Source organism: Rhamphochromis longiceps, linkage group LG1 (genome assembly GCF_057381845.1).
Source record: "Rhamphochromis longiceps isolate RC_006_pf linkage group LG1, R_longiceps_female_GT1.1, whole genome shotgun sequence".
NCBI classification, from domain to species: Eukaryota; Metazoa; Chordata; class Actinopteri; order Cichliformes; family Cichlidae; genus Rhamphochromis; species Rhamphochromis longiceps.
This window is the reverse complement of record NC_140557.1, coordinates 7,909,024-7,980,384: the sequence shown is the minus strand read 5'-3', so window position 1 is coordinate 7,980,384 and position 71,361 is coordinate 7,909,024. Positions and strand designations below refer to the sequence as shown.

Sequence of the window (71,361 nt, the reverse complement as noted above, 5' to 3'; positions counted from 1 at the left end):
CGACACATCCTCCTCCAGCTCAGTTCACCTTCTGATTTCTTTCCCATCATGCCCACACGCTGTCAATCCAACAACTCACGAAGCAGGCCATGCGTAGATGTGCTTGTCAGAGATATCTGCATATGTAATTTACCTGTTTATGTGTCTATATCTCTGTATGTGCTGCGAATGCATTTGATGATCATTACCGTGTGTGCGCGCGCATGTATACAGGCGTGCTTATAGTCCAAGCGAGCCCAGCGACAGTTCTATGTCACAAGGCAGAAAACATCAACATGCTGAGTCTGCAGCAAGGCGCCAGTCACCAGGGAAACAATTCAGACAGACAGACACACACGCACACAGTCAGCCAAAACACATCGTCTGAAAAGCACCAGCAAAACAAGTCATCTAAAACGCTGCAGTCATAAACACAAAATTAAAGGCCGCCTTCGCACTCATCGTAACCGGAGCGGTTTAATTAAGCTCTGTAACATTTACTCCTTCACCTAGTGTTTTCATTTTTTAAGGCAGGTGAGAACTACTGGACCATACAAAACATCTGACTGCGATATGTGAGCTACTGTTTCTTTTTGGAAACATTTAAAACATTTTTCTAAACAAGCAAGTATACATTAGCATTAGACAGACTAGTAGTTCCTAAACCTTACACAACAAAACCATGGGCTGAGCCAAAAATGATGCCACTGTTGAGCTCTGCAGATAAACATCTGGGAAATTGTAATGCAAAGATCTGCAGACAAGTTAATCTTGCATAAAAACATCCTCCCAGCTTTCCTCCTTCCTTGCGTCAAAATACAATAAAGCAGTTAAACAGACAGGTTGGTAAATTCAAATCTACACTAATCAGACCAAAGGCTGCCCGGATGATATTTACATTTTAAATCCCTGATAAGTTTTTGTCTGTAACACTTTCCTTACCTTTTTGGCAATGATTGGAGTTCCAGCAACGGTAGTTATAATTGTTGTTGAACATGGTCTTGCTGCACTGGGGGTTGTTCTCCATGATACCTGGGCAAACATCACTGCACTCCTTCGACTGCTTGTTTCCAGCAATGTAATTGTTGAATTCTGCATCCATGATGAGGGACCAGTCGATGGAGTCCAGGTAACAGAGCTCGGGGTTTTTCTCAATACGGATGGCTCCACGGGTGATGTTCCTCAGGTTGTACAGGCCGATGTCCTTCAGGCTGGTCATCTCAAAAATCACCAGGGCGTAGTTGTAGAAGAGGTTACGACCATGAATGACAGTGAGGTTGGGAAAGAGCGTGCTCAGACTGTCCAGGCCGGATACCCGGAATAGCAGCAGGTAGTCTGTGATCATGGTCAGCTTGGGGAAGCTGAGGGAGCGGAAGACTTCCTGGTTGTTGATGTTGTTGTTTTTGTCACCAATGAGGAGGATCTGCAAGTAGCCCTCCACCACTGTGCAGTTCTCCAGACGCCTGAATTCAGTGATGTCATTGCCAATATCAATGTTGGGTCCACAGACTGCAGGGGAGGAGAAAAAACAAAAACAAAAAAAACCCAAAATAAAACATAGGTCAGTATCAGTTACATCGAAAAGTAAATATGTAACACCTCAGGTATTTCACTGCTATATAATACAGCTGCTCAACTGCAGCAAAAGGTATGATCCCAGTATTTTTCATTATTTATTATTTTACCATCATGCCAATGACAAAATTGTGAAAAATATGAATCTTATTGCAGGGAATTTCCTTGAATGTTAAATATAAATCAAATGAAAAACATGAGTGAGGTGGTTGTCCCAGTCTGAAGAAAATTTTTAACCATGAAAACATCTTAGTAATCAGAGCAGCTGAGCCATCTAGAGAAAAACGGAACTTCAACAACCTTTAAGTCTTTCCATAACTTAACCTACAGAAACATTGCGAGTTTTGCGTCTTTAAATAGATATAGTTGACCAGGTCAAAACTAAACTGGAAGTGACTCAAAAAGGCACTGCTGAGAGATGCAAAGAGGTCCATCTGATTATAACAAGATAGAAAATGAGGTTTGTGTCAGAATTAATGCAAAAGAAAAAAAAAAGCAACTTTTATCCCAGCTTCTTTTTTTTTTTTTTTAAGAATATTTAGCAGAAGCCACAATTGCAACTAAAGCTGTATTGTGTCCTTTAATTTAAAGTTCTGGTCAGGAATCAGAACAATTTCGTCTTTACAATCGCATTCTTGGCTAAATCCAAACGGTCCTGCCTGATCTTTAGAAGCTAGACAACAAAACCTTGTTTAAAAATGATGGAGAATTCATAACTCATGGACCCACCCTTAGCAATAAATAGCTGTTAAGAATATCAGTGGTTTCCAGCTCTGCAATAGCGATACCTAAAGGTTTATCCAGTACATTTTTAAAATATTGACAGTACATTTGAGCCGTGCTGTTGCTGACAGAGTGTGTTTGCCTTGCAGCTCTCATTTCAATGGCAACTTAACATGGTGTGACAAAGTAAACACTTGAGTCACGTTCGATCCAAGCTTAGGTTAACAGTGCAATAAAGTTTTGATTGCACAGCGTTGAGGCTGTTGTTACACTTGCAGCCATTTATTACAACCACAGTATTTCGTTTCGCTGTATGTTTTTATCAACCCTTCGTAACGCATCAACATCAAAGGGTTAGAAACTATTCGACTATCAAAGACATCGTACATAAAACATGTACACCGTGTCAGTTGATCAAATACATTATGTGATAAAATAACTTGTCAAACAAAGGACATAATTAATGATGACAAGGTTTTACAAGTACTGTAGTAACATAACTCTTCATGAAACAAGAGTCTGGAACTACGTGAGGTGAAGCTGTGCTTCAGACCAACAGAATCATGATGACAATGCCAAAAACCTGTATTTAGCAGTTATAATGTTTATGACTTTCAAGATTTTTTAATCAGCTGCAAAAACATGTCATTTCCATCTGCAACACTATGTGTTGCACAGTGGACTTTGTATTTTGTACTATGACTTTACCTTGTCTGTGAATGTGCATTCACGGTGTACGGATTTTATAATCCATAATTTTGTAATGGTGTTCCTTCTTGGCCAGCTGTACCTTGACCAACAGATTTTAATCTCAAGAGAATTCCTTGTTTAATAAAAGTGAAATGAAATAAAATAAAACCTAAAGTAGCAAGAAATTACTACAAAAAGGCACTTTTGAATACTTTTATAGGCATTTATTGCCACTTTTGATGCTTCCTGAGATGAGATGTGACAGTCTGTGGAAACCTTTGGTCAACATGTGTGTGTTGAGTATGTTGTGCAAGGTACATCTAGAAACTTGAAGATTGAGTTCAAGGATGATGTGGTCCTACCCATGAGTACATGAAGTAGGGCGCTAGAAGTAGGTGAGCCAAGGTGGTGAAGTTAGTGTGACTAATGACAAACTGGGCATCCTTTGTACTTCTGTTCTGTTCTTTTTCTTGGCAATCATCTGGGTATACAATGCCCCTTTCCCACTATACACACAGTCTTTTTTTATTTAAATGCATTGATATCTTTCCATATAAGGTTTATTTATCTAGATATTTTTATATTTTATGTGAAGGCAATAGAAGAAGGACTAATCGATGTCAGTGTGATGTACAACTGTCTCTCAAACTCCTTGTGAGACCTGCACATTTTCCACACAAGCTGAAGATGACAACTAACCAACAACTCATTCAAGAGCAGCTGAAAGCAACGACCTTAAGCAACTGTTAATTACCCTTCCTCAGGTGCACCTATAGAAACCTTTCACAACTTCTAGATACATCTTGGTGACCCAAACATTCTGTCATCTGAACAAAACGGGGAGTGAGCATGGAACTTGTAGGAAAAAGTTAGGAGATAAGAGTAACAGGTTATATCCTCTGAGGGCACACTGACAATAATGGCAATCCATCCAGTGATCAGTTTCCTTCACCACTGTCTTCTGGGTCACCCCATTTTTTACCTAATTTGTGTGTCCTTGTTTAATTTCAGTGCGGTGTCACAGCATTTAATGCATTTTGGACTCATGTGTGTCCTTACAAGTTTCTCAAGTAGTTTCACCTTGTGTACGTGAGAGGGGAGAGGGATAAAGTAGAGCACACAGAGCTGTAGTGCATAAGAGAATAGTGCAAGTTCCCCTTAGCTTGTTAGCCTTTAACAAAAGTTTCCCCAACAAGTGTCATTTAGCTCTAAAACAAAGATGGACCCCTAATGCCTCTAACCCCCTAAAGCCGTGATCCATGTCTCGCCCTTTAGTATTCACTACATACACTAAGATGTAGTGAACTACATTAAAAGTATTATAACTATTAGAAGTATTTGCCAAGGTCAGAAGTGAAATGTTAGGGCTTTTGATCAAAGCACTGACAACAAAGGACAGCTGCCAGCCCCTCTGATGAGAACTAATTGCAAAAACATGCATTTATGTACTTTTATGTTCAGTGTAAAAATAGATTTGTTCACATTTGTTTTCTTTTTAACCTCTTGAGAAGTATTTTATTTACTGAGGCAGTCAGTGGGCTGATTCTTTTTAGACAAAGACAACCTCTAAACCAAACAAACTACAAAGTGAAGGATTTAAAAGGAGGCACTGTGCTGGAATCTATGTGGAATAAAACCGAACCAGCATGAGGCATAGTTTCGCAAAACAGGTGATGATCGGTAGACTGATTTTGCCTTTCCAACTTTTCCTCTCACTTTAGGTGTGCACAATACTTTGCCTCAAGCCCCACAGCACCCACAGAAACGCAGAGGCCATTATCACACATCACTGTGAGGAGGATTTAGACTTCAAAAAGCTGGAGGGCACTGAGTCATGGAAAACTCACACCAACCAGCTAACAGGTTGTCACACTGCTACTTACTTTACTGCTGGTCTATAAAGTTTTACTGTACGAAAGCAACACTGAGAGGGGGAGATCGTACATTCCCAGAAAAAGAACTATTGTTTTCTGAGTTAATACATTTTGTGGTTAAACATTAGGTCTGGTGCTACTTAAGACTAGAAAGGAGAGTTTTGTGTTGTTCTGTTTTTTTAAATCTACCATAAAAGCAAAGGTATGGCTATAACAAATGCATTGTTTCATTTTAAACATCCCTTCAGTTTTCTAACAAATCATGTTTTATATATGATTATCATAAAGAGTAGACAGACGGTGCGCTACAAAGTGATACTGAATAAATAACCCCAGCAAATGGCTCTCTGCAAAATGTCACAGGATCAGTTACAGACAGTACCGCCGATACCAAAATATAGAACTCTACAAAAAACATATGTGGTGTTTCTTCGCTCCTATTGAGGTGGAACAAAGTTTAATTTCAAAAAGAACACTATGAACCTTTCTGCTGGCAGAATGTCTTCCCAAACCACTCAATGCAGTTTAGTGGCATAGAATAATGTAATATTGGCAACACTGCAATAGCACAGTGTTCCAGGTTTTACTCTGACAATAACTAATCATTTACCTTTGAATGAGGACATTTATTTAAAGTTGAAATCACCCAAAATTGAAAAACTTTGCAATGAAACCAGATCCAAGAAAATCTGGATTTTCTGGATTTTTAATTCCTCAACTGAACAAATGCTCAGGTCATTAAAATCATTGTATGACACCATCACAATGCAAACTGCAGGCAAGTGATAAAATCAGAGCAAGAGCGTTACTTCCCTCCAACTGTAAGCCAACTACTTGTTGATAAAGATGGGTAATATTCCTGCTAATCTTTAAAAAAAAAGTACTTTTCACTTTGGATTATTAAGCTTTCCAAAATATGTTGGAAAATATATTAGTGACAATGTCATCCTACGTGATGTTTACAAAAGACTAGTCAATACAAGGGTACAAGTGAAACCAACATCTCCTGGATACAAACCATGAGCTACACACGGAGCTGGAGGTTTCTGTGAACTAAAATAAATACCTGAACTGAATTTGATTTTTTAGTTCTGTTTCAGTTAGTTTGAGTAGCTGGCTTCCTTTTTATTGTTTGAAAATGTTTCAGTTGTAGTTCAGCTTTTCATCAGTTTCAATGTTAATTTTTACAATCCCTATTTTAAGCTCTTATCTATCACAGTCATGATGATTGGTCCACATATAAGGCAAAGAGTCTGCATTTCATATTTTCAGCCATTTGATGAATACAAATTTATTAAAGCTTATGTAAATTAAACCCCACTTCAAAAATTATAATGAGCTGAGGTCAAAACCTCCTTTTTAATGCAGGAAAAATCTGTGGTGGTTTACTGCACATGCACACATGACTGGTCAATGTACAGTACCGGTAAAGGCACCAACCCTGTTAACTTATTTGACGGACATATACCATCTATGACAATCTGATAGATATTCTTTTTAATTTAAGTTTAGAAACTATTTTCTTTATCTTCCAGTTTTAGTGGAAACACTGTGCTTCCCTTAGTGTGTAGAGTTTAAGACCTCTCTAGGCAGGGCTTGAGGGCCCTTGGTGTGATTTAGAGCAGGAAGCGTGCTGCATGATCGTTATGTCTTTCTCTGTAATCTACTTGTCAGCAGGCTTCAGTGAGCCGCATACCTGCTAATACACTTCCAACACCCAGGACTGTAAAAAGACACACTGCCTGGTGACGTTACATCACCACAGGCGGCCTCATCAGTTCACCCTCTGTGGCCTCACTGCAGCACCAGCAAAGCCATCTTTCATGGGAACTGCTCCCATCCCGCTTGTGAAAAACAAAAGCTCGTGATCAAAATGTATGTTGTGCGCATCGGCTAAGTGAAAATACCAATAGCAGGTGTAGCAGCTTAATAACTCCCCCTCCCTCTCCTTCCACACTGACAGATTTTAAACAGCTGAGTACACAAGCCTATCTCTGCAGCTCTGATGAGCTTCCAGATCACATATTTACTTTTGATAACCTTTTCCGAGCCGCCTGCAGCATCCAGACTGTCCACAGACAATCAGAGGAAATCCACTAGAAGCTCCATGAGACAAGAAATAGGAAGCAATACAGGCCTCTGAGCTGGTGCTTCAAACGCTGCCACTAGACTGCAGCAAGTCTGTTTACTCCTCGTTTCCGTCCCGTTAGTGACAGACTGCCTGAGGGGCAAGCGTAGTCATAAATACTTTTCCACATGAGAGGCAAGGTGAGAAGAAACGTGATGGAAAGCTTTAAGAAAGAGATCACCGGTGACAGATAAAACTTGTTTGGGGTAATGTGAAAGCTCCGTCTGCAGCAGGACTTAATCAGAGCGGTTTGCTACCAATTAAGATTAAGGTGTTGCAAAGGTATGTCAAGCTTAAAATCTGAGTTTTACGTATATTATTTTATTTCGTTTTTATGGCTCTCTTTTTACCTGGTTAGTAACTAATGCCTAGCACATAGCCTTGTTCAGAGTTCTGGTTTAACATCAGCTGAAAGCACCACCTTTTCACCCTTACTTTTAATCTTTAGCATGCTCTAAGTGTGATACAGACAATCTATTCTGTTCATTCAAAGAATACATTATATGCAACCTTTTGAGCTGTGTCTAATTATTATCACATAAAGAAGCACTGCAGAAAAGGTACAGCCGTGCAACCTGACATGCACCTGACAAATGCCAACAATGACTCTGACTGGTTACAGCGTAGGATTAACAGAAGATTCCAGTTACATCATAAGTTACGATGCAAGTTACAGCATAAGTTCCAACTTCTGGTTACATTGTCAGACTGTCGGTGCTTTGTATGTTTGTTTGTTTTTTATTTATTTGCATTTCTTTCTACTCTGCTTTCATCCTCTTTCCTGTTCAAACCCACTTTTCAATCATCACCTGTCTCATCTACCTGTCATCACCGTCAGGCTGCGTGCTTTTGTTTTATGCACAACTTCGTGCAAGCACACCATATCCAAAATCCTTCATATTGCAAAAGCCAAACACCTAAGCAAAGGCAGTAACCTGAAATCCACTTCAGACCTGACTGTCATTTAACTGGATCAATTTTAAAGTTTGAGTGCTAATCTGCAGCTTTGTCATTAGACATTAAAATCCAGAACCCAGAGCCCTCTGAATGTAAAAATACATATATTCATGCATGAATTCACAAGATTTATGATTGCGCTCTTCCTAATGTTGGATCTGCCTCTGATTTATTTAAATATCCCACTGCTGAGTTTTTTTATTACCTTTTTCTCTTAGAATTTCTGATTGGCTTAAATGACTGAACAAGACATCGAACGCACCTTCTTTATGTGAACATGCACAGAGTTTGAAGTAGGAGGTTTAGGGTAACCAAAAACGTTATACCTGTTATCTCCAACTGGGTTTTTAGATTCTGTCAAACTAGCTAACACAAAGAAAGCCCTGCTATGCAGAACTTGCTTCATAGTACACCCTTCATGCCAGATGAACTTCAGTGCCATCTGATACTGTAAATCAGTAAAAAGGCTCAAAGTTAAGCCACACAAGGAATCTTTACACAGCTCCACACCAGAGTAAGAATAAATGCAGGACTTCGATGGGAGAACCTCTCTGCAGCTCTCAGGTTTGTCCTGTAACCAAAACCCCATAACACACAGTTCACAAGCTCCTCAGTCTTTCCAATCAACAGAACTTGGTCTGTGTTGCTTGTGAATGTACTTTGGCTTGTTCTATTTTAAAACCCAGACCCTGGTTAAAAACCCACCTAACCCAGCCCTCCCCAGCACGTCACCATGAATGGGATGAATCGGGAAGCCCAGTTTACAGTTTAGCTGGAAACATGGAAACGTTTCAGATGGCAACACATAAAAAAGAAATGTAGGAATATAAATTTATAGACAATTTAACTGCATCAGATTAAAAGGTTTAGGAGCTGACAGAAGTCGTAAGGTTTATGTGCTCAACCGAGTTTTATTTATTGCGAAAAATCCATGCAGTCTGATTAGCGCTCCTTAAAGTGCTATCAACTTTTCATTAAAAAATATATTATAATAAAAAAAGACCCCACAATATTCTAATATTCTTATCTGTGGCCTCTTGTCGCTCAAATGATTTGTGTCTGGTATTCATGAAAGCATTTCCAAGGTCAAGGTATCCCCAGGTTTGTTTGACAAAGGAGAATAAATGACTGTACAGCGAGAGGGGAAAAAACAAAAAACCTGCATTAGTTTCACTCAGCCCCGAGGGAACATTACTAAAAATTACAACCTATATTGTGAATAACATGCACACAAAACATTGCCTAACTGAATGTAAGGGCCGTGTTTAACCAAGTCAGTTTCAGGTGGACGCCGTTTTCCTGGAAAACTTGAAACGTTAACGAAATATAATATGTTTACAGGAAATAAATGCTTGGGTGTGCTTCTTCTTTTTATCCTCTAAATGTGATATATGATAAGCTATATAAAAGGTGAGATCTTGTTTGTTTTTCTTACCTGAATGTGAAAATATTATTTCTCAATTTTAGAGTCAAACTAAACTAAAAATTACATTTTAAAATTCCTAACATTCCACTTGTTTGATGGGGTTTTATATTGGCATACCTCCACTTTGTTTGTTCTGATTCATCATGCTATGAGTCACAGCGATGTATTTAAAAACAAACTAAATGAATAGTCATAACGCTGACTCATGTTTGTGATGTAGTTAGAAACGCCAAGTAAAATATTAAAACGATCTATTATAGTCACACCAAAAAAAAAGTTTTCACCAAGAGTTAAAATTATATTTCCTTTTGTCTCATAAAAATATGTCAAGGTGTAAAGCGCAAATTCCATGCAATAAGATAAGTGTCAGACAGAACAAGATAAAGTTTAGTTATTCCAAAGTTGGAAAATTGCCTCTAAAATAAATTCGACATAACAAACTAGCCTACATATGTAGAAAGCCCCCAAAAATCTCTCAGTGACTTAAAAGCCCATTTAAAGCCCAAATAAATACAACAACTTAAGATAAATAAATATATACACCGCAAATTTAATGTAGAAAAGTAAATCATGATCTATTAGACCGAAATAATGCAAAACTATAGTGAAACCATAAGTGACATTCCATATTTTTTTCGTTTCTAGTAACAACACCTGTTTTTCACTTTAAATGCATAAAAATAATGTGCAAATAGCGGAAATAACACTCTGCTTACACAGTGCAGTATTACATGTGCGATATTTACAGTAAAACACTGTTTTTCGGGTTAACAAAAATGACCCTTTTCCTCGTGTTTGAACACTAACGAAGCATGGAAAAACACAGTTTGCCCGTGTGTGTAGTAGCGTAGAGAGGCATTACTTACTTTCTGCGGTGGCGGGCCGTAGGCAGGACGAAAGACCCAGCATCAGACCCCAAAACAAGGTCAAGCGGCTCCTTTCCTTTCGAGACCTCATCCCCGAATGAGTGAATCACACTTTAAATCCAGTAAATAAATATGCTGTGGGAAGGAAACGTGGGGAAAACCCAGTCAGAGTTATCAAAACGCCTTTTAAGCTCCAGCCAGCACCTTTTAGCTGTTAGCCGGCTAATGGAGCTAATAGCTACTACAAACAGGCTAGCAGGATTGCACTCTCACGTTTCCTAACGGGAGTCCAGTCGTGCTCCAAAAAAAATAAAATTAAAAAAGCATATATAGAGAGCGATATCACCGATTTAGTCCCGAGGTCAGAAAATATGTATTCATAGTTATTCTTCTCTTGGATAGCGCCGCACTGGAGAATATAAGACCACTGTATCTAAACTAGCGGCGGGGATTCCTCTGTAATCCGCATCTTCACACTCCATATCTGGAGGAAAAACCGTTCACCGTCCCGCTGCTGTTGCTGGAGGATCCTCAGGAGGCAGAAAACGGGTCAAACCTCCCCTAAAATTGGGATGGACCGAGATGGACTGGGGGATACAGTAACATATTCCACTTGTACAGTGCTCCGTTAAGTAAACGGCACGGCGTTTGTTTCGAAATATCCAGGATAAAATCTGGCTTCAGACCGCAGCCTCCTTCTTCTCCTCCTCCTCCTCCTCAGCCGCTCATCATGCACACACGCACCGCGTTGTTGTGGTAATTCACCTTCATACCAGCGGGCTAAAATGAATATTTGAGCTTTTTGCTGCGGTTGAGGTCAAATTCTTTGGTTTTCTAACGCCCTCGGTCGATAGATAAGTGAGCGGTTCGCGCAGTTACATGGAATAACTCACAGGTACGCACACACACACAGTCTCCTTCGGTCAGTCTGCAGTCTGCCGTGTTAGCCGTAAACACGGCGCCATGCGTACAGATCGTATATGCATCGTGTGATGAATCACTCCGCCTCGGTGAAAGAGGGCGTCGCTCTTACTGCAGCTTTGCCACCATGGAGAGCAGTTACCATAGTGACTGCTGTGGCGCTCATTGGGAGAAATCCTCAGTTTTTAACAGTTTCGAGCATCTTTGGTCGAATTAAGCGTAAAACTACATACACTGCACACCCTATCGGATTATTTTAAGTGCATAATATCCACACAAGGCGTGTTCGTTACGCTATCATTCTCATCAAACACGGCAGCATGGAGATAGCATGGGAATAGCGGGTCTCTGAAGAAAAATGGCTTTACAGGGGGATGCAATTATTCGTTGGAGCTTCTATTTAAAAATCGGATGGAAAAATGTAAACAGAGTGAGACCTCTTGTCACCTCTCGGGGCACCGCCGTAGCGACTACCTTTACGATGATGAGGTATGAAGGAAATCAGGGATACTGATCCAGGATCAGGATTGTTTTCCGCTCAAAAAACACAGTGGAGGGCCAGCTATACAATGACCGTGTCTGTCTGCACGATTGCAGGGGTGTAGTTGTAAAGGGGGTGCGCAAAAGTGCACCCCCCTTTTTTTTAACAGTGGCGTGCCAACAATTTGTGACCAAGCAGTGCAATATGACACAAATGTAATAATTTACAGAAACGGTATCTTACCAAAGGCTGGACTCGGACTGCAAATATGATACTTGTTAACTGGCTTATAAATTTTGCATCCGTTTTCCCATGTTCCCTAGGATGCAACAAAAGATAAGCTCATAAAGTGCTTAGCCTGCTAAAAGATTTCTAAATCTACCACTTTAAGTTTGCACCTTAAAGAGGATTTCCATTTACAGTGAACACAGCATGCTGTTTCTGTGGTCTTCACTTGACCCTCATTAAGAATCAAATTATCACAAGGGAAGAAAACATACACTTTTTTCTGCCATGTTCTTACTGCCATTGGTACCCAAAGGAAATAATATTTGTGTTCCAAAAAAACCCCACAGAGTTCAAGCTGTTTATTCTGAAAAGGTTGTGTCGTGTTCCAGAAATGTTAATTACTGGTTATACTGTTAGCAGTTACTTGTAAATACACAAGGGGAAGCAAGGGTTCAAATACACAGAAAAAAAATACTAACCTGGTCACGGTAGGGAAAACAAATCCACCTGTGTATCTTTAGCTGTATAGACCAATTTTTCCACATATCTATGAATGCTATCTGTCTTTTCCTATAGGATGATAACCTATGTAAACATAGGTGTTACTAGATAGCGATATGGTGCTCAGGTATTTAGTGTTTAGTGTTTTACAATAATAATAATACAATAATAATATTGTTTTGTTTTTTGTTTTGTTTTGTTTTGTTTTTTTACAACAATTAAAATCCCTAAATTGACTTGATCTTACTTAGCATACCTAATACCAATTATTCACTAAAATGCTAAAAACAAGAGATGGAAAAAGTTGAAATTTGTGGAAAATTAACCTCTAAAACCAATAGTGATAAATAACAAAGTACTTTGTTACTGTATATAAATAGAAATTCAGATATCTATTTTTCTGGCAGTTTTTTTTTTTACTCTTACTCAACACATTTTAACACAAATATCCAGACTCTCTACTTCTTATATTTTCTAAACTGGCTTTTTACTTTAGACTTATGACATTTCAGGGGAATCATTATTTCCTCTCACCTCACACCTTGAAATACCAAATTCACTTAAACCTAAATAGAGGGAAGGTGAGTGTATGCATCACTGATGTTTATTACGTCCAAAGAGATAGGCGAAAGAAAAAACAACCAAACAAAATAGCACACCAGAAAAGGACTGAGCATAAAGGCAGTGACATGTTTTTTTTAAGTGGTAGGTAATTTAAAATGCAACATTTCTACCAGCTCAACAAATATTGGCATTCACATAGCTGTTTCTGTGCAGTTTGTCACAAAATCTGTCTGCTAGCTAGTGCTGCAACTGCCACATTTCTCAGGGAGAGTGAGAATGAGAGGTAGCATCACTCAGAGGTAGAGAAAGATGTATGAAAGACAAGACAAGAGAGGAAGAAGAGAGGTTATTTTAAAAATTTAAGGACTGCTCAGTGACATTTGATGAACTGGAAATTTAAAGGTTATATCATGTGATGTTCTTGTTAATTTGAGCATTTGTTTAAAATACAACTTTATATCTCAAGTTATGTTTCCTTTTTTTTCATATTGTGAAACACCCTGCTAAACAAAATGAAGTGTACTAATGTTATTATTCAGAGGTTGCATGAAAATGCTGGCCAGTTTAGTGCAGGCTTCACTGGTTGGTTTACAATACCACAATGAAGTTTGTGCAGGGCAGTTGTGTTGTTCAAAGTCAGTGTGATATCACATCAAGGGTAGCACACAAATTCAAGCTGATGATGCTGATCAGATTCACTTGTGGTTTATACTAGCTCTATACTAGGTGTGTGCTGATTATAATCAATTTCACTCTGTAACATTATGTTCTATGTAACAGATGTTCAAGTGAATTCATTAAAATTAGAATTAAAGTTGAGGTTTCTCTTATATCACTATTGTTTAATTATGATATTAATATGACTTGGCTTGGGGGGAAAAACGAAAACAAATTTCAGACCTGTCCTTTTTCACACTTACTTGAATAAAGAATCAGTATTTCAGCTTTTATCAGAGTATTTTTTTTTAACACAATTATGTTTTGTTTAGTTTTTTTTAATAGTACAGATACTTATCTGTACTTTCACTTAAATGCCTAATGTGTGTGCCTAAAAGGTATCATGCTGTCATGGCTTGTGGAGACTGTTGTAGCATCTCCTGCAACAACAAAGGAATGAAAAGATACTGAAATGCTGCCACCTTGAGGGGAACAGACGTAACTGAGTGTGGGACAAAAAAGACTGAATGGAAAATTTTATACCGCTTTTTTAAAAAAAACAAACAAACAAACAAAAAGAACCCGACATATTCCTCTTGAAGTTATAGGTAACATGTGCCTTTTTTTACATGCCACATGGAAGCTGTGATCCTTATAATCCTTTCCTTGGACAACATATTGATCTCTATTTGAAAAAGCAGCATAACTAAGAGGAAAAATGTAGACAGGTGACAAGAAGAAGAAAAACTAGCAAACAGTGTATTAGTAAAGTAGCATATAATTGTTTTTCAGATCAATTTCATACAGTTTAGGGACCTCCGGTGGCCTCTGCATGGGGCCATTGGCACCCTGAAAGCGACCACTCCCATCAGGACTTTGTACTGATATGAACAGATTAATCCCTGCGAGGGACAAATGATAAAAGAGCCACCTGATTTGTTCTGCAACTTTGTTATACTGTAGCCCTATGAGCTGAGTACAGGAAAGCCGAACAGGTTTCTAAAACAACCCATTAATGAAACTGACTTTTACTTACATTTGATTCTCAGACAGATACAACTGCTGTGATCTTTTGAGGTCTAAGGCCCAGCCAGAGGAAGTGGAGGGCCAGCAGCTTGTGACGCTGTGAGAGAAGCAGACAGTAAACAAAACCATCCATAGAAGAGCCTCTGACAGTTTTGATTATCCCTGTAATTACAGGCCGCTTTCATCACTTCAAGAGCAGAGCACAGAAGCATTATTTGAAAGCCACGCATTACCTCAGCTCTGGCAGACAGCACTCAGCATCCGTCACAATCCAACAATTAGCACTGAGGAGAAAAAAAAATTCACATTAAAAATGAAGTGAATATCAGTGGCCACCCAAGAGTCCAAATACAGTGAGTCACCCTCTAACAAGTGCTCACTGTACCAACATGACCCCCTGTGCCAGAGAATGTTGTGCCTGTCCACTTGCATTTGTTAAGTCCCTATTAAAGTCCCCATGAAGGCAGCCGGCGGGCCCACCTACCTCAACTGTCCCGGTGGAATCCATTCTCGCACTTCACTCATGTGGAAATAAGCCTGTTTACCACCAACGGGTCACACATGCTAATGAGCGTCTGTTTGTTTTCCACTGTGCTCATGCAGGAGGAAGGGAATTTAGGGGGGAAATAATAGATGATATGCAGACAACAGCCTGGGTGGCTTTGCAGCACTAATGATGAAAAACGTACAACAGAGAATTAATGGAAATGAAATCAGAACAGGAAATGCGGTGTGACATTTTGATGAGTCTGGGCCTGAGGTACAGAATGGCGTCTGGCCCCATGTGAAAGTAGTAGCTGCAGGTTAGGCACCTTTGACTGCGTGTGTGACAAATAAGTTGTAATATACTGTGCAGAATTATATACTTGTATGCACAATGGAATACACTAATGAGCCAGTGCATTTTTATTGTGGGTAGATATTGTAAACCCTCACAGGCAAACACCCACACACTCTCTGGGAACCACAGCGCCAGCATACTGTACGTCATATAGCCTCAAAGGGATGGACAGTAAGAATCAAGAAGAAAGTTCTGTGAAAAAATATTTGCCCCATTGCTGATTTCTTTCTTTCGTTCTTTAGGTCAGTGTTCATGATTTTGCAGTAAGAAAGAGGCTGAAAAAAAATGGCTTCCATAAAAAAGGTCCAAGGCAAACCCCACAGCTGACCAAAACAACACAAAGATTCGTCTCTCACTGGACAAAAACATCTTGATGATCCCCATGACTTTTGGGAAAATATTCCGACAATATTCAGACTGACAAGATCTATTATATCTGGCTAAACTAACACAGGATGTCATAAGTGGTAGTGTGATGGTCTGGGGTTGCTTTGCTGTTTCATGACCTGGATGACTTACCATAATTGATGGAATCAGGAATTCTGCTCTCTGCCAGAAAATCCTAAATGAGAATGTCCGGCCATCAGTTCATGCCCTGAAGCTCAAGCGGGGTTGGGTTAAGAAGCAGGATAATGATCAGAAAGACACCAGCAAGTCCACCTCTGAAGGCTTTAAAAAACCCCAAAATGAAGGTTTTGGAGTGGCCCAGTAAAAGTCTGGAGTTGAGAGGCTTTCACATGAGCACATGATCCGGAAAACTCACCAATATGGCTGAATTAAAACAATTCTGCAAAGAAGAGTGGGACAGAAGTCCTCCACGGCGATGTGAAAGACTGATTTTTAGTTATCGTAAATGCTGACTGCAGTTCTTGCTTCCCAGGGTGGCACAACCAGTGATTGGGTTTAGGAGGCAGTGACTTTTTTACACAGGGCCAGGAAGGTATGGATTGCTTTCCCCCCCTAAATTATTGAAATAGTTATTTTAAAACAGCACTTTGTATTTACTTGAGTCATCTTTGTCTAATTTTAAAACAGGAAGGCAGAAACTACTTTTCACTGTATACTGTAGAGGTGGGGACATTGTCTTGCACAATGTGTGATATTTTCCTCATTCTACTACTCAAACTCAACACCTGCATGTAATCTTTCACTGAGCTTTGTTTATTACTTACAAATTACCACATTGTCATCCTTTCTTTAGTTAAGACATGTTTCAAAAGATCTTTTTTTTCATTTGACCTTAAAAAAAGTCACCCATGCTTTCATCTCGTCAAATTTGGGCTCTAATAATTCCCACTACTTTGGTCTGAGCCAAAGCAATCAATTATTTCTATGCAATCAATCAATAAGAATTACACACAGAGCAACCTGTTGTAATAAAACTACTATTTCAGCCGACTGTCTCTCTGGTATTCATCTTTGGTTTTCAGTAGCGATACTTCTAAAGATTAGCTACATGTTTATTGTGAGATTTATCTGTCAATGCTTGCAAACTACAGCTAATTAAAATGTAGGATATTATCTCAGTTTGTGTTATGGGAAGACAAATACTGTGCAGTCCCACCTGAACCAGGACACCTGCTCGCCCTAAACAACATGGAGGTTTATTGAGCTGTACTCAAAGAAATGGGATTACCTTGAGGTACATGCCTCACTTCCCATTCATACATTCTGCATTGAAACTTCAACAACAAAAAGTTAAAAAAAAAACCCTCTTTCGTTGTTTGTTTTTTGAAGGAGTTTAGATTTTTATGCAACTTGTTTAAAGAATGCTACTCGAGATGATCAGAGCATGAGAAGTGCACAGGCATTAGTCCCAGAAGCATATAGTATTATACAAACACAATGCAGCAAAAAATCAGAACTTACTTGAAACACTTATGCCTCTCCTAAAGTTCTGGTACCCACTGAAGCTGACTCAGAGAAAACTGTGAAGACAGGTGGGTTTTGAAGAGGTTTTGTCATTTGCCTTTTGGACTTTGGTCCACTCACTCCTGGTCTTCTTTCTGTCCTGAATAATTTCCTTCTGTGTGTCCTTTTTCACAGCTTGGCTTACTCGTGTCCTGCTTATGATGTTAAAGCTTGTGATATCCTTTTTTCCTCCGTCACCCTCACCTGTTAAATCTGTGCTGGAGCAGATGGATAGTTTGAAAGTGGCTTAGCATCCCGTGAATAGAAACATTATGCAGCAGCACTGTCACTTGGACACCTTTGTGTGACGGAGCAGTATCTAGGGAAGCAGCTGCAAGGATGTCTCAGGGGTATTTCATCATCAGCAGTGTCCTCGTGCATAAACAAAGTCACAAGCCTTGGAGTTTCAGGTTGTAGTTCAAGGGATTTTCCGATCAGTGTTTTTGACCTTGGTTTATGATTTCTCTCTCATTGGTAATATTAGAATTAAGAAAATCTGTTGTTATTCTCATTGAAACATTTATGGGGACTGTTTTTCTTATGTGTTGCAGCAATGTAAAACACAACTGATTGCATTTGGTCTCTTCCTGAAACTAAAATAAGAAATCATTATTTATACCTTTTGGTTGCTCCCAAACTGATCACTTCATCTCTTGTCTTGTTTGTATGTTTTAACAAAGTATAACAAAGGAATTATTTTATTTTATATTAAGCTCATTTCATTCTGGAGGAAAGGTGATGAAGCAAAGGATACCTGTAAGTATTCTGCCCAATCCCAAAGTCCATGATTGTGGATGTTAAGGTGATTTCCTGGTAAATAAGTAAGTAAGGACTTTTAGGTTTTCCCCACTGTCAAATTATAGAGTGAAAGCTAGTGTGCAATGAGTTGCCGTGTTAGAGGATTGTGCATAAGGATAGGGTGAGATGGAGGCAGATGATCTGCTGCGGCAACCCTTATTGGAAGAAGCTGAAAGAAGAAGAAAAAAGGTGGCTATTAATATTTTGAGCCCTTTTGGGGTATTTTCTATATGCATGCATTCCTGGAAACTATAGATTTATCCACTGTTAATATAGGGAAAGACCATAAAAAGGTATTAAATATATCTCTAGAAGGAGAATCTGCATATTACAAGAAAAAAGTCTTTATATAAAAGTGCAAACACATGCACCTGTTTGTTTTAAAATTAACCAGCTTCTAGTGGCTGTATGAGCACGTAAAATGCATGTTGGTTTAGTCATTCTTAGATATGTTGAAAGTGTCGCCCTTAGAAACCTAAAGTAAAGAGGGGTTTTTTTAACATTGAGCATGTGATGTATTTAAATTGTATATTGGACATAGACACCTTGATGCCACCCAAAACCTTCTGTGAATCCTTCTGTGAAAATATACCTCTTGGTGCTTTAAAATTGGATGTCATGAACACAGTCTGTGTTTCACTTTTATCAAGAACACCGCACACCTGAGGAACTTGTAGTATCAACATGTATATAGGCTTACCCTACCTCCCTAACATGAATATTATGTTGTATCCAGTAAGATTTTAAACTAGCTAGAGTCCATAAATTTATCAGGAAAGTTTTTTCTGAGATCATATATCAATGGACTTAAAGCAGAGGTCTCAAACTTGCAGCCTGTATATTGACGTGAAGAAATATATAGCAATTTGGCACTTCAAGTTACCTTTTTAAGGAGGATTTGTTCGATGCTGAGTGCAATGCTGAAGTAAGTTCTTTAAAAAGCAAAAATATGAGCACAGTACAAACATGTTGAGGGATTGGCCGTGTTAGTTCAGTGAGAGTTATTTGTAAAGAAAACAATTTTCACTAGTAGTCAAAAACCAATGTGTACACACATGTCTGCATTTTTTTGTTAAATAAGAACAAAATTATAGCATAAGTGCTGCCACGTGTCTGACCAGAAAGAGAGTGAATGGAAAAAATTGCATTCACGTTTACAGTTTTGTCTTGTTATACAAGATTTGAAATTTAAAAAATCACAAAACAAACCCCAAAACAAAACACTACACACAGAACAGATCCAACACGGAAGCGAAATGTACGTGGCAATAACTTATTACAAAGGGTGAAACCGTGAAAACACTAGTGCGAAGAGAGAGAAAACAGGATTAGTACAAATATTTAGCGAGAGCAACCCCCCCCAAAACAAAACACGCGGCATTATTTTTTGTACTCCGTGAACACTAAAGTGGACCCCCAATGAGATGAAAGTGCCAGCAGTGCCCCACGGCTCACTTAAGTTTGAGACCTCTCATTTAAAGGGCTCTGTACAGCTGGACTTCTTTTTGGAAATCAGAGTTTCCCCTCTGGTGGACAATATATAGATTGCAGGCTGACGGCTTTAAAATTCAGGCCTGGTCTACCCGCATCTGTTACATGGAGTCATGCAGTACAATTCGTTATCTAACCCAAACTAATTTAATTTGAATACGTAATCCTTGTCAAACTAAATGAAAAACTAAACAATGGATTCAAAATATGCAAAATGAAACACTTTTTTTGAAGATACAACTTGAGATATAAGCTTAATGTCATCTTACAATGACAGCTTTTCTTTATGGAAACATATTTTATAGTAGATGATTAAAACCTCCAAGTGTACTAGAAATGTTTAAATACCCTAAAGAAAAACTCAGCAACTTCTTATTTTTTCTCGGCAGAAAAAAATAAAAGACAAAAAAACATCTTCAAAGCATGCTAACATGCCATCTTTCACCATTTTTCCATTTGGGCAATTAAATTTTCCTGTTTGGCACACATGTGTTAATTGTTGAGAACTTTTGCTACAATATTACATAATTTGGGTCTTGATCCGGTTTTTTGACCACCCACTGTAGATCAAAGGAAAAAGAGTTTCCAAGGCAGTGTGAAGCAGCTGACCCAAGTACAAAGGTTCCAATAATTAACATGGTGCCTCAGCTGATGGTGCATTAGTCACGAAGACCCGAAAATTACATAATGTGTCAGGTGGACAGCCTCACAAAGTGAAAAGTATAGACCACCACTGTGAAGACTGAGGACTGGGTATACTTACTGGAATAAAATTTGAATCCCAAGAAACCTTTGGCTGTCTGATAGGAAGCCAAAAACTGCAGACATATTTAAGCAAGAAGAAATTAATATCTGATTTTATGTGGGTTTTAGAGGTTTTTGTTTATGTTTTTAAGCACTTTTGGCTAAGGCTTACTAAAGTTATGAAAGTGATTTTACAAAATACACTCACTGGCCACTTCATTAGGTGCACATACATTTGCCTTTACAACTGCCTTCATTCTTTATGGCATAGGTTCAACAATGTGCTGAAAACAATCCTCTGATATTTTGGTCCATAATGACATGATGCCAGATTTATCAGCTGCACGTACATAATGTGAATCTCTTGTTCCAACACATCCCAAATGTATTCTATTGAATTAAGATCTCATCATGTTCAAGAAACCAGTTTAACAGGATTTGTGATATGGCACATTATTCTGCAGAAAGTAACTATCAGATGATGAGCAAACTGTGGGCACAATGGTCAGCAACAATACTCAGGTAGGCTTTGCCATTTGTTCATTTGTTACCAAAGTGTGCCAGGAAAATCTCCCACACCATTACACCATCAGCAGCCTGAACTGTTAATACAAACCAGTATGGAGCCATGCTTTCATGTTGCTTACACCAAATTCTGACCCTATTATCTAAATGTCACAGCAGAAACTGAGATACAACAGGGAACTTGTTTCAAATCTTCTGTTTTCCAGTTTTGGTATGCCACTGACAGTTATAGCCTCAGTTTCCTGTTCTTACACAACTGGAATGGCACCCAGTGTGGTCTTCTGCTGTTTTAAGGTTTAATGTGATGTGCATTCAGACCTGGTTTTGTTGTATATTAGTTTAGCTTTCAGCCATAAATCAGCAACACTACAACAAACGTACTTGCTCAGGTTTTTGGTTTATTGACGTTAATTATTTCTTGGATAGCCTGTATGGCAGACAGACCCAGAACGAAAATCTATGCGGAACCTTTTGTCATGAGCGGGTCTGGCTGACCGCTGCGGTGCAACCGGATGTAGCTGAACGAGAGATCCGGTTGCAGGGAGCTCGGAAGCTAACGTCGAGCAGAGAGTCAAAATCGTAACATTTTGAGAATTTTCCACGCTGTACTTTGATAACGCCAAAGAACAGAGATGATTAAAGCCATATTAATTTTTAACAACCACGGGAAGCCGCGGCTGATCAGATTCTATCAGTATTTTGTGAGTATTGTAGCAAATACTGCTGAAACAATTTGTTTACCTTACAATCTGTATTTGATTAGCGTTTGTGACCTTTCGTGTAATGAGCAGCACCACATATATTTCAGAGATCCTGACATATTATGAGATATTTTCCTGTAGCCAAGTAAAACTATTAGCGGATCACGTGAGCAAGAAAGGGAACAAACTTGGAGCTCAGTCACTCTTCAGTTTTACTTCCTTTCTATTAAAATAGACCTCTCTCTATATAAAAGTATATAGGCGTTATATAATGAAGGAGCAGCTATCTGTGAAGATAAATCCACTTAAATCGTACATATGTATGTATTAGCCGGACTATCTGTCCTGAAATCACTGACTTTGCTTCATCCTTGTCTGTTTAATTACATAACATACAACATAAATAAATGGTTTTACCAGGAGAACTCTTTTATCATAGTTATCAAAACTCATTTAAAAATGGCGGCTGTGCTTCAGTGACTGCAGATTTGTCTGTAAGTAGGTTTATTTAATTTGTTTACTGTATAATAGAAATCAAGTAGACTTGCCTCTAAAACATATGATGTGGGTTTATATCATCTTATATATTTTTATTTATAAATATAAAAATTATGACAGTATGGAGTGTACTTTAGTCATGGGAAAGGAATTAGGATTTTATTATGCCCAGTGTATACAAGTCATTGCTTATTTATCTGGTGTCATTTACCCTAACATCATTTTGCTAATATGTGCTAATATCACAAAAAATAATATCTTAAACACACGATGTAGACTAAAGGCAACAGGTGTATATGTGTGTAAGCAGTGTGTAGGATGTAAGCTATACACTTAGAGGGATCTTTCCGTATCTACAGTTTGTATTCCATTCAAGTGTTTCTTGGATGCAAAGTGGTTTTAAAGAAAGTAACCAATTAACTCTAAGTAGGCTTGCATGCAAATTTTATATAAAGTCAGCAAGCACAAGGCTTAGGTGATTTGTCTTAGGTTCATATTCCTATTTTAAGGTTCATAATTCAATTAAAATGTATCTATATAATGACAATTTACAGCATCAGGCAGCTCAAGACACTTCATACTGCAAGGTAAAGACCCCAACGTTAAGACAATTCCTATTAGTAAGCGCTTGGCAACACTGGGAAGAGGGCGATCACTTTTAACATTTAAATGACATCAAAGTTGCTGACAGCTGCAGGGAACACGAGGAATAAAGTTACTCCTCATTAGAGCTGGGCGATATATCGAGTTTTTAAAAAATATCGATATATTTTTATACGAGATATAAGATGTGACCATATCCTTTATATCGATATAGTCTATGTTACGTTATAATTATACTTGTGGAGCCGCAAGTTTGCCTCTCTTTCGTCCACTTTCGTCTTTACGCAACGTTACTCGGCCTCGCCTCTCCTTCACTGAACACAACTCCCCCTCCTCCCCCATCGCTTCACCTGCAGGAAGCGACAAGATGAACACGACAAATCTCCGTTAACGAGTTACTGCGCATGGCCCCGTGCGTGGGGCTGGACGGCGTCAACGTGTTAGCTAGCTAACCACGCTAACGAGCTAACCACGCTAACGCCATGCAGCCCAGAGGTGCTGCACGGACTAAAATCCTTGCATTCTCTCAAAAGTTGACAGCGCGCCTTATGTATGAATTCTGGTTGTGCTTGATGGCCGCGAACCGATTTTATGTGGTACACGGCGCTCAGCAATCTGTCCAAAAATGTTTTAGTACGACTTTGATAAGCTACGGAGCTGCACCGCTTGATGGATTGTCGGAGCATTACGGCTGAGCCTCGCGGAGTGATATGTACTGTGCTTCAACGTAATATTACCCTACTGTGTATAAGGACCATAAATGGCACCAAGAGACGTGGTTGCGAAGCGGATTACAAACTCAATGCTGTCAGTCACGCAGTACAAGTTGGGAACAGAGCAGCTGTGAAATCTGTCTTTGTTATTGTGCTCGTCTTTTAGTTTACATTTTGACTGCACAATTGTGAGCTTTTTGTTATGCACAAAAACAACATTGTTTTCTTTTATTTATGGAGCATTATTATTTAATAAATGCTCATAATTTATTTTTGAGTAAATTTTATGTACATCTGCTCTATGTTAATAAAAGTGCCTGTGTGACATCTGGGACACAGCTTTGACTAAGAACTCTCTTTTTGTTCTTACTTTATGGCTTTAAAAAATATATATCGAGATATATATCTTATATCGCCATCCAGCTAAAAAATATCGAGATATGAATTTTGGGTCATATCGCCCAGCCCTACTCCTCATGATCTATTTACTTACTGATGTACATAAGAGAATGAACCTCAGTGAGCTATCAGGTTACTGAGGTTCACAGGCTTTTCCTGGAGTGATGACATTATTTTAGAGAAAATTGATTAGTCAGTGTGAGGTAGTTTTGTGTGTGTTCATGAGTTATTACAAAGTGAGCCACCTTCCTATCAGGTTTTAACCCCTGTGGGGTTAAAACCTGAAGTTACCTGGCTAAATCCCTAATCCTTCCATGAAGTGTAGGCCTCTGCTCCACTCTTTAAACCAACTGATGGCATCTCTAAATAGTCATGTGCATTTTTTTTCTCCATTATTTTATATTGATAAAACTTATTGTATAGGACAGCAAATATATCAAATCTGTGATGGAGCAATATTGGCTAACCGATATATTGTTCAGGTCCTACTGTAGAGGTTTTACTTCTTAACGTGGTTAAAAATAAGTAAAAGTCTAAGTAATGCGTTATTGGCAAATATATTTAGACTTTTTAAAATTAATTTCTATTTATTTATTTTGACAATTATGGAGTTAATGGAGTTTGTAACGTATTTGCTTGCAGGCGGAGGACATGCAGCAGCAGATCATTCGGGAGACTTTTCATTTGGTATCTAAAAGAGATGACAACGTCTGCAACTTCTTGGAGGGTGGAAGGTAAGTCAGGTGTTCTTTTATGCAATTCTGTTTGTATCACAGGTTACAATAAAACAAATCCTCTATATATGCATGTGTGTACTCTAAGTACAGCTATAAATGACTGCTTAGCTAGGCACAGCTGTCACAAAAGCTGGTTTAATAGATCTCTGTCAGAGTGTCTTGATACATGCTCACCTGGGATCTCTGTCAGAGGCAGAGAGGCACACTTGTTGTTTGACTAGTTGTGTGTTGTCACATTTTAATTCGACAAATACTAACTGTTGTAAATCCTGAGCCAGGTTTGGGCATTCTGACATTACTTTACAGCAGCTGTGGATGCAGTGGTCTAGCTTTAACCACTAGATGGAGACAAATATTCAAAAGTCTCCATCATATCTTTCAAGTGAATTAACAGAAAACAAGTTTAGTCTATTTCAGAATGAAGCTACTCCTGAATGCCTTTTGAAGTTGTTCTTTTTTTAATCTCCTTTCAGTCTCATTGGTGGCTCTGACTACAAGCTGATTTACCGACACTACGCCACTCTATACTTTGTTTTTTGTGTCGACTCATCGGAGAGCGAGCTCGGCATATTGGACCTGATCCAGGTCAGCTGCTCTTTTGTTGAATGGCTCTTTGGAAATATTTGACATGGAATCACACAACCACTACACCAGGCTTGTAAAGCAGACACTTGACCCTGGAGCAAAAAGTACAATTGCAGGGTGTCTACTGGTCCTTAAATACACAAATATCCATTAAAGGCCTTAGGAGTATTAACTCTCAAGCATTCAAACTATTCTAGTTACAAAAATGACCAGGTGGGATCATTCGTCAGTTTCTGTTTCTGTTTAGAATACATATGTTCTTTTCCTTATCTATAATATATATTCTAAAATATTCTAAAAAATTAATTCTGGTTTTCAGTCATAAGGGTAAGAGTTATCAGTGTTGAATACTGTGCCATGAGACTTGAGGTGGGTTCTGGCAGGTTTATAAGAGGTGCCAAATTTAACGAATTATCATTTTATCTTCACACGGACAATTTCCAGCTTAGGTGAAATGATGAATGATAGCTGTGAGTGTGTTATGTAAAACAATCTAGTAATGGATGGGAAGAAGTAAATATCGCTTTTCTTCACATTTAAACTATCAACACATGTGACTAATTGGTGTTTTATTGTGAAAATACTGACTGCAAGAAAGATGAAAACAAATTAGTTGCGACTGTGTTTCAACCAGTTTGCTTCTTTGGTGAGTCAATCAGTGAAAACTCAGTCAAAAGCCTGAAAGAATAATATTGAAGATTTTTAAACCGAAATGACAAAGTCAAAACCTAAAACAACTTAGGCCAATAAAATAACAGATCTCACTTTAATAGAAAATTAAACAAACAAACAAAAAAGAAAAAGCCAAGAGAACACTGATTTAAAATCTTAATGTGTTCTTATCGCGTCCATTGTCACTGGTCTGTTAAATTAGTCACCTAGGTATGCAGTCTGCTTCTACAAACATTTGTGAAAAAATTTGTGAAAAAAGTTGCCAACTCTCTGCAGAGTCTGTCGCTGCAGACCTCCAAACTAAATGTGGCCTTCAGATTAACTCAAGAACAGTGCACAGGGAGCTTCAACGAATGGGTTTCTGTGTCTGAGCAGGTGCATATATGCCTTACATCACCAAGTGCAATGCAAAGCATTGGATGGAGTGGTGTAAAGACTAGACTAGACTGGACTAGAGCAGTGGAGGTGTGTTGTCTTTTGTGACAAATCATGCTTCTCTGTCTGGCAATCTGATAGATGAGTCTGGGTTTGGCGGTTTCCAGGAGAACGGTCCTTGTCTGACTGCACTTTGCCAAGTGTAAAGGTAGACACACGGGTGGGTGGGGGTGTTTATCGTGCAGGGTTGTTTTTCAGGAGTTGGGCACGGCCTCTGAGTTCCAGTGAAACAAACTGTTAATCCTTTGGCATACCAAGATGTTTTGGACAATTCCATGCTCCTAACTTTGTGGGAACAGTTTGGGGATTGCCACTTCCTGTTCCAACATGACTGCACCTAATAGAACACCTCCGAGATTAGAGTGGAGACTGTGAGCCAGACCTTCTTGTCCAACATCAGCGTCTGACCTCACAAATGCACATGTGGAAAAATCGTCAAAAAGTCCCATAAACACACTCCTTAACCTTGTGGAAAGCCTCCCAGAAGAGTTGAAGCTGTTGTAGCTGCAAAGAATGGGCTGACATAAAATTAAACCCTTTGGATTAAGAATGGGATTTCACTCAAGTTCATATGAATGTGAAGGCAGACAAATGAATACTTTTGGCAACAAGGTGTATGATACAAGAAAGAGCCTACTGAGTGAAATCTTACAAATAAATCCCTCTGTTATTATGCTTCTGTCAGCAGAGTTGAAACAGATGTGAGAGGTGAGAGGCACAGTTATTTGGATGACCTCAGCTAATGGATGAATCCAAACACTGTGTTGATCCAAACTGAATTCAAGCAGAAATGATTCGAGGAAATTCTTTCAGCATCTATTGCAAGCATGGATGCATTCCAGCAGCTAACAGAGAAACATTTTTTTGCAGTGAGGTGTTTAGGATTATGCCACTTTTCAATCAGAACTGGTGTATCCACATTTTATCTTATCACTCAGATTACTGTTCCGTTCAGCCGAAAAGTGTTGAAGTTTGGGAATGCGTCTGTGAAAACACACTGTACAACACTCACTGTTCTCTGTGTTCTCAGTATTCTAAGATGCTGCTGCTTTAACAATAAATGGCTTAACATGATTGCGTTATTTTGTTTACATCCAAGATTAATGAACAAATTTGGACAATGTTTATAAACTGAACCATTTAAAAACAAATTCCTTTTACTGTATTTTAAACTGACATCAGTAAATTTTCACTTTTTTATGTCTTAAATTTCCTTTGGTGGTTGTGTTAAAGAAGTAACTTGTTAAAAAGAAAGCCTGTTATCTCAGATACAGGCTGTACAGACCTCTCAACAACATTACTACGCAAAGTGCTGATGCACTCACTTTGATTCGGGCTGACATCTGGCTTCACAGCTTTATTGTCCCTTTGGGAAATTTGGAAGTTGTTCTACATTTGGCCTGTGACCATCTTAACTGTATGTACTTAATCAGCACTCAGACAGTAATACAAATCTGTTATTGAAAATATTTCCCGTTTTGACCCCATTGTTCTCTTCACTGCAGGTGTTTGTGGAAACGTTGGATAAATGCTTCGAAAATGTCTGCGAACTAGACCTCATATTCCACATGGATAAGGTAAGTGGGGGATAGGGATGCATTTCTGTAGAGCTGCAAGTATTAGTTGAATAATTGCTCAATAAAACGAAATGTGTCAGTAAATGTTTTCAGCTTTCCAAATGTGCGAATGTGGTTTCTGGCAGTTTTTTGGCAAAAAGAGCCGTCTCAATTTTCAAGAATTTTAAAGACAGTGATATAAAATGTTTAAAAAAAGCACTGGTCAGGCACAGCTTAGTGGGTCTGTCTTGTATTAAAAGCACAGAGTAAGAGTAGGCTTCCATATCGGAGCAACATACACTGGTGTTTCGAACTTGTGGGAAACTGTCCATAAATATTTGAATGTGACATTAACATGCTGCCATTACAGAATAAACGCTGTCTTGATATTGACGGTAAAGCTGTAGCAGAATAATTGTGTAGGAGCTGTATTCATGGACAGCTTTTTTCTTTTTACCCATTCAATGAAAAGGTTGAGATAAAAGGGAACTTTGTGTTTATGACTGCACTGTAGGCCTGACCCTCAGGTAATGTGCAGTCTATTAGTCTTAGCTGTGCAGCCAGATGCTTTTTTGGAACAGCCTCTTTACTTAACCTTTTCACCTCAGAAATTAATGATTGCATTTCAAATAATATATATCACAGTACATAATAAAGATTTTTAAAACTGTGTGCAGGGCTTCTTTAGAATTGAAGATGTGTGTATGTGCTTCAGGCTACATTTAAATCTGTTTTTCTCTTCTTCTGAGCCTAGCTAGATGTGTTGCTGGAAACTAATCAGACACATCCCCGGCCATCTTGATTGAATTTTCCCAGCAGGAAATGGATGTCATGTGGTGTTGTTAGGTTTGGCCTAAGGAATTTTCCCAAAGTGAAACCTGGAAGTATTTCTTCTTGAAAGAAAAACATGTTCTTGTACATCTCTGGAGGATAGACGCAACTAACCTACATGGCATTGTAAAAATGTCATTGATACTTACAGTCAGGGGTTTAAAAGAGGCTGACAGATTTGCAGTAGAAGACAGTTTTATGCTGCTGTAAGCATTTTGTGCCCACAGGAATTCAAACATCTGAAGGTTGTGATGGAAAGCTGCTTTGCTTTCCAACTAAACTGCATGCATTTCAGCATTGCTTAGTTTTAATTGCCGTGCTTTGCTCTTTCTGCAGGTCCATTACATTTTGCAGGAGGTGGTGATGGGAGGGATGGTGCTGGAGACTAACATGAATGAGATTGTAGCTCAGGTGGAGGTGCAGAACCGCATGGAGAAGTCAGAGGTCAGATCCGTTCTGTTAAAGGAGCGCACTTGAGGGTTATTGCATGTTTTAGCTTGAAAACAGAAACTCTTGTGAACCCCTAAAATTAATCCTTCATAATAACTTTGGTAATTGAACTTTAAGTAATAATGATTTACTGTTAGCATAGAATGAATTACAAGTAATTGATTTGCAAACCTTCTATAAACATTAATTGATGGTTCTTGTAAAGTTACACTTGCTGATTATGAAACTTTGTAAATGTTTAATGTAAACATGATTTAAATGGTTGTTTTAGAACCAAAACTGATGTTTATAATACTGGAATTTGTAAGTAGGCAAGTAGCGGTGTTGCATTGTTGTGAGAGTTGGCGTACTGTTTTGGTCACCATTCAGAAATTGTGGTTTAGTTGCAATATCTCTTGTCACAATGTGTTGGAAAATGATGCACCAAGGGCGTCTAAATGTGTGTTTTTATTTAACTAATTTTTAGAATAAGAGCACTGTGAGCACTCACTTGACTAAAGAGACTATTTGCACTGAGCGTCCACTCATAATACTAAGAAGTTAGTCTTACTGTAATATACGAAACCTCTTTTTCTGCAAACTCACCCTACATGATCAGGAGTTGTGCAACCAAAATTAGCACACGTGCATATCTTAAGCCCCTGAAGTATCTATATTAGACATTATGATCTTATCATGTTGCATCCAATTTTAGGTTAAAATGACTCATTTGTAGTGTTTTTGCACCTATAACACCTTATAAATAATTTTAATTTCACGACAATAACAATAATCGAATTTATATTAAAAAACCTGAATGTTGCCTGATGTGTTATGACATCATCGCATTGCTAACAGCCCACTACCAGCTGGCTAAAATCCTACACCAGATGGCACGGGTATGTACAAGTAGACAGAAATATAACTCCTATACAAGGTAAGATTACGTCTGCTTTAAGATTAGCTTTTCAGATTAAGATGACCTTACTTTAAAAATGCTTCATGTAAAGGTGCACCACAAATAAAACTACTGTAAACAAAAGGAGATTTTACACAGCACACTTGCAGCGATTTGTATTTCCTTGGGTATTGAGCAAATCGTCTCACCGAGCCAAAACAGGACCGTAGCAGTTCAGTTAGACTTTGAAATGGTCAAGAATAGCCCTTTATTGTCATTGTACATGTACACGAAATTATGGGAATCAAAGCGTGAACACAGTGTCAGTCTGACTGAATGAGGTTAATGAGGTTCTCATTCAGTCACATGATCCTTTCATAGTAAAGTCTATATACACAACATGTGTAACTTAACACTGTTGCAGTTTTACTACAGGATTTCCCCCCGCAGATGCTTAGACTTGTGCCATTACAGCAGTATTAAAGATGAAACGTGATGATTCCACACACGAAGCCTTTAAAGGTGTTTTCTGTGCCATGTTTCTCTGGGCAGGGAGGTCTGTCAGCGGCTCCAGCTCGTGCTGTCTCTGCTGTGAAGAACATGAACCTGCCCGAGATTCCCCGCAACATCAACATTGGAGACATCAATATCAAAGTGCCGAGCCTCTCCCCATTCTGAACAGCTTTCCCGCTGAGCTCTGCGGGGCTGGTGCACTACTGATATAGTCCTTCTCCACCCAGCTCTCTGGTCAAAACTGAGAACACTGTTTTGTTTATTTTTAATAAATGTACCACAAAACCACATAAGTTTACTTTCACCTTTATTCCTGTATGTATGGGAGGTAAACTGTAAGTGATATTTGATGTCTGTTGTATCCATGTTACAGATTATTTGAAGGATTTGCACAATGATATAAGGTTTGATTCTAGAAAGCATTACGCGTGCTGTTATTATATATGTACTATTGTTTGTGGGGATTTTGGGGCCACCCGATTTACCTTCCTTTTCTAAAGGATAAATAAATGATGTCTTAGCCATGTGTATTTTTCTACACAGCTCTCCCAAATCTGTTTTCAAAGCATTCCCTCCTTTCTGGATTGAGTTTCTGGACTACATTCAGTTCACTGAAATATGATCTTAGGCTTCTGTTTCTGGCAAACTTATTGGTTCTTGCCACTTATCCAATTTCTCTTGTTTTTATTTTCCATCTCCTTTATATATTTTCCCCCTGATGTCTTTGCGATTTGTGACTAATGGTGTCATTCTCCAGGGTGCAGAACATGCAAATGATGTTTGGTTATGCCCAAATTTTTAATGTGCTACTGCAAGATCTTGCCAAAATCTGTTAGGAGAGACAGCAGAGTGCAATGACTATAACCATTTTTGGATCATTGAAATGTTTGTATAAAGTATATTTGTGTCTCTTTGGCTGTATTTAGTGGTCAGGTATGTTCAAATTAAGACTTTTATTATGAAATCCTTTTTAGGAAGGAAATGTGTCCTGGTGTCAAAGACCTTTCTTGCGAAGGTAAATTAAATGAATGAAAATTGAAATCCCTGTGGCTGTGCTTTATTCGGTTTGCATATAACAAACCTTGAGTTTTTCGTGGATATTAGCAGGTAAGCTGAGGCACTGGGGCTGGGGTTTATGTGCGTCATATGAAACCTTAATCAGAATGATCAGGACACTCTGTACCTCTGAGGATCGGAGCTCTTTCTGCTTGACCACAATGCAGTGTTGATACAGCCGCATTCTTTCAGTCCCCCCTTCCCACTAAACTTAGGGATTTTGGGGGATAGAGAAGATTGTTCCCTCCCTACATCTCTAGAGAAACCTGTCATAACTCTCGCCACCTCCTACCACCATTCTCCCAGATGCCGACTGCAAGTCTTTAAGCCTGGGATCATTCCAGCTCAACTTGAACGTCTTTTGTGGACTTAATTCCGGGCGAGCGCTGGACATGCAGCTACACAAGGTTTGGCAGGTACTGTTTTCTATATCTTTAGTAAAAATATGACCAAAGAGACCAGTCTTGTTGATCCAGTCTTTTTTTTTCTAAGAAAAGTAACATTAGTTGTCCTTTGTGCAAGTTTTACAGCCATCTGGTAAATTGTTGCACTGCTTTTTCCCTTAGAGTTTCTGTGCAGCAAGAAGTTGGTGTAATTGTTCACAAATGGTCTCTGAATGGATCAAAGGCAGACTTTCCGAAGTGAAGTACAGTCTTGTGATGCCGTTTAAGAAAATCCATGATACTTTGAGTTACGCTGCTCTTACTTGATATCAAAAACCAAAGTATGCAACGGCAACTCAGTTTGCAGTGAGTGCAAAGTAAATACTTTAGTACAGCAGCTGTGAGATAAATCAGTGTTTGGCTTTAGTGGCTGTGATGTGGATTTATTAGTCATCTGTTAACATCCAGCATGGGCTGTTCTGGATGTAAACTCTGCAGCCCCCATAAACTGACTGTAGCTTATCTGTTCAGCGTGGAAGTGAGTAAACAGAGTTGATTGTGTCGGTCACAGGTTCACGAACAGGTGGAATGATTGCATGAGTGCTAAAAGGTATTTTTACCTTTAAATGTCTGAGATAAGTCGAAAGTTATTGATGGATAATGATAAATCTTGTTAAAAAAAGTTGAAGGTTAAAGTGTGATAGGACACGGATGGAGCACACAAAAAAGAAGGTGCGCTGTCCTGCATTTCTCGGTCTTCCGGTTAATCACATGATAGAAAAAAGACGTTCTTCTGTGGCTCTTCAAAAAGAATACACAGCACTTACAGAGAATGTAAGCGGGAGGCCTTTTAAAAATCACACCGCGAAATGCGCCTCCATGAAAATATGTGACTTTGCCCTCCCCACGATAAACATTCCCACTCCGGCTCTCAGTTGGCAAAGAGGAACGTTCTCGTGATTTGTTTGGATCATATTTCTTATTGAATTGGTCTAAAGTGACTGTAAGGGGATTTATTTGAAAGACTGATGATTAAAATTCATTCCCTGATTGATTTCGCAGACAGTTGATTTACCTTCCACTGCGGAAATGGGAAAGAATAGACTTTATAACCTGTTGTTTGAAAATTAGATTTCTTTTCAACATTGTTTATAAGTTAGCACCAGCAAAGAAGCCGAGCCTTGTATGCTATAAAACTTTTCCGTCATTAAAATGTAACACATTGTGCGATTTTGAAGCTTTATGCTGTAATGACAGCAATACCAATAAAAAACAACAAACAAAAACAAACAAACAATGTATAAAAGCTTTATTTCATTAAATCTATATTCTTTCTAATACCCCGCAGGGGGCAACTCCACTGTTTGCTAAATTAAATCAGATAACCTAGAAGTCTATGAGAATATGTTGTTTTTATGACTCCAATCTATGGTTTCAAGTCTTATTAAACAGCACATGTTGGGACTGAGAAGTTGCTACCGTACGAGCATATCGTTTTTTCCGGGAAAATTCACCTTTGTCATATCCAGTTTTATAACAGCAAGGTGCTGATATCCTCACAGCTCTACAACAGTCCACATGTCACTCTCAATATAAATATGAATAGTCACACAAACACATCCCAGTGACTGTAAATAATCACACTCATGCTCCCAAACAAGCTTTGTAAATTCCACACGCTGGATAAAACAATTTCTGTGACCTACCCAAACCCTCGATTGAATATTTATTCAACAAAACGCTAAGTCTTCCAAAGCCACAGTTGTAAACTGTGTAATGGGGACGCAATAATATTTTATGAATTCTTCTTGTTATTTCCATCGAAACATTCAGCTCTTGCGGCTTGCTGTTTCTCCATCAGCACCTTTTCTTTGGCGCCTAAGAAGCACTGCTCCATTTCTCTGCCACTAAAAAGGTATTCCATTAATAACACAAGAAATAAGCTTTGAAAGAGATATAGACAATAATAATTTGAGTGCATTATTGTTATGTGGCAATGACTGTTCTGTAAAAAAAAATCATCACCAAATTATAATCTTTCTACATGCTGCTGTGTCTTCCAGCCTGAGCTTCTGTTCCTTTTTTGTGTGTAGTCTACAAGTATAAGTCAATCTTTCAAACAGTAGGCTTTTAGTTCATTTTTGTTGCGTGGGAAAAGCTCAGACATTTGAGAGCAGGCTTTCTAAGCCAGCTCGAAGAATAACTCTCTGTCCTGGCCCGCAGTATTGCATTCCAGTGTATGTTCCTCATGTTCTCCACCTGTAGGTTGTTGAGTTCACATACCACTGACTGCAGTGGGTCTTTGCATACTCAAGGAATCCACTGATCTTTTAAATCAATTTATTCTACAAATGAATTTATGTATGAAGTAAGCGGGGTAAATGTTTATCGTTGTTTCCCCTCTCTTGGTCTATAAACATAAAAGCTGTCACATTTTATTGTTTTAGCATCTCATTTCTAAAGAAGCTGAATCATCATGATGTGGATGTTATCATGGCTTTGGACTCACCTTCTGATGAGTGTTACAAGCTATCATTACAATGGACCATGGACTATTATCAACCATCAGTTATGTCGTTCTTAATTAGATGTTTGTGAACAAACCGAAGACACAGCTCTGCGTATACTTAACTGGAAGAAGATACAACTGATCTTTGTTAACACTTCACATCCAAACTAAACTAAGCTAAATAACACAAGCAGAAAGAGTGGCAAGTTCAGACTAAAATGTGTTAGCTCAAAATGAACAATAGCATCTTAAATAATGATGGTTTAATACACACTTAACACCATGACTCATTTCCAATCACTTACTCGCTTTTATGACTGATCGGAAAGTTAGTCATTATGGCCTAGGTCAGCTTTTCTAACAAGTAAACAGATAAAATTGGCTCGGATGTCATCCTGTAATGGGTATCAAATTTAAGTCAAAGTCCAAGTCATAAATAAAACTTTCACACACAACACTGATGTATTTCTTCGAATACAAAAATGAAACTATTAACCTTCAACTTAAAATATAAACCTCCTGTGAAGAATTATGATAGATTCCAAGACAAGGTATTTTCTGTACACAATTCAGCCATCAATTTCTTTTTAAACTTATCCAATTTAGCGTTGCAGTGTACTACAGCCTATCTCAGCTGTCACAGGGCTGACACATAGAGAACTGCAGGAGGGAGCCAAAGTTTACACATATAAGTACAGGGAAGTCATGAAAATGCCACACAAAAGGCCCGAGCTGGCTGGTGGATTCAAACTCAGGTGACAACGCTAATCACCAACTACCTTTATTAAAAAAGATACGATTGAAAGCATATAATATATGCATATATATAATATAAATAAATGTAAAAAACTATATAACAACCTCATATATAGATATAAAATACTCTGTTATAAATAGAGAATGAAAAGCCTTCTTAACACAGAACAAATCATGAGATATTTAACACATCTGTCACGGCGGGGTATGCTGCTGTGTTTTGTTGCACGGACCCAAAAACAGACACCGAAGGAAGGAGCTGCGTTCTCAACAAAAGAAGAAGCTTTCTGGCCAATTCTGGCCAAACACATGAACTGAACCAAAAACAAGACCAAGTCTACACGAAGATAAACAGACAAGTTCGTATGACATGAACTATGACTTTGACTGTGACTAAAACTGTGACTATGAGTAGATAACATGAAGGAAAATGGGCAGACGTCCTGACAGCAAACAGTTATAGAAAAAGGACTTAAATACGCACAAATGAGGTGATTTGGGGAAGTGGAGACACATGAGGAAACAGATGACTAGAATGAACATAATGACGCACAGAACAATGAACACGGCGAGACGCAGACATGACATGAATATGACAACATTAACCGTGCAGACATAAAACTTGACAGGCAAGACACTCAACAACAAGGGGAACTTTAACACAGGGGTGAATACCCAAGGGACTCTAAATGAACGAAGAAGTACAGCTGAGGAACCTGGGTGCTAATACCAAAAAGACTAAAAATAAATAATGAACTTAAAAAACCAAAAAAACTCAAAGTGCTAGGTTACACGACCCAGGGCTGTGACAACATCATGATGATCCTGTGTTTCAGGACACTCTGATGAGCAGTCACATGGACATGCTGTCAGACAGGAAGGAAAAGTGAGACCGTTCATTATGAAATAAATAACTACATGTTCAGGGTTTTGGTTTGGTACAAGTCATAAGTGACACAGAGTGCTTTGACTTCGGGTTGTATTCTGTTTGTTTGTTCACTAGCAGATATAACTAGACTCAATTTCACTGAAAATACCGATAATGTGAGAAGATTCTGAAAGAAAATAGTCTCTTTTCTGTATCTTTCTATATCTCTTCACTCTTTAACTGGTAAACAAGGTATTATTACTTCTATTGCCAGTTGTGATGTCTAAATAGTACAGAGGTGTTATTGTTACATTGCTCTCTTTCATTTCTCTCTTTCATTTTCAAGTCAAAACCGGGTGAAGCAGACAGAATTAATAGAAAAATCTTATATTCACTTTCATTTATAACTGTTACCCTGTTACACTTTATGAACTGTTGTGCCAAGACTCCATAAAACTCGGGATGCAAAGTCTTCCATGGAAAGAATCAGCTGTAAATATTGAGAAATTATTGATAACAGGTTCATTAGAGTGTTTTTATGATGTCACGGCATATCTACCAGCGTAGAGGTGAAGGCTGTTTGATCTCCTACTGTTAAATATTAATGACACAAATGGAAATGAGTTAATGACAAAGTGAAGTGGGAAAGGCTACTACATGGAAATATATATTTGAATGCTTAAAACCAAAATGGACAGTCCAATATTAAAAAGGACCTCAAATAAATACCTGAGGCATTCTTTAATATACAGCAAGTACCAGTTAATATGGTTTCTGTCATGGTCCTGGGTCGTGTGATCCAGTGTTGAGTTTTATGTATCTTTTGTATTCATTTATGCTTTAGCTTAGTTCGTCTAGTTAATTTCTAGGGTGCTGTTTAGCCCTTTGTTTCTTAGTTGTTTATGTCATCTCCCCCTGTACTCAGTCTCCCTGGTTCGTGCGTCTACCTGTCATGTCTGCGTGGTTATGTTTAGTTCATGTCATGTCTAATCTCCATGTTTCCTGTTTTACTTTGAAAGCCTGTATTCAATGTCAGTGTATTTAGTTTCACTTCTCCTGTCCTGTCTTTAGGTTCATGTGTGTCAGCTGTGCTCCCATGTGTGGCCTTTTCCCCTGATCATCCCTCATGTGTATTTAGTCTCTGTGTTTCATGCAGTCTGTGTTTCCCACCCTCCATGTCCTCATGGCCAGGCTTCGTCATGGTTTTCCGAGTCTTCATAGTTTATCAGTATCTGTTTCCCAGTTTAGTTTAGTTCAGTCATGGTATTTCTGCTTTGTTTGAGACCTGTCTTCAGCCATAATAAAGGCTCACTTTCAGTTTAAGTTACTCCGGTCTACTCTCTTGTGTTCGCACCTGGGTCCACCACACGCACCACCGCACTGTCTGTCTCCTCAGATCGTGACAGTTTCTTTCTTTTTTTTCCTCCTGTGCTTCCAGTCTTTGTGCTAAGCTTGGCCTACCTACCTCTCGGTCGTTGTGTCCTTGGGCAAGACACTTCACCCGTTGCCTACTGGTGGTGGTCAGAGGGCCCGGTGGCGCCAGTGTCCGGCAGCCTCGCCTCTGTCAGTGCGCCCCAGGGTGGCTGTGGCTACTATGTAGCTTGCCATCACCAGTGTGTGTGAATGGGTGGATGACTGGATATGTAAAGCGCTTTGGGGTCCTTAGGGACTAGTAAAGCGCTATATAAATACAGGCCATACCTATAGGTTTGTTCCCTGCACCCACATAAGGATGCGGGGTAACGGAGATTTTGAAGCCACTTAGCACGATCCTGTTGAGAGCTGACAATATATCTACTTCTTTAGCATTTTAGCAACATATTTTGTGCCAGCTGAGGTTTTGTGTAGCATAATTTTGGGTCTTCTTTTAACCCTGTTTTAATTATTGTGCAGTTCTTGCTTCATATAAGGGTAAATGTCACTTTTTGCACTGTACAGTTTGTGTTCGTTATCTTTTTCTCTTCTGTCCTCTTTGTATTGTCTTAGACTGTTTTCTGTAAAGCATCTTGTGACTCTTGTCCGTGAAAAAATGTTTCCTTGTTTGCTAACTGGCCACTGGCCCAATTTCATGTTTACTGTACACACATGAGTATTCTGTCAGTTTCTTTACCTCTTGAAAAGAAAGTGAACAAGCATATTTACCAAAATGCTTTAGAATTTAGATGACTATAAGGCAAGATTACAGTCTTTGGAAACATATGATAATATTCACAGAGGTTGTGACAGAGAAAAATTCCTTTTTCAGTAAAAACGTCACAAAAGGTCATGGTGATGAGACAGGATTCTGTGGATTTGTGGTGAAGAAAAGCAAGAATGTGGACAGTGAGCTGCAACTTCCTGAGCTAAAGTTAAGGTGGTGTTGAGAAGGAGTAGGTTTGTGTGATTATAGGCCTGAAAGACAGGATGATATGAATAAATGACATATGGTGAAAACAACTCATTGGAAAGGCATTCTTGTTTACAAAGAGGCTAAATGACTGTAACTTTTGCAGGTAGTGCAGGAAAACCTGCTGGTTGCCTGCTAAAAATACAGAGAATTCAGAGTGAAGAGTTGAACCATTTGATGCAAATAATGTAGGGAGATAGGATGCACTGGTCTGCATGCAGAGTGCTTTATGATACTGATGAGGCAAGGAAGAGACGTAGCTGGAAGGTAATCTAACGCACAAGCTGAACCGAATTGGCAGCTAATGAGTGTTCTTTGTCGTGTCAAAAGGAGTAACAAGAACTGGGATGACACTTTTGATTTCAGCAGCGTCTTTTGGTAAAATTAGAAAGAATTCAGAGTTGAAGCTGGATGCATGCTGCTACTTCCTAACCAAACAGGAGTTAACAAGAAGGAATACAGGAGCTACACGTCTCGTTGTCTGTAGGTGAAGTTTTAAAAATAACAAGAACTTCTTCTCATTATCTCTGACTCATTTAAAATAATCACTGTTAGAGTTTTAGGAATACATGACTGCAATTTTGGTTACAAAAACAAAAAGGTCAATTTTGGGTAATGTCTGAAATTTGGAACGACAGAAGAACCCCAATCGGGTACTACCTGGATTCAGGTAGAAGTTGGATTTGTGGGCTTTTCTAGGGTTGGTCCTTGACTGGATTAGCTTTCCATTTTCTGACCAGACAGTAGACAGGTTAAAAGCTGGATGCAGCCATGGTGATATTACCCACTGGTCTAATTTTTGCTTTTTGAACATGTATTGTTATCTTTTTGGCCACTGCCACGTTTTGTAGCCAGAACTTACCTTGTATTGATGAAAGAGTGGTGTTATCATATAAATTTAGCAAGCTGCATTTATAAACTGTATGGGTGTGAGGCACAGACTGTCACGGTCTGGGTGGCATACCGTGGGGAATGTTGGAGAAAGGACTCAAACGCTGGACTAGTGGAATGAGCAGTGGGTTTATTTACAGTGAAGTAAAAGTACACCACACAATAAATCTCCAAAGTGCTCCCTCGACTCCCGTGACGTGTCCTCCAATAAGTGCTGGTATCTCGTGCTCTCTGCCCTGTGCCTTCACACACCCCGTGTGTCTTGCAGTCCTGTGTTCCGCTGTCCTCCTGGGGAAAAACGATAGACACAGCCGTTATGGCACCAACTCCAGCAGGCATACACTGAATAGCACTTCAAACACTGACATGGAATCTAACTCAACGATCCTGCGCCGGAGGACGCTCCATCGCTCTGTTAAGTAGCTCCCCCGACGAGCCTGATCAGAAGCAGGTGTGTGGGAACCTAGGCGTGACCAGCCCATCAGGTCTGCAGGTGGCTGTCCTTCATTCTTCAGCCACACCCGCAGACACCCACACGTACACACACCAGCATGGAACACAAGAGCGCAGGGCAGCAAACATACATCCAATACAATAACAACAACGACAATAACAATAATAATGGTCCACACTGTTCACGGACCCCGAGTCCCCGGAACCGGGTCTGTGACACAGACAGATATTGGTCTAATAAGTACTATGAGCTCATTAAACACTAGAATTTTATTCAAACTGAAGCAAAAATTTCTTAGGTGGTCTTTAACTTGCAGCAAATGATGATATCTGTCAGGTAATCCATTAACAACAGAGTGAAAAGGTCCAGTTTAATTATTCAGCTTCAAGTGATACCCACAAGAACTGCAGTTTTTTTTCCACTTGCACACGGGCTTCATTTGTTTTATCTTCAGCGGTTGACAGAGATTGACCCCAACCATCAATTACAGCAGACAGTTCCTCCCTTTTCCTCCCGTCCTGTTTTCTTCAGCTTGATGATCGAATAGCACTGATGTTTTGATAGTGTGGGAAAACGGAAAAGACTCAGAAAATAGAACAGGAATAGTTTGAATTTACCCACAGAAAAGCTAAAGGCACTCAAAAGATGAGCTCTGGCTTAATGCTTCATTATTCAGCTTGCTGCCTTTGTGACAATATTTACCCCCAATTTTTCTCAGATGATTTTTTCTTTTAACGTTATAGTACCACTGATCATTTTCATTGTGATACATAAAGTTGTTTTTCGGATCGACTTGTGATGCTGAAACATTTTTTGTTTTGCATGAGACCAGCGCAAAACACCAAAGCCAAGAAGTCTGAGTAACAACACCTTCAACCCTTTGGTGTCTTTTTCAGTGTTAAACCCGCTGCCTGCAGGATGAGGAATAATGAAACGTTTTTCAAGTAGTACTAGTTTGGAAGTCTGGTTTTATAATGCATCACAGAAATGGAATGATTTATTAATGTTACATAACTCTTTCAAAACAGTAACTATGAAACTACATGGCTTGTTAAGCATCCTTGACGTTTATTACAAAAAATAGAGATGCCAAGTTATAGATTAAATGGCTGAGGTTTTCTTGTTTTTCCTCTTTTTTTCGGCAGGTGCCATGTAAATAGCTCACCCATTAACTGAGAAGGAGGAGTTCTGCCGTGCTGACATAAGCAGACTGAGATCCCTCTGATTCCTGCATTGACCTTCTGATCAGACATGGGGAAAGTCTACTACATAAGTAAAAATGTGGGCCTCGGGATGCTTGTACTCGCGGTCTGTGGACTGGCTACAATTATAGCTCTTTCTGTTGCTTACGACAAGGAAAAGTCCAAGAATCAAGGTAACGTAGGAGATGGAGCATCAGATGGCACCAGTACAACTACACCCAGCACCACCCCTGACACTCCAAAGGAACCCTGGGACCACTACAGACTTCCAGATTCCCTCATCCCCGTCTCTTACAATCTGACCCTGTGGCCACGATTGAAGCCCAATGCAGAGGGCTTGTACATCTTCACTGGACGTTCAACAGTAATTTTTAAATGTGTGAAAGAAACAGACCTCATCATCATCCACTCCAAAAAACTCAACTTCACTACCTTCTTTGGGCACCACGCTAAACTGAGCAGCCAGGGTGAGGCCCCAGTGCCCACTATACTGAATTCTTGGCTTGTGAAGAAAACTGAGTTTTTGGTTATTCAGCTAGGCAGCAGATTATCGGCGGGAAAATCCTATTCACTTCACACAGAATTTCTCGGGGAGCTGGCGGATGACCTGGAGGGCTTCTACAGGAGTGAATATGTTGAGGATGGCGTAAAGAAGTAAGACTTGTCAACACATTCTTATTCCACGGTGTCAAATACTGCTGTTCTGTCAGATGCTGCTGGTGAGATATTGGGTTCTTTTTGGAGAGCAAACATGTCAGCGTTAGGAGGTTGCAATCACAGAGCTGTCAGACAGGTAACCACTGTTAGCTTTATGTTTTGAACCTGTTCTCTGCTTATGGTTTTACTCACTAGCTACATTTCAAGGTCAAGATTAAGGTTATATTTATCATTTAACATGCACATTTCCATTATCGCAAGAATTTCTACTCCTTCCAGTGGACGGGTCAGATTTGAGTGAAAGCTGCAGAATGAGTCTTTACCCAAACTGTATGTGAAAGTCATATTTGTCGTTCTCTGTAGATTGCAGTTTTCATCACTTTGTGCCATACAGCCAATCAATCAAATGTAGACATCACTTTCTTTTTGTACTTCACACAATACAGTAACTTGTGAATTATGATTGTTAGCTGGATGAATGACTGTGTTATCGATGTTCTGATTTATTTAATATGTGATGATTTGTGTCTAATATTTAGTGAATCACATGCAAACACCAAATGAGATTGTGCATAATTTTAAGATGCCAGTGTCCGTGATAAAGCTGCAGTATTATTTGCTTAATGTTTCTCTCGGTCAGTTTTTGAAGGCTTTTGGATTGTTGGTGAATGTTTTCCATTAATGTTTTTTATTTCCAATGTTTTGCAGAGTTGTTGCTACCTCACAAATGCAGGCAACGTATGCCAGGAAAAGCTTTCCTTGCTTTGACGAACCAGCCATGAAAGCAGTCTTTACTGTCACGATCATTCACTCACGAGACACTGTGGCTCTGTCCAATGGCAAGGAAAAGGGTTCGTTGGATAAACAAAACTATTTCAGTTTTTTATTTTTTTTCAGTGCAAATGGAAAAACAAGCTCAAAATGAGAATAGATATCATGTTGTAAGTAGTAGGTAATGTGATTGCTTCATAAACCAGTGACTGTAGAAAAGCCAATGACTGTTTCTTCAGTCATTGGTTGTAACTAATAAAAAAACACCTTGTCCAAGTTATTAAAGTAAATAAGTAACTAAACACTGTTAATGCTAACAGAGTGTTTAATATTTTTCTCTGCCTGCACAGAAGCTTCAGAGGCTGTCATTGACAGTGTGGCTGTCAAAATTACAACATTTGAGCCCACGCGGAAAATGTCAACATATCTACTGGCATTTATCGTCAGCGACTTTGTTCCCATTGAGTCAAACCAAAACGATTTGTTGGTAAGAAACCTGGATTACATATTCACTTAAATCCCCAGTGAGGCCGGGATCCAAAAAGCATTTCCCAGCTTATATTTTCCCAAATATGATCTTGGAAAGTTAAAACGAGCATGAAATGGTAAGGAGCAATTTTTTTTGGACTCAAAGATTTAAATTACTCTTTGCAGATTCGAATCTGGGCTCGGAGAAAAGCAATAGATGATGGTCAGGGGAGCTATGCTCTCAATGTTACAGGACCCATCCTGAGGTTTTATGAGCATTATTACAACACATCATATCCTCTCTCAAAGTCAGGTAGACCATTTTGCTAAATCATTTCATTTCAATGATCTCCCTGAGCACAGCATGTTTTTTTAACCCTTCATCTCCACAGATCAGATCGCTTTGCCCGACTTCAACGCTGGAGCAATGGAGAACTGGGGTCTGGTCACATACAGGGAAACGGCCCTGCTCTATGACCCCATCCTTTCCTCCACTGGAAACAAAGAGAGGGTCTCAACTGTGATTGCCCACGAACTCGCACACATGGTATAGCATTGGTTTTTAACCCAGACGGTCTCTTTTCTCAAAGCTTTAGGCATCACAAACTAAAGCAACATTATATTATGAAATGAACGTGATTGCAGCAAAGTCTCCTTCCTTCACTCATCAAGTACTGTAAAAATAAATCTACTTGTGTTACTCCCTTTTGCAAGAGCAGCTGACAAATCGTGACAGTGGAGTAATTTCACCCTGCTCTCGACACATAAAAACAGATGGGAAATCCTGTGGTTTGAAATGTTTTAATCCCCTGCTGATTCGGTTATTGTGTTGCTTGGATGTGACTGATAGTGCTAATGTTGGCCAAAGTCTAGGTTCATGGAAACGTTAATTCCCTGGTCATGGCAGAAATGCTCATCTGTTTACTCCTCATGTGTTTATTTAGTGGTTTGGAAATCTGGTAACTCTGCGATGGTGGAATGACTTGTGGTTAAACGAGGGGTTTGCATCATATGTTGAGTACCTCGGAGTCGACTACGCCGAGCCCACCTGGAACATTGTAAGAGACATGCTTGCATCTCCACAGACAGCAAAGTTCGATACAGTTCTTAACAGATGTACATTTTTGTGTCACAGATTGGTAACTTTTCACAGATGTTGTTGGCTTATAAAACCTGCCCTGGTTCTCTTTCTCTGCTTGGCTGCAGAAAGATCACATCGTCCTTTATGATGTTCAGAAGGTGTTTGCTGTGGATGCCTTGGCCTTCTCTCACCCACTGTCACGTGGAGAAGAGGAAGTCAATGAGCCCGCTCAGATCAGTGAAATGTTCAACACGATCTCTTACAGCAAGGTCTGCTCCTCCGATAATTTTACACAACATTTTATGCAAGTTGATTCACAGAAATTAAGTATATATTCTACAATTTCACCCACATTTGTGGACAATATAGCCAGATTTGAAGCCCTTTTGATTTTAAACTCTCATGTTTATTAAATTATATTACTTTTATTTAGCTAATTTGCAGTAAAACGCTCAGTTTTCCCAATTCACTCAGTCTTCCTGCGTCCGTGTGATTCATATCACACCATCAGGACGGCAACTCGTTTTAATGTTTGCTTTGGGATTTGTGGAAAATCCCTTTCCGTTATGAGAAATTCAAGCTCACCAAATTCTGGCGGTTTGTTTTTCCAAGGGTGCAGCAGTGCTAAGGATGCTGTCAGAGTTTCTCACCGAGCCTGTGTTTGCTAGAGGACTCAGTGTGAGTATATTATCACTTCATCTCTGCTGCCGTAATGTGTGTGCGACTGTCAGCAGACTAGGAATTAATGATGCTGTGTCTGTGGTTATTTATGCCAAAAAATGTTTCCTGGTAAATTCACACTATTTTCCTTTCCTCGTGATTGCATCATATGATCCTCATCTCCGTTTTGTGTCTTCAGTCTTACCTGAACACATTCGCTTTTGGTAACACTGTATATACAGACCTGTGGGATCATCTCCAACAGGTTGGTTAACCTGCATGACTTCACTGGTATTGTGTTTTTTGGGTGTGTGTGTGTGTGTGCAATTATCTTAAATTTCTGTGTGTGTGTGTGTGTGTGTGTGTGTGTGTGTGTGTGTGTGTGTGTGTGTGTGTGTGTGTGTGTGTGTGTGTGTTGTCAGGCAGTTGAAAATGCACCAGGAATACATATTCCACACTCTGTGGAAAATATCATGAACCGCTGGACTCTCCAGATGGGCTACCCAGTCGTCAGTGTTGACACCCGGACAGGAAGTGTCACACAGAAACACTTCCTGTTGGATCCAGACTCTACAGTGGACAGACCCTCTCAGTTCAAGTAGGAAACTGTTTAACCTTGTGCTGCAAGTTTCACTCAGATGAGAAATGAAGGGGCTGCACTTACACATATGTGCTTTAGGCTCCTGGTTCTCATTCACATTGAAGGGGCTGATGTCGTGTGTTGCTGACATGAGATGTGACTCTGATTTGTTTGTGTTGCTTCTACCTAAGCTGATTTTTTTTTTCAGACAGCAGCCAATAAGAATCTGTTGTATTAATCCAGTGTACCCACTAGCAGTGAAATCGTAATATGGAAATGACAAACAATAAATTATCTATCTTCTTTTCCCATTATGTCTTTTCTGTCTAGTTACACCTGGTATGTCCCTATCAAATGGATGAAGATGGGTGTGCAGCAGCCACAATACTGGCTCCTTCAAAAAACAGGTACACTCATATCATGGTGCTGTATTAGTTCTGCACACAGACTAAAAAACAAGACATTTCCTACTAGATTAGTTGGTTTAACCACAGCTCATTAAATTAATCAAATCTGCTGTGTGTCATTCTTTTCTTTTGTTTAACTAGACACTCATATTCCTATGAGAGTGTCAGGACAGGACTGGGTACTCGCAAACACAAATGTATCTGGATACTTCAGGGTGAACTACGATCCTGATAACTGGGACCGTCTCCTTTCCGTGCTCAACACCAACCACCAGGTGAGTCACAAGTGTTTTCCTGTTTGTGCTTTATGTCCACATTTATATGGTATGACAACTAAAGACTGTACAACGGCTATTCAAATAACCAAAACTGGATGGAATAGATGCATAAAAATAAAACTAAACTAAAATAATAAAACAAAATAAGATAAAAAGTTAAATTTACTCCAACTATATCTATGAATTTCCCCTAGTTTCTGTTGCCTATGTTTAAGGTCGGTTTGTGCTGGATTGGGTCAGCGACAAAGACTTTCTGCTGTGACTGGTTATTATACTTTTAGCTGTATCTTACACTTTCCTGACAATAGCACTGCAGCCCTGAACTTTTACAGATACCACCTGATAAAGGTCTGGGTACTCTTGAACCAGTATTAGCCGGTCTTCAACCTGCCCCTGTTGTTCTGTTCTGTGTGCCATCTTATTGCACTGATATGAAAATAGCACAACAATTGTGTATTTAACAGTATCAAGTGAGAATCATGTGTGCTGCCTCCTGTTAAGGCTCTCCAGACTCCTTTGCCTGAAGCAAACACAGTATTATCAGTAGTATGAATGTAAAGGATAATTTGGAAAATATCTAAAACCATGTCTCATGAATTTGACTGAGGTTCATGTGTTTAAATGGCTTAAGGCAGACAACACCAGACTAGGCAAAGAATCTTAAAAACACAATAACTGCACAAAAACTCCAAGTTAAAAGTCTTAGCAGAAAAAAGATATTTGGTGCAATCTATGCATTTTTGCCAAATTTACACACTGAGCTGTAGACAATTTGAACTGCTTTCAGTATGTGTAACTCTTGGGTTTTGACTAAATTTTTTTCTTTGAGTGCACCGATCAAAGTTTGTTGTGGAAGACGAGACAAGAGCTGAATTTGTTACATTTCAGAAACGTATTAGCTGTCAAATGTTGATATTTGCTGCTTTTTCTGTCAGTTATTTGAGCTCTGAGACTACACTCACTGACCACTTTGTTGAGTACACACGTTCTGCACATTAATGCAACTATCAGATCCACAGCCACATGGGAGCAACTCTTTGCATTTAGGCATGGTGGAAATAGAACTGAGCATCTAAATCTCAGTGATTTAAGGGATTTTGAGAAGGTCATTGTGACACACGACCCACAGATGGGCACTTCCGCGTTTGAGAGTTCAACAGTGCTTTATTTACAGTTGTGATTTTCCCTGCGGTTTCTGGCTCTTGCCCCGGACGCAGCCACTCCGTCACTCCCGTTGTCCCTCTCACTCCTTCTCACTGCAAGACATAAGAAAAGTCTCTCCTCATCAAGTCAGTTCCGGGCACCTGCTCCTTCCCGCCTCAGCGCCGTCCCGTGAGCTCCCCTCCTCTGCAGCAGGCCAAAGACCACGCCCCCGCCACAGGCATGCTTGTTAGTGTCAGATGGGCTGGTCTAAGTGTTTCAGAAACTGGTGATCTACTGGGATTTTCCCACACATCTGTCTCTATGATTTACAGAGAATGGTCAGAAAGAGAAAACATTCAGTGAGCAGTAGTTCTCTGGGTGAAAATGCCTTGCTGATGCTAGAGGGTGATGTCCAGGCTGCTTTGAGATTGAAAAGTAACAGAAGAGCATTTCTGAATACACACAAAACACATTGAACCTTGAAGCAGATGGGCTAAAGAAGCAGAAGGCCAAACTTGGTACCTCTACCATCAATTATGAACAGGAAACCAAGGCTACTATTTGCACCAAAATTGGACAAAAATGTTTCTTGATCTGAGTCTTAATTTCTGCTACAGTATTCAAATGGTAGGGTCAGAATTTGTGATGAACAGCATGAAAGCATGGATCATGCTGCTTTGGATTAACAGTTCAGACTGGTGCTGGTGGTATAAGCTGGTGGTGGTGTGAGGGATATTTTCTTGGCACATTTTGGGCCCATTAGAAGCAACCAAGTGTTATTTAAATGCCACAGCTTACCTGAGTATTGCTGCTGACAATGTCCATCCATCTCCTCATGCTTTCAGCAGTATAAGACGCCAATTTACAAAGCTGAGATCATCTCAAATTGATTTCTTTAACATGACAATGAGTTCATAGTACTTTTTAGGTCGGTACCCAAGCGTGTAAAATCACAATCAGTCACAATCTAAGTCATCCAGGCTACCCTTCAGTGGCAAAGGAATTTAAAAAACCAAGCAGTCAAGTCAACAATCTCACTTTTGGCTACCAGGCAACCTTTGTGAATGCCTTTTCAACTGCTGGAGTGCAAAACAAACAAACACATGAGAACAGAGAGTCCTTCCAGCTGATCTGATAAAGCCCAAGGTTTCAGAGCTTTAACAGACAGAAATATGTTGGCTTTGTTCAATGTCATTTTTCATATTGCATTTTCAGTGTATTACATTTCATAATTTTAAATGTTAAATTGTTTTGTCTTGTACACTTTGCATGTGACTTTTTTCTTTCTTTCAGGCTGTATCAATCATCAACAGGGCACAAATTATCGATGATGCATTCAATTTAGCAAGGTAAAGGAAAAAGAAAAATCTTAAGTTAAAGTATTAAACAGTTATGTGTGAAAAAGCATCCTTTTCTTTTTCCCCCAGAGCCAAAATAATCAGCACCACACTGGCTCTGAGAACTACCAAATACCTGTCAAAAGAGCGAGACTACATCCCCTGGGAGTCAGCTTTGAGAAACCTCAACTACTATATTCTCATGTTTGACCGCAATGAAGTCTACGGAGTTTTGCAGGTTAGCCCTACTTTAGTTTACATGCTAATTATTATTCTTGCCTATTGTGAGTGTTTAAAATAAAAGAGTCAACTGACAGGAAAAAAAACTAACTCTAACTCTTATTTTAGGCATACCTTAAGAAACAAATACAACCTCTATTTGAGCATTTCAAGACAATTACATCTAACTGGACAAGAGTACCTACAGGACACACCGACCAGTAAGGGCTCTTTTAAACACAGATTTTTGATATGAAATCAAAAAGCTAAGATTTTGTATATATTGTTTGTCTCTGTAAAAAAAATCTTCTCAGGTATAATCAGATAAATGCTATTGGGATAGCCTGCAGTGCGGGAGTGGAAGGCTGTAGGGAGCTTATAAAAAGCTGGTACAGAGAGTGGATGAAAAATCCAAGTCGCAACCCGTGAGTACAAAATAGTTTCAATCTGTTCTTTTGAGCCCATGAAAGTTCTCATACACGTTTAAGGCTTTTATATCTGTCTTTTACTACTCAGTCTTGGCAAATCTTGGCAGTAGCAGGTGTTTTTAGGGTTAGGCGGTTATGATGCAGCTCATAACCAGCAACATGAAATTGAGATTGACACCACAGATTTTAGAAACAAGACCTGTAATTAGTGTAATGGGTCAAATGCACTGACCCATTAGTGTAATGGGTCAGTTCAATATCAGGACAGTAAGGGCCTGTGCAATACTGGGTCTTGTGCAATAAAATTTATGCTTCCGTTATTATTATCTATATTGTCCTCTGTGTCCACTCTTCTTGTCATTGTTTGTTCTAGTATAATGTGATCACTGTTTTTGTCCTTGTCACATGACCTGTAAATACTGTCTCTGTATGTTTTTTACTAACTTGTGTTTAACACCAACCTGCCAGAGGTTCTGCAGATGGAAATTAGCCCAAGGCTATAATCTGGCATATTTACATTTGTTAAAATGTTCATTAATATGTATTGCCCCTCTTTCTAAATAAAATAAATAAATAAATTTAAATGAATGCATCTTCATAGTTACAAATCCAGCAGATCATGACATGCAAGTAGATATGTCATTCCCATGCTGACCTCAGACATGCCACACTTTGTCAGACACTGACAATTTGCAATTGTCCAAAGACTCTTGCCCTGGCCACTGCAAGAGCAGTAAGGAATTTAGAACAGTGTGAGAATGAATATTTCTTATAATCTGCCATAATTCAGACCTCTTAAATGTGACTGCTGAACTGTTTACAAAACTGTTAAACAGCTAGTGACCTATATGCCAAGTATGTCTGTGTGTGTGCATTCAGAGAGAGGGAGAGGAGAGAGCCAGTGTTCTAGGATTCATTTGAAATTCATTGCATAATCTTTATGTTCACCAGGATCCATCCCAACTTGAAAAGCACAGTTTATTGCTACGCCATAGCCTTTGGTGGTGTGGCAGAGTGGGACTTTGCCTGGAACATGTTCAAGAATGCTACTCTGGCATCTGAAGCGTCCAGGCTCAGGTCTGCACTGGCCTGCAGCAAAATACCTTGGCTTTTGAACAGGTGTGTTGTGGAAGTATAGTAATGTATTAGCAATGTAAATGCTTTTCAAAGAAGCTAAACTGATTGTTTATTCAGAATAAAACTCACAACTGAACACAGAGAAAGAGAACCTGCTTTGCAGCATAAGAGCAATTATAGCAATTACATCTTAATGATAGAACCATTAAAAACAGTAAATGTAACACTGTGAACTGGTGGTGAAGAGATTCACATCATAGCAGAAAAACAAGTGTGTCGAACTGAGCTTTCCCAATTGGCTTGTACTCTATTTACCACCCATCATGGTGCTATCTAAACAGTACTATTTTAATTATATCCTCACAAACAAATAAATCTTGCTTGTGGATGCTGGCCACCAAGGGTGTTTTTATCTTGTCTGGGATGAGTTTGTTTTTATGCAGTCCCATAAACTCATCAACAAATGCACGGTAATTCATTTTTAATCAGTTTGTCAGTTCGATCAGTAAGCGAGTGGGTTACACTCCCTAAGGACCCCTTTCCAAATAATGAGGGTGGCCATGCAAATTAAAGAAAGCCTTTAGCAGCCCCCCCACACCTCCAAGATATTAAGCTGTGTGTTATTGCCTATAAATGTGCTATAATTTTGTTAAATATTAATGTGGTCACAATAGAAAATAGTTCCCATATACCATTAATGCTACTTTATCTCCTGGTCTCTGGTTGTTGATTCCCTCCCTTATAGTTTAATTCAGTTTTATTTATGCAGCACTAAACTGAGCAATATCTATAGCAGGCATTGTGCAGTCACAACTTTGAATGATATCAGATATTTTCCATTTTCCCTCGGAAATAATCGTTGTATGTGGGTATATCGTTGACTCAGGTATCTGGAGTACACACTAGACCCAACTAAGATCCGTAAGCAAGACGCCACCTCTACCATCCAGAATATTGCCCGAAATGTTGTGGGGATGCCGCTAGCATGGAACTTCATCAATGCTAGATGGAGTTACATCTTCCAACAGTGAGAGCTCTATCCTTTTGTTTCTAAATAGTCAGTACTCACAAACTAATTGTTAAAGACAGAAAAGAATTTTAAAAGCTGAATTTAAGAAGTAATCACATTTCTTTAGGTGCAAATCCTGCTGGGTTTTTTTCTTTTTTTTTCACTTACTTGCCCAGTTTGAGTTTTCAAGCATGACTACCTACCTATTACTAATTCCTTCTGCTGAACTACAGCTTTTTTTTTTCCCTTTTCTTTTTTTAGATATGGAAAAGGATCATTTTCCTTCTCTAATCTTGTCAGTGGAATCACACAGAGGTTCTCTACAGAGTATGAGTTACAGGAGGTATGGAGCCAACAAAACCTCAACCACACAGAAAAACACAGAATTTCCCTTTGGGCATTTGGGAGAAAATAAATACAACGATTGCTAAATTTCTGATTTTGTCTGTTTGTATTTGCTCTTCTCTCCAGCTTAAAAGATTCAAAGAAGAAAACCTCAGTGTTGGCTTTGGTTCTGCCACCATGGCCCTAGAGCAGGCCATAGAGAAAACAACGGCTAACATGAAGTGGGTGACAGAAAACAAAGCTGAAGTGCAGCGGTGGTTTGCTCAGGAGTCCACGTGAGAACACCAAAAGCCACCACAGTCCTTTTTTCAGTACTGACAGTGATATGTAATTAATGAAAATCACTATAATCAACGGAAACAACAAAAGCCTTTTCTCTTGACAAATGCAGAAGGACTGTTTAACTGTTGTCACACAATAGCCCACTTAACATCAGCTTTAGTGCAAGGGAAGGGAAGAGACCAAGACAGCGTGTTTGTTTTCTACATATTTTACATTATAAGTTGATCCTTATCATGATTTATACTATTACCCAAGGCAGTAAATTTAATGTAGAGCAGTAGAGGCAGAGATTAATGGCAGCAATTCTACAAGTGGTTAAAATCTGTTGACGACAGCTGTTTTCATGCATGTGCTTGAACTTTCCTAGACAGACAGAGATGCATGGGAGAAATGTCTGATGTGGTGGGATCAGACATTAAACAGTCTCTATCCTGCCAACTTCCTAGTATAAAGTGCATATGATGTGCAGTTGAAGCCATGGTAGAATTATACTTAAAATAAGTCACTGAATTACAGCAAGTGGTGACCACTAAACACAAAGTATTTCCAGAATTAAGAGCACATCTAAAGTTGTGTACTTCCTGTCACCTGTGAAAAAGGACAGCTTTAGACAAATGACCTCATTCACAAAATTTTAATTTTATGTTGCTCATCATCATGTGATCGTTTGCTTCCATCATGTGACATCATGTGTCACACCAACACTGTCCTCCTCCTTCCTCGAATTTCCCAGAGGAACCCACCCGAGGGATTAATAAAGTTCTATCTTATCTTATCTTATCTTATCTCTCCCTGCATCCATAAACCTCCTCTATGCTTTTCTTCTTCTCCTGCTGCTTGGCAGCTCTACATATTTAACATCCTTTGTCCAATATATCCACTGTCTCTCCTCTGTACATGCCCAAACCATCTCAGCCTTCCTTCTCTAACTTTACAACACCAACCAAAAAGAAATGGTCGTAGAAAGAATAGTACCCATGGACACCTTTTAGGTGAAGGGTTTCAGGGAGGAGACTTGCGAACACCTTGGTAGCCCTCCTGAAGAGCTGGAGGAGGGGACTGGGGGTTTATGCTTCAGCAGCTACACTGTAACCGCAGACCCATCAAAATCTATAGCCTAACCTGTGTCATAACTGGATGTGCATCTTCCCAGAAATGTAACTACACATCAGGCTGATGCAGCTCACAACTATTGAGATTGTCCAGTTCAGTGCGATTCCTCCCATGCCTTTCTGGCTACTTTTTTACGAAATTTTTTGAATTTATCAGCGAAAGAATAACATTGTGTCAATACAAGAAATAATGATGATAGCACCAATGTAAGGGCTCCCAAACTTCAGCAAATTGTTGCAGGGAGATTGCTAAAACTATCTGAATGGACGTGAAGGAAGGTCCAAAGAAGTGGTTATGTTTGCCCCAGAAGCAAAGAGTGAGGGGAAAAAGTCCCAGTATTTTATTTATAGCTATAGGCTGGCGGATAGTACCACAAAAGTAAATGCCGGCAGCTACAAACTGTTTCAGGGATAAACATTTTACTAATCAAGTTTAATTTTTTTTAAACCGTCATCATTCTCAAGTAGACATTTTGGAAAGGTGTGGGTTTTCTGATTTCCTCCTCACATACTGTTGTTTTATTTTCCTTAGTTGTCAAATTCATCAGCTTTTTTTGCTTTCCGTACAACACCTTCATGGCTCCTCCATGACTGGCATTTAGATAAACAATTTTCTTCCTTACAAAGAGAGGTGGCAACATACAGATAACAAGCACAAACCCTTCCATTTAAAATCATTCTGATTCTCCAGATGATTCCCCACACTTGTGTTTATCAATAAGAATCATTTGTCCTGATTCATAAGCCAGTCACACCTGTCTAGCAATCAGGCAAAGATCTCTTACCTGGATTTGATTCACAAAGGTGTATGATGAGGGCGCACTCAATTACTGTGCTCCTGTTCTTTGGAACAAGCTGGCTGCTCACCTAAGATCAGTTATATCTGCGCTGACGTTCAAAAACAAACTCCAAATCTCTTTGTTCACACAGGCCTGCACTCAATAACTAAGCGTGTTTTTATGTTTTTTTTTATCTTCTGTGTTAAGCACACTGAGCTTACATATGTATATATTTTCCAAAGTTCATGTGTGAAAACAGCTTGCCTTTAATCCAAACTTCATGTCACATTTCAAACTGATTTCCCATGAATAAACTTGCATTTGTACCTGTTCTTGGTGTGTTTATTGCAAACGGGCAGTAACTATAGATTCCTCTTTTCTTCCCATCGTTGTTTACTGACAATTTCTGCAGCTTTTGAGTTTTTAATTGAAGTGGATGAGTTTACATTTAGAATAATAGTACATGTTTCATTACGCATTTTGGCTTTTTTAAACTTAATTATTACATTTTTAATCACCTGCCAAATCAAAATAAAAGACCTGCAAACCCTAAAGAGTTAACATAGATGAATGGAGTCGTTTTTCCCCATTGAGCAGTGACAGGTTAAAAACTTTCCCATAAAATATCTCATTAGAAACATAATAGGTCATAAGAAGGGTTGTTTTTCTAAGCTGAGCGCTTGGATGAACTTTCCCTGTCAGGAGCATCTCACTGCAGGTCTAATCCTGACAATACAAGCTTGTACTTTTAGCCGCAGGAATGTAATCAGATGGAAAATGGAGTCTTTTCCAATATATTTTTAAAAGGAATCATCTGCCGGTAATTACAGTCTGTGTAATTACAGTCTTATTGGAAGCCTCAGCATCTGTCAAAAAAAAGATATACGGGATAAAGATGTCAAATTAGTCATTCTTGTTTCTACTCGTTTGAAATGGATGTTACACTTCAAGGTGAAACGATGAGCTGGTGAAAGTTTTTACCAATATGTTTAACATTAACACTAAGGTTAATAAAACATTATTCACTTTCCTCTTACACTCTATTGATTTTTTTAAACTCATATAGAGTCTGTCTGTAATGACGGTGAAGCTGCTTATATTCAATTTAATTAAATTAATTAAATTTCTTACTTGGCTTAATTTTAATTACTAAACGAACAAAAGAACAGGACAATTTAGGATAAGAGCGGAACAAACAATGCATGCAAATAATGACAACAACAATGATAATAATTATAATGATGATAATCATTATCTTCTTCTCATAGTCATGGTCGTCATGGCCTATGCGGTGTATTCCTGCATCTGTAATGTAGTGCATTACACAATATCTACAATATCCACACAATAAAGAATACAGATGGAAAATCGATATGATAGAACATTATAGTATTAACGTAATTGTAATAGTAATAATACCTCTATCATGAAATACCTGGAACACAGGTGTGCTGGAGAAATGCCAGTAAACATAACATTAACCTTATCAAGACAAGACACAACAAGTCCAGAAGTATCTGCAGTTCTGGCTTTATGACATCAGTGCTTGTGTAATAGCTTCCAATGTTATTTGTACGCAGTCACTGTCGGCTCAAATCTGAGAAAGTCCCAGCTGATTCAGTAAGTATTTTCCTTTATCATCAAAATAACAGGACATATTTATTCTGGTTAAGCAGCCGCTTTGCTCAAAGTTTGGAGGACAACAAGATAGTTGGATCCACAGGTGAAAAGGAAACTGAAACCAGTGACTTGATGCTAAGTAAATTCAAGGTAAGAAAAATGTTCTACTGTTTGTGTTTCTAGCTGAAGGTTTAGAGTTACAATGTATTTTTAGTCATTTTTATGTGTGTGTGTGTGTGTGTGTGTGTGTGTGTGTGTGTGTGTGTGTGTGTGTGTGTGTGTGTGTGCGCGTGCACTTTGTTTAACCATTTCAACCGTGAAGTATGAAAAAAGCAACACTATCCGAAGTGATATGCATCAAAAAATGTTTTTGTTTTAGTGCAAAAACTACTTTAAAATAGAAAAAGAAGGATAGAGAAAGAAGATCTTTTTCGCTTTTCTTCATAAGAGAGGGTTGAGAGTAGTGTTTGGGTTATCACTTTAGATCTCACACTTAAGACCACCCACACAGCAAAACTCATTCATAAGATGATCAAGAGAACGCTGCCAAATATTTAAACGTGAAAGATGGAAAAACCTTTGAAGAACATGTCTAAAATATTAAAAGTTTAAGGACACTTCACATTAGATGACCACCAGAACGTTTTTGAACCAAATTTAACCCCATTTTAGTCTTGATGGGTTTGTACTATCTTGACATTTTTTTTCACACATCTAGTCAACAAAAAATTGCGCTCTGAGTAAACAAGGCCCAAAGGATTGATAATCAGTTGAACTGGACTGAATTAAAGTCTTTGTAAAATCCCAAAAAGACAACTTTTAATAAACTTTAAATGTTAAAGGGCCTCTTTTTAAAGTCTATCACTGCCTGAGGCTGGAAAACAATGTCCACATATGTCTGCTACTTGGTAGGGAGAAAGATCAAAGATAAAATGTACATTTAAACAATTTATTTTGCATCATAGAAACATTGGACAGTTATCTCATTAACTGCAACGATTTGCATACTTTTCCAGAAAAATTATTTAAGCAATGTATAGAGACAAGCACAAAACTCTCATTTCAGTTTACTGTTATATTGGAGTCAAAGCATTTTTTCTGTTCCTACATAAATCAGAAAATATTTTTGTGAGTGAAACATATTTCATATAAATCCAGCTCTAAATGATACAGTGGCTTGCAAAAGTATTCGGCCCCCTTGAACTTTCCCACATTTTGTCACAGTCACAAAGATAAATCAATTGTATTGGAATTCCACGTGAAAGACCAATAGAGGTCCGAGGATCTGAAAACTGCTGTTCACAAACGCTGTCCATCTAATCTGACTGAGCTGGAGCTGTTTTGCAAAGAAGAATGGGCAAGGATTTCAGTCTCTAGATGTGCAAAGCTGGTAGAGACATACCCTAAAAGTCTGGCAGCTGTAATTGCACCAAAAGGTGGTTCTACAAAGTATTGACTCAGGGGGCTGAATAATTACGCACACCCCACTTTTCAGTTATTTATTTGTAAAAAATGTTTGGAATCATGTATGATTTTCGTTCCTCTTCTCACGTGTACACCAATTTGTGTTGGTCTTTCACGTGGAATTCCAATAAAATTGATTCATGTTTGTGGCTGTAATGTGACAAAATGTGGAAAAGTTCAAGGGGGCCGAATACTTTTGCAAGCCACTGTATGTACAACTTTCATATTTTAGACAAGATGGAACTTTAGGTTCATGCATGTAAACTGGAGATCCTTGACTGGTGTGAGAAAAACACTAATTTAGGGAAAATAGCCTGAAAAACTCATGAATTGTTTTGAATGCATGGGTAGCTGCTAAATATAATCCTGTATACATGTAAGATTTTGGTCCTGTTATGTGTTTCAGATTAAAAATAGTGAATCTTTTAAGAAAAAAAGATTATTTTGCTTCGTGTTGCTCAGTGCAGAGGGGGCTGGATAATATAAATGTATATTATGTCCACAATATGATTATGAATCTACCCTAAACAGAGGCCACTGTGTGAATTTGATCTGCCTCATTGGATGGTGACAGCACGTTGCCATCCTTTGCAGATAAAACCACAACATTTTCCAGCTGACAAATATCACTAAAAGGCCAAAACCAACAATGAATTGCAATAAATATGTTAAGCTCCCTTGATTCACAGTTACAATGGATAATATTTGAACATATGGGAACCAGTTTATTAAAAAACAGTGACAGAGAAGAAAAATGATTACACTCTCACTTTCCAGAAACAACTTTCTGGTTGTGAAACTTATGGGATTTGGTGATAATAAGTAAGAAAAAATTGAAAATCGCTCAAGTTAAATAAACATGCAGCTGGACTTCTCATGCAGTGCTACTGGAGCCTTGAATGCAGAGTTTTGCCTTTTTGAGGACATACGGGAAAACATTACAAAACCGTTGTGGAATAAACACAAATGCTGTATAATATGCAGCAGTTATGAAAAGAACTGTGTGGCATATGCCTGCTCTACAGCCGCCAAATAACATGGAATAAAAATAAAGTTGTGCCTCAATGAATAGTGAATATTTTCAGATGGGGACCAGCTACCCCAATACCGTTTCTGTAAGCCTTTATTCTGACTCCTGCGTTGTTAGGCCATTAGAAACAGACCCATGTGACACATTAGTCACATGGATCTGAAGCAGCTCAGATGTGACTACTAAGATTTTTGTAGATGTAATATGATATCATAATAGCTAATGTATTACAGAGAAATGTAATGTGATCACAGTACTATTTTGCTTTGCAATGCATCACCCTGTGCTGGTGGCAAAACAACCTGAATGAATGCATCCTGGGTGTGGCGTGGGTGATGTAGTAACTACGGTGGTGCTGAGCTGCTTCTCAGCACTGACTGACTCATAAACCACATCTCATTATTACAGTAAACTTTTAAAGATACATGACTCACTTACGCTGAAGTGACGTTGCCAACAGTATACCTATGCTTTCTGTTTAAGTGACACTCATTTTTGCTTTTCTCCTTCTCCTTGTTGACCTAAATCCAGAAATTCAACAATATACTGTTGAACTAATCTAAAAGGCATGTGTTTTCATTTCTAACCCTACAATTTCTCTCTTTTTTAACATCTCCAGTCACTTAGCTGGAGTAAATTTAGATTTTTCACAGCATCTTGGGAAAAAATAAAAGTTTATGGCCTTGTGTAAACCCATACTTAGCCTATTTCATTATGTAATTTTGGCTTCTTGACTTGACGTTTGAAAATTATGCACAGACGCATATGCAGACAGACACATAGGAGGCTCTGCCGCAGATCTCCCACCACATAGTTTACAACACACAGAGACGAAACAGGCCAGTTTCTACAGAGGGCCTTTGTTCAGAGCCTTTATGCAGATAAAAAGTTTAAAGATTAGTAGAGCTTACTCTTATCACTGGAACTTTTTACAACTCAACATTTTTGACTTCAGGATATTTTCTCCGCCCAGGAAATGAATCATTAACTTTGAATCCAGCAAGGTAGGATATAAATTACAATCATTCCCTAATTTCTGTCTTTCTCTTCTTCTCTGGTGAAGACATGGGTAAAGGCTTCTTCATCAGCAAAGTGGTGGCAGTGGTCTGCGTGGTTGTAGCCATCAGTGCTGTGGCCACCATCATAGCCCTCTCAGTTGTTTATGCTCAGGAGAAATCAAAGAATCAAGAGACTCCGACGACTGCAACGACTGGAACGACTGCTGGACCTGGCACCCAGACCACCACACCCTCCACCCCAAAAGAGCCCTGGCAGCACTACAGACTTCCAGATTCATTGTCTCCTATCTCATACAATGTGACCCTGTGGCCCCGGCTGACTCCCAACCCTGATGGCCTCTACATCTTCAGCGGATACTCCACGGTGCTGTTCACATGCGTGAACGAGACTGACCTCATTCTCATCCACTCCAACAAGCTGAACTTCACAATGTTTGACGGATACCACGCACAGCTGAAAGCTGTGGATGGAGCCTCTGCACCCCAGCTGAAAAAGAGTTGGCTGGAGGTTCCTACTCAGTATCTGGTGATCCAGCTTAGCAGCCCTATGCAGGCCGGCAGCACTTATGAGCTCTTCACAGAGTTTGTCGGAGAGCTGGCTGATGACCTGGGAGGATTCTACAGGAGTGAATATTATGAAGACGGCGTGCGAAAGTATGAACTTCTTTTTTTATTAAGCTTAAGTTCATGACATGATTCAAATGAGCAAAGTGTTGCAAGTTGGACAAGTCCTCTGCTCTTTCTAAAATTTAAATGACAGAATGTTAAACTAAGATTGTAAACATGGGGAAACAGCTAAAAGCTCACAAATTAATTTGTAATGTCTAACAAGTTGCCTCATTCCCAAATTTAAGACTGTTGCATCTAAGTATTACCTAATAGCCACTCCTTAATTTTAACTGTTCTCCCACCATTAATGAAATATCAGATGTGCACTAGTTTAAAAGTAAATGCATGAATTAATACATTTAGAATAACTTTACTTTAAATCAAACCACTGTATGTTTTCATTTTTAATCATTTTAAAAATGTAAAGATTTAATTGTGTAATCACAATCACTTTATGGTAATTTAAATATATATTTATTAAAGTGAAAAACAAAAAAAACAAAAAACAAAACCGTATGTATTGTATATGATCACTTGGAGCCTAAATGCAAGCACCTTCACAGCCAGGCTATGATTCATGGACATCAACCAATGTAGTTTTAACAAAACCACTAATATTATGAAATGAAGTCAAATAAGAATTCAATACAAAACCAAGTTTTGCTTTTGGACCTCTGTAATTAAAGCTGATATGTGTAGGATTTAAAATACAAAACACTCATCTTGATAAGGATTTAATGAAAGTCACGGTCAAGTTTGTTTTAAACTTTCCATTTAAAGAAAATCAAGTACGTCAAAAAGAATTCAACACCTGACTCGATTATGTGGATGTAATTATTACGTTCTCTCTTCTTCCATTATCAGAATTTTGGCCACGACTCAAATGCAGCCGACGGACGCGAGGAAAGCCTTCCCCTGCTTCGATGAACCAGCTATGAAAGCCGTCTTCCACATGACTCTCATTCACCCTCACGGGACTGTGGCTCTGTCTAACTCCATGAACTATGGCAAGTTCTATTCTTGTTTAGTGTTCAGAGCAACATTTAACGTATCAACTGCCCCCGTGTGACGACTTTAAATTAATCTCAATTACATTTTGTCTATTTTCCTCTGTTTTCCTCATTTATCATTAATACGGAGCTGTCTCTGACCCCAAAACAGAACCTATAAACATCACCACTCCGGATGCTTTGAATTTAATCCAGACAAGCTTTGGACCCACAGAGATTATGTCAACCTACCTGCTGGCTTTTGTTGTGTGTGACTTTGGATTCATTCAGTCAGATCTAGGTGCAGAGGTTTTGGTGAGTATTTACTAAAGCTTTCAGTTAGAATCACAGAAACTAATGGCAACATATTATTTAATATTTTTGGTTCCTTTTAAATAGATTAAAATAAATAAATAAACTACTATCTCTGGTCTATGTTAGGCCCGATAATTCAAGTTGATCTGTGCTCATGATAGTTTGAATTAAAATTAGAGCAGTGAGGCCTCATCTAAAAGATTTTAAAATATATGCAATGCTCATTTCTGCTCTGGATTCTGGTGCATAGGCTGAAATGGATAAATCATGGATGTTGAAGTAAACTATCAGAGATAATAGGTGCTATTTTCAGAGAGAATAATTGCTGCATTAGTTCTTGGAAGAAATGTATTAAACTGAAAATAATCACAGCAATACTCAGTTATTTTCACCTAAACCTGGCCTTTAATGTAATGGATTTTTTTTTACATCACGAGAGCGGCTGTTTTCCCTCTCTGCTGGTCACAGTGATTGTTTGCTGCCCTCTGCTGGACTCAGAGCTCACTTCAGCTCTCAGGTCCACATGCATTTCCTTCTGTCTGGTTAATACAGCTGTTTTCCCTTTTTCAGATCAGGATCTGGGCTCGCAGGAAGGCTATAGATGAGGGCCAGGGTGCATATGCTCTGGAGAAGACTGGACCCATACTGTCTTTCTTTGAGAAGTACTACAAAATTCCCTACCCCCTTAAAAAGTCAGGTGAGAACAACAAATACCTAGAAAAACAACAACAAAAAGGACCATATATAATCCAAAAATGACATCTTTGATAAATTTCAGACCAGATCGCTCTGCCTGACTTCAGTGCTGGAGCCATGGAGAACTGGGGTCTGATCACCTACAGAGAGACTGCGCTCTTATACAATCCTGCAGTGTCATCTAACGGAGATAAAGAGTGGGTGGCAACAGTCATCTCCCACGAGCTGGCTCATATGGTACCTAACAAACCTTAACTGTAAATATGGTAAGACTCAAATATGTTTACAAACCAATACAGTGACATGAAGCTTTGTCCTCACAGTGGTTTGGAAACTTAGTGACCACGAGGTGGTGGAATGACTTGTGGCTTAATGAGGGATTTGCCACCTACGTTTCTTATCTTGGAGCCAACTACACAGAGCCAGACTGGAATATGGTGAGTTTTTTGTTGTTGTTGTTGTTGTTGTAGTTTTACGCAGAGGTCAATTTAAAATTTAATAATGCGTCTGGTTGGAACACAGTACAAATATTTCTCCATGTCTTTTCCAGAGCGATTTAATAGTTTTGAACGAGATCATTGGTGTGATGGCTGTGGACGCTTTGGCCTCTTCCCATCCCCTCTCATCCAAAGAGGCGGACGTCATGAGACCAGAGGACATAAATGCACTGTTTGACTCCATCACATACAGCAAGGTGCAGTGTAATTTACAACAGAACTAAACTACAGTAACCCAGTGTGTTGTATTCTTCAAGCTCCGCTAATCAAGTTACTGACCCAGTGTGTTGTTAGGACAACTTCATTAGGAACTTCACTTTCAGAAATATGGGTTCAATTACTGGACCTGAAGATGACTACTATAGTCGTATTTGATTTGATTTGACTGTTACTTACATATACAAATCTACTTCCATGTGCATCGACATATAATCAATAGCTACGTAGCTATCACTAGAGGATCACAACTTAAATCGTTAATGTACAAAAAAGTACTCCAATCAAGGGTATAATGGCAGATTCTTTCCCAAGAGTTTAAAAATGAGCATAACTGGACTTTTTTGGTAGTTCTTTTAACAGCTGATATGTTTCTTCACAGGGAGCTGCAGTTCTCAGGATGCTCTCCAGCTTCATCACCGAGGAGGTCTTTTCAAATGGACTCAGTGTGAGTACTGTTAATTCAACTTATAAGGTTCTGTCCATAAATCAGGATAAATGTTAATGTGCTCATATCAGCATTTTATTGACATGCATCAATCTAAGTCATTCATAATTTGTCTACAGATGTATTTAGAAGAGTTCAAATATAAAAACACAGTCTACCAAGACCTGTGGAAGAACCTGCAAACGGTAAGTTTGTAACACTGAAATAATTTTTTTTTTTTAAAAAATGTATTCATTCATTTGTTGGTTTATTTTATTTATTTATTTATTTATTTATTTATTTATTTATTTATTTATTTATTTATTATTATTATTTAAATATGAAAATATGATTTAAAAAGGAAAATGTCATATTATATTTATTTTATTATTAATTTATATTAAGACTATTAAAAGAATAACAACAGCAAGATGTTTCCTCATATGTCCTAATATAACTGGATCAATTATCCTCTGAAGCAAATTGTGTGATGGAGCCAAGAACTATGGGTATTGTAGTGAGTGGGACTATAGGGAGCATGGCTCAGTGTTAGCACTGTGGCCTCATCACAAGTGGGTCCTCGGTTCTAACCCAGTCAGAAACCTTCTGTCTAGAGTTTGTAGGTTCTTGCAGGGTTTTTTATTCCAGCAACAAACATGCATACTGCTTTTTCTTTTACACATTTCTGTTAAAACAGGAGAATGTTGATTTTAAACATGGCCACGTTTTAAAGAAAGAGGTCCATGTATGAACAACTAATCCAACTAAGCTGAAAGATCTGGCTTCAGATTGCTTTAAACGCTCCACTTCAGTCCGTTTTTTCTTGTCTTACTTCTGAATGTTAATGAGGTTATTTCAGGCACACTCAGAGTACAGACAACCCAACAATGTCTTAATCAAAACTTTGGATTGTGTGGGGTAACCCATCAGAACAGAGTGAGTTCAAAGGCAGGGTATCCTTAAGGGTCCATTAACCCACCATATCAGTCGTGCTGTGCATGAACATTGAGGGTGCCACATCTCTGTGGTGGTTTATACATCTGCCTATGGAAAGGTTCCTTGTTTGAAAAGAGGACAAGATACAAATGTCTTTGGAGTGTTTTGAGGGAAAGGCAAAAATCTGCCAAACTGGCTGTACTGCTGCAGTATTTGCCTGAATAACAGGTTTCGTGTGGAGCTGATGGTAGTGAAGAAGAAGTCAGATTACAAAAACTGAGAGGTGCACAGCCAAAAAAACTCCAAAATGAGGCTTGTGCGTTGCGAGTATAATGGGTCCAAATGAGAGAGAAAACAAATTGTTTCAGACCGTGTTTCAGAACGTGAATGGCCTCCTTCCATTTCTGTATAAATAACATTAATGTTTCTACTATATTATAGCTTTCCACCCAGTTTAAATGTACTTAAAAAAATGCTGAACTAGTGACTGCAACACAAAGATCACTGCAGAGTATGAGATGAGCAATTTAAAAGTGCGATGACTTCATCATTTACGATAATAAATAAATAAACGATGATGACTTATACTTGAAAAAAATATCAAAAATATTCTTTGTTACTGACCATACTGAAATGTGAAAAGGAGCTGACACACAGATTGTTATACTATTATATTAATTCGGTTGTTCTTGTTATCAGGCAGTGGATAATGCTGGCATACAGCTGCCCCACTCTGTGGAAGTGATTATGAACCGGTGGATCCTACAGATGGGATTCCCAGTGGTCACCATCGACACCAGTACTGGAAAAATCTCTCAGAAGCACTTCCTGTTGAACCCAGATTCTGTGGTGGACGTACCTTCAGAGTTCAAGTATGATCCTTTTTTTCATGTTTCATGAGCACATTTTTTAACATGTTCTGATCATGTCATGTTAAAATCACCCGCTCTCTTCTCTCACCTTATTTACTTACATGTGTGTCTGGCTGATGTGGCTCCAGTTATGAGTGGTTTGTCCCTATTACCTGGATTAAGACTGGTGCAGCTAAAGATCAGTACTGGCTTCTTACCAAAGAAGGTAAGATTTACTGTGTTTCGGGTCACTGTAGTTTGGCAAAGATAAATTAAAACGATTAATTCGTTTTTAATCTTCACCCAAACAGCAACAAACCCAGACATGACGATTGGTGCTAGTGAATGGTTGATAGCCAACATAGACATGAAGGGCTTTTATAGAGTAAATTATGATTCTGAAAACTGGGACCGTATCCTCACCAAGTTGAGCACCCAACATCAGGTATAACACCTAGAATACCTCTGCGTCATCTCGTAATAGCTACGATTGCCTCCAAACTAATTTTTTAATGTGCCTTTTAGGCTATTCCAGTGATCAACCGCGCTCAGATTATTGACGATGCATTTAACCTGGCAAGGTGAGGCCATGCTTTTTGATTTTATTTTATTTTTAGCAGTACTGCTAAATACTGAAATAAACAACTGAACAGCTGTATGGGTTATTTTTAGGGCGAAGATAGTCAGCACAACTCTGGCTCTGAGCACTACGAGGTTCCTCAACGCGGAATTGGAGTACATGCCCTGGCAGACGGCCACTCGCAACTTGGACTACTTCGTCCTCATGTTTGACCGCAGCGAAGTGTACGGACCCATGCAGGTTTGTAGGAAAACTTTAAGGCTCATCATCATCAGTACATCATCAATAAATTAATCCAAACAAGTTTTTGGAACAATGATGATTTGAGATTAATCGTGTAAGTTAATCATAGAAGTAGAAGAGTCAGTGGCAATCAAACGTAGATCATTTTTTCTGCACAGTAAACAAACTGTTTCATCTTCATTCCTCAGGGTTACATAAATAAAAAGGTCACCCCTCTATTTAAACACTTCAAAGATCTCACTGCCAACTGGACAAAGATCCCTGAAAAGCACACCGACCAGTAAGGATGTTAACCTGCTGCCTGTCTTTTTTACTCTTTTGAACATGTTATAAATGCCATGAATGACAATTACATTGTAGGCTAGATAAACCTTATTATCCCAGTTGCAAAAGCCTGCAGTTTGCAAAGAATGTGCCGTCAATGTCATGTAAGACACAGTACTTCACATATCTCTTGAAAGTGTTCACAACAATCATTGATCAAGTCTGCACATAATTCTTCCCTTTCTCTCCCACCACTGCATTTCTATAAGCTAACCTAATCTAGTCAGTTATCATCAAGTTCGCTTTGTGTGTCCTCAATGATTTCCATTAACTTGAGCTATTAGTGCTGCAATGATCTTTTTAGCATTATCAGATCATTTTTCTTGGTGACCCAAAAGGAAATCAAATCAGCTATACTGAACTTATATTGTTAATTAGCACATATTAGCATGATGATATAATAAACCATGTGATGTGAATGTGTTAAAGACATTCTGCGTATTAGCACTGCCAGATAGCATTTAGCTTCAGTTCAATTCGATTCAGTTTTATTTAAACAGCGTCAAATCACAACAATAACGGTCTCCTCAAGGCACTTTATATTGTAAGGTAGACCCAACAGTAATACAACAGAAAACCCCCCAGCAATCATGTAAACCCCCCACCATGATGAAATGCTTTGGCAACTGTGGGAAGGAAGAAACCTGCCATAGAACAAGGCTCAGGCCGGGTGAGGGAAGGAAGACAGGACAAAAGACATGCTGTGGAAGAGAGCAAGAGATTAATAATAACAAATGATTAAATACAGAGAGGTGTATAAACTTATAGTGAGTGAAAAAAGGAGACTGAAGAAAGAGCTTATCTGCTTTTCTGCAGAGTATATCTGCTAGTGTGGCTACAAACTCACATTGTCTCTGCTGCTGAAAGCTACCTGGTTAGCATGACCTTGACAACTTTTACTCCTCCTGGTGTCTAGACACTGGTTGGTGGTCCCTGAATTCTCTTTTGCCACATAGCAAGGTTAACATCCACTGAGAGTGTGAAATGTGCAGCACTCCACACTCCATTATGAGTACTACAGTACTTTTGGGTACTCGCAGAGCCCTGAATGCAGTCAGTTAAACACTTTGCATGCTCCACACTTCTAGCATTCAGAAATGTGAAATACATTTTGAGCCATGTGTCTTTGGCTATGCCTCGTCTTAATGGATAGCGTCATTAATGTTTGCATTCTCCTGACTCGCTTACATCCAGGTACAATCAGGTGAACGCACTCTCCTGGGGCTGCAGCACAGGAGTGGAGGGTTGTAAGGAACTGACAACAGCGTGGTTCAAAGAGTGGATGGACAACCCTGATAATAACAAGTACGTTAAACAACAATTATTACTTATATTCATCCCCTTTGCTTCTTGTATAATCATATATTCTTACTTCATATGTTTGCCTACACTATAGGTATTCACTACCATACTTTAACTTTTATTAGATATACATTTCCCAAACATTTTAGCTCTGATCTGACATGTATGATTCTGTTTTGGGCAGTGATTGTCATCACCTTTTTTCCTGTCTTGTTCAAACCATCCAGGATTAGCCCCAACTTGAGGACCACAGTGTACTGCAGTGCAATTGCTGAAGGAGGAGTGGTGGAGTGGGACTTTGCCTGGGGAATGTATAGGAATGCTACCATTGCCTCGGAGGCTGAAAAACTTTTGTATGCTCTGTCCTGCACCAAACAGCCCTGGCTGCTGAACAGGTCAGTTGCAATAGCAGCTGGGTAACGCTCTGCCCTTTCATTTGGTACTTCTTAGGTAATATAACATTTTACAGACTGGTCTGAGTGACTTTTACAACACCTTTGATGATGCATTTTGTCTTTCAGCCTCACTGTAATTGTGTTTTATCAGAATCAGAATCAGAGTCAGAATATTTTATTAATCCATATTATTATGTAAATGATCTTTTAGGTATCTGGAATACTGTCTGGTCCCAACGATGATCCGTAAGCAGGATGCCACCTTCACCATCAATTACATTGCCGGTAATCCAATTGGACAGCCCCTGGCTTGGGACTTTATTAGAGCCAACTGGGATCACATTTTCAATAAGTGAGTTTTCTCCTTATTTAATAATAATATGTACAATACTATGCATATTTTAGTAATCCTCTGTAAGGAAATTACTCTCTGCATTTAACCCATTCACTCAGTGAAGCAGTGGACAGCCACCAATCCAGCACCCGGGGAGCAGTGTGTAGGGACGGTACCTTGCTCAGGGGTACCTCAGGGTAGCCATTCTGTAGATTTGACCCCCCATCCTTCCATTAATGGGGCGACCACTTTGCCTACTGAGCTATCCCTGCTTTACATAGCATAGCCAGTTTCCCACATGCATTGCATCCCTGAACTTTTCCAGGACTTACCTGACAAAGGACCATGTTAAAGCGCTTTAATTGTAGTTGCACTAGTTTCTAGTAGTGCAAATGCATATGACATTTCATGTGATACGCACAATATTTGGCAATACAAATTAAAAATGGATATTTCCTTGATTCTGGAGGCATATTGGGATGAACGTGCACAGCCAAAGAGCTGTTGTCATACGTAGCTGTTTGCATACTGATAAAAGCCCTCTAATGTTTGCCTTTTCTTCAGCTATGGTGGAGGATCAATGTCCTTTGGAAGACTTATTAATGGAGTGACCAAACGTTTCTCCTCTGAGTTTGAGTATAAGCAGGTACATTTTCTTTTCACCTCCATATTTTCAGATAAAATTAAATACTTGCTAACATTGCTACAATTACAGCAAATTAGTGTCAGTTTTAAATGTCGGTTTTTTCACATTCTTCCTCTATAGCTGCTGCAGTTTAAAGAAGACAACATAAACCAACTTGGCTCAGCTGCCTCATCTCTTGAGCAGGCGCTTGAGAGAACCAAGGCCAACATGGACTGGTTGGCTCTGAATAAGAAACTAGTGTTTGACTGGTTCACCAATGAAATCTCAGGGACAGTTTGATAACTGAAACACAGTTTTCACTTTTTAAATGTCGAAAATGTTCAAATCTTTAACTTTGCTGAAAGCAAATGTATTTTTGAAATATGTATATTTTAAATGTATTGGAGATCTTTTTAATTGTAAATTTTTGATTAAAAAAGGCTTTTTAAGAATAAAAAAGGATTTGATTAATTCTCTTGGTTTTTGTGTGTGTTGGCACGTTAACTTTTAATATGTTATAGGGTTAGCTTGTCGTCCCCATTTTTAAATATTAGGCAGATGTAAGTACATAGAAAAAATGTTTTGAAGTCTTAATTTGTTACTTTTTGTAATTCTGAGGGTAGATAAAAGAGTCAGTTTGTCTGCAAAATGCCACACTGGAAATGAATGTTTGAAAAGTTTTGGTTGTTCTTTGCTCCAGACATCTGTTCAGCATCATAGATCACACTGTGAAGCATCAACTTACAAGTGGGATGGGGCAAAATTGTATAAATAAAGCATCCCAATGAGACACGCTCAGTCTGTTTAACAGTCAAGTCTGAAATTATATCAGACCCAAACATTGATTAATTAATTAATTTTTTAAAAAAGGATCTCAGCCATCAAGTAATGTTTACACAGGATGTTAAAGGGTGCTGACTGACTGGTTCTAGTTCAGCTGTCATTTCTCTCAGTGGGGGTCTTTCCTTAAAGACTTTAGAGGGGATGTGCTCCTTGTTTAGCACCTCATTGTCCTGCAGCTGCAGTGTTTGTTTAGGAAGGAAGTGGCAGGCAAGCTACAAGTCTACATCATTCATGATGCCAAAAGTAAATGCACCAATAAGCCAAGAAGCAAGGATTAATTTGATAAATAATGTTTATTCTGCTCACAATATGAAAGTTCAATAAATACAAAGATCTATATACAAAAATAAAACGTTAGAATACATATTTTGTTAAAATTAACAAAAGAAAAACAGAGGTTTTGTGCATAAATCTTGTCATTGTTGCAATGAAAAGGGTTCAGTGGATTGATCACCACATCTCTCAACACAGTCCAGAGAAGGTGACATTTTGGTTTTGTTGCTGTAGCATCCAGTACTGCTCGCTATTCAAGCAAACTCCACCTGGAACCTGACAACAGAAGACAGTTTTTTTTTTTATTAGAAACTCATTTAGCTTTAACATTTTGGAATGTAATCAAAAATTGTGCTGCAAATCTTTATAGAAAATATTTTTTCAATAATATATGTTATGTTTATTATATTAACATACCTGATATGAATTCTGCAGAAAGGGCTGCTGGGCTTTGCTCATGGTGTTACAGCTTGGCTCTTCGGGACTGTAACTGGCTGCTGGCTGACCCAGGAAATTGTTGAAGGTTTGGGTATGCTCCACTGAGTTTGAGGATTTCTTCTGCTCCAGCACTTCCTCGCTGAGGCCCAGTTGGGCTGACAGGAAAGAGATGTAGCGAATGGTGAGGCGCAGAATCTCAATCTTGGTCAGAGTCTGGCCGGCTGGTGCCACTGAATGTGGGAGGTATGATCTGAGGTGATGCAGAGCCTTGGTCAAATCCCTCATCCTCAGCTTCTCCCTCTCGCTGGCAGTCTGGCGCTTTTTACCCGGGTACCTGGATCTGGACTTCTTTGTTGCAGAAGAGGATTTGGAGCAGAGTGGAGTCTGGTGAGTGAGATGAGGTGCTGCAGGGGTATTAAAGATTAAGCAGTCCAAGGGATCTTGTTCACTTCCAAATGTTAGGAGGGAAGTAGGGGAGAAGCAGAAGGAGTCCACAGAGGAAGTAGGAGACAGGCTGTTGCCAGTGCTGCTGTAACCAGCGTCTGAGGCAGGATCAGAAGCCAGAGATTTTTCTAACAGAGATTCGCAGTCAAAGAGGAAAGAGTTCTCCTGGAGTGGGAGAGGAGAAAAGTAGGATACCTCCATTGTGGCTGCTGTAGGCTCTTCTTTGAGAAGTCAGCTGTTAGTATGTTGCTGGTAAGGCAGGCAGAGGATACTGAGGAGGTACATGGAGGCTGCTCCATATATGTGGTGGGAGGTGTGAGGTTGCACCTCTGACAGCCACCTCTGGTCCTGAGAAACTCTGGGACCACAGATGACACCTAGGCTAGGGGGTTCCATGGGAATCTGGCATGCTTCAGCACAAGGTGTAACCTGGCAACTTGCGTGGTCATTATAAACTCTACAGGTTCACACTATATGCTCCCACAGCCTGGGAACATGACCCTGGCACGACTGGGGTTGTACCTGGGTCACAAGTTCTTCTTTGAATCTTAGAATTTTATTAAAAAACCCAAAGGCACCGATTGGAAGCAGCAAATGTGTATGTTACCAAAAGCGCATCTCAATTTCTCCACAAAAGGAAAAATGTTCACTTGCAGCATTTCTGCTTCATGGATGCTCACTGAATGACCATTCAAAATATGATCCTACTTTAAAAAAATGCTGATGATGTAGCTGTTGTGTGTATTACTAACTGTTTTTAGTTCTGGCATGTGGTAACAGAGGTCAGGCTGGAAGAAGTGTGTCTGGGCAGCTGTGAGGTGTGAGGATTTTGCACCTTGAGCTGTTTGGACAGCAGCAGTACTCAGTGCTTCTGGAAGGTAAAACTGTGGATCGTCAAGAAGTAATGCCAAGACAATAAAAACAGGTATGATATTATTGTGGATATTTTTTTTCATGTTGCTGTGCAGTATATATCTGAAATTCATCTTAATTATGCTCAATAACACCTATAACTACAAACACATAATATTCACGCAATCACATCCCTTCACTAATTGCCCATTGGTGGGTTTGTTTTCACTCATGAACCATGGATCTGAGTCCTGAGCAGTGTTCCCACAAACCAGCGCGTCACATTTGTCTCCTTTTCTGCAGCAGAGGTGAAACCTATGTCTAGGAAGTGCGAACCCATTTCGCACAGCACCCACCAACAAACTTCCCCAAGAAAAACAGCCACCTTAATTCAAAGAAAACACTTTTTTTTATATTTACATTTG

The 71,361-nt window shown here is 39.0% G+C and overlaps 5 protein-coding genes across 7 annotated transcripts in view; 3 read left to right on the top strand and 2 right to left on the bottom strand.

Moving 5' to 3' along the window:
• LOC146678220 (insulin-like growth factor 1 receptor) overlaps positions 1-11,192 on the bottom strand; it is a 63,237-nt gene extending 52,045 nt beyond the window's left edge. The window contains exons 1-2 of the mRNA XM_085419760.1: positions 10,219-11,192; positions 922-1,488 (exon numbers count right to left, since the gene is read on the bottom strand). Coding sequence (XP_085275886.1) covers positions 922-1,488; positions 10,219-10,309 — 658 coding nt within the window. The 5' untranslated portion in view covers positions 10,310-11,192. The remainder of the gene's footprint in view (positions 1-921; positions 1,489-10,218) is intronic.
• A 10,229-nt stretch (positions 11,193-21,421) lies between these two features.
• On the top strand, positions 21,422-31,517 carry ap3s2 (adaptor related protein complex 3 subunit sigma 2). Its single transcript, XM_085419671.1, has 6 exons — positions 21,422-21,607; positions 24,463-24,554; positions 25,031-25,142; positions 27,755-27,826; positions 28,973-29,080; positions 30,516-31,517. Exons 1-6 carry the CDS (start codon positions 21,539-21,541, stop codon positions 30,639-30,641), a joined length of 579 nt encoding a protein of 192 aa, XP_085275797.1. The 5' UTR covers positions 21,422-21,538; the 3' UTR covers positions 30,642-31,517.
• A 262-nt stretch (positions 31,518-31,779) lies between these two features.
• LOC146678218 (aminopeptidase N-like) lies at positions 31,780-53,940 on the top strand. 3 transcript variants are annotated; one of them, XM_085419567.1, is made up of 22 exons: positions 31,780-31,948; positions 40,925-41,448; positions 41,521-41,635; positions 42,347-42,489; positions 42,760-42,896; positions 43,064-43,190; positions 43,270-43,424; positions 43,822-43,935; positions 44,084-44,227; positions 44,571-44,636; positions 44,818-44,883; positions 45,041-45,216; positions 45,529-45,605; positions 45,747-45,880; positions 48,320-48,375; positions 48,454-48,601; positions 48,712-48,803; positions 48,897-49,007; positions 49,962-50,129; positions 50,974-51,114; positions 51,358-51,439; positions 51,568-53,940. In XM_085419567.1, the coding sequence occupies exons 2-22, from the start codon at positions 41,031-41,033 to the stop codon at positions 51,718-51,720; spliced, it is 2,823 nt and encodes a 940-aa protein (XP_085275693.1). In that variant the 5' UTR covers positions 31,780-31,948; positions 40,925-41,030; the 3' UTR covers positions 51,721-53,940. The 3 variants fall into 3 exon arrangements, with proteins under 3 accessions (XP_085275693.1, XP_085275642.1, XP_085275633.1); XM_085419516.1 differs by having other exon boundaries at positions 31,780-31,939; positions 40,925-41,635; XM_085419507.1 differs by having other exon boundaries at positions 31,781-31,948; positions 40,925-41,635.
• Positions 53,941-55,221: 1,281 nt separating this feature from the next.
• Positions 55,222-68,487, top strand: LOC146678217 (aminopeptidase Ey-like). The gene is made up of 21 exons (XM_085410873.1): positions 55,222-55,384; positions 58,792-59,401; positions 60,221-60,363; positions 60,518-60,660; positions 61,231-61,357; positions 61,439-61,593; positions 61,680-61,793; positions 61,907-62,050; positions 62,452-62,517; positions 62,637-62,702; positions 64,132-64,304; positions 64,433-64,509; positions 64,595-64,728; positions 64,809-64,864; positions 64,956-65,103; positions 65,295-65,386; positions 66,625-66,735; positions 66,960-67,127; positions 67,339-67,479; positions 68,026-68,107; positions 68,228-68,487. Exons 2-21 carry the CDS (start codon positions 58,794-58,796, stop codon positions 68,384-68,386), a joined length of 2,907 nt encoding a protein of 968 aa, XP_085266999.1. The 5' UTR covers positions 55,222-55,384; positions 58,792-58,793; the 3' UTR covers positions 68,387-68,487.
• Positions 68,488-69,203: 716 nt separating this feature from the next.
• On the bottom strand, positions 69,204-70,337 carry mespaa (mesoderm posterior aa). Its single transcript, XM_085410858.1, has 2 exons — positions 69,620-70,337; positions 69,204-69,478 (listed from the first exon to the last, which is right to left on the bottom strand). The coding sequence occupies exons 1-2, from the start codon at positions 70,283-70,285 to the stop codon at positions 69,392-69,394; spliced, it is 753 nt and encodes a 250-aa protein (XP_085266984.1). The 5' UTR covers positions 70,286-70,337; the 3' UTR covers positions 69,204-69,391.
• Between the last annotated feature and the right edge of the window lie 1,024 nt (positions 70,338-71,361).

Coding starts and splice junctions, on each gene's coding strand:
- LOC146678218 (XM_085419516.1), top strand. CDS start 41,031: ATGGGGAAAGTCTACTACATAAGTAAAAATGTGGGCCTCGGGATGCTT. Junction 44,228..44,570: donor ACACGATCTCTTACAGCAAG/GTCTGCTCCTCC, acceptor TGTTTTTCCAAG/GGTGCAGCAGTGCTAAGGAT. Junction 45,606..45,746: donor CTGGCTCCTTCAAAAAACAG/GTACACTCATAT, acceptor TTGTTTAACTAG/ACACTCATATTCCTATGAGA.
- ap3s2 (XM_085419671.1), top strand. CDS start 21,539: ATGATTAAAGCCATATTAATTTTTAACAACCACGGGAAGCCGCGGCTG. Junction 21,608..24,462: donor TCAGATTCTATCAGTATTTT/GTGAGTATTGTA, acceptor ATTTGCTTGCAG/GCGGAGGACATGCAGCAGCA. Junction 24,555..25,030: donor AACTTCTTGGAGGGTGGAAG/GTAAGTCAGGTG, acceptor ATCTCCTTTCAG/TCTCATTGGTGGCTCTGACT.
- mespaa (XM_085410858.1), bottom strand. CDS start 70,285: ATGGAGGTATCCTACTTTTCTCCTCTCCCACTCCAGGAGAACTCTTTC. Junction 69,479..69,619: donor TTCTGCAGAATTCATATCAG/GTATGTTAATAT, acceptor TTCTGTTGTCAG/GTTCCAGGTGGAGTTTGCTT.
- LOC146678217 (XM_085410873.1), top strand. CDS start 58,794: ATGGGTAAAGGCTTCTTCATCAGCAAAGTGGTGGCAGTGGTCTGCGTG. Junction 61,594..61,679: donor CCCACGAGCTGGCTCATATG/GTACCTAACAAA, acceptor TTGTCCTCACAG/TGGTTTGGAAACTTAGTGAC. Junction 66,736..66,959: donor GACAACCCTGATAATAACAA/GTACGTTAAACA, acceptor CAAACCATCCAG/GATTAGCCCCAACTTGAGGA.